The sequence below is a fragment of the Callorhinus ursinus genome, unplaced genomic scaffold (genome assembly GCF_003265705.2).
Source record: "Callorhinus ursinus isolate GAN/ISIS: 27379988/994484 unplaced genomic scaffold, GSC_fseal_2.0 scaffold37, whole genome shotgun sequence".
Taxonomy (NCBI): Eukaryota; Metazoa; Chordata; class Mammalia; order Carnivora; family Otariidae; genus Callorhinus; species Callorhinus ursinus.
The window spans coordinates 14,793,767-14,844,357 of record NW_027397099.1 but is presented as its reverse complement, the minus strand read 5'-3'; the positions used below and the strand labels follow the sequence as shown (position 1 = coordinate 14,844,357).

Here is a 50,591-nt window from a genome sequence, read left to right as displayed (position 1 = left end):
GGGAGCTCCTTGAGGCCCTCGGGGAGTCCCGCAGGTTCTGGGGTCAGGCCTGGACTGCTGGGGAGAGGGGCCAAGGGCGTGGGAGGAGCTCGGGACACACAATTTCTGACCCCTGCCTGGGGCCAGCCTGCCCCTCAAGCCCCAAACTCTCCCTGGTTCCCTGGGGGCTTGGCCTGAGCTAGAACATCCTGGAGCTCCCCTGCCCTCAGACCCTGCTGGGCCCCGGGCTCGGCGCTTTGCACACCCCTTCGTTCCTGCGAGGCAGGTGCTCCTGATGTGTCCACTTGAGAGACGAGGACACTGAGGCACGGGAGGCTTACCCATGAGGAACTGCTTGTCTTTGGGGCTCCAGAGTCTGTGATCTTGCCCACCGTGCTCTCCCGGCCCCCTCAGTCGGGAGGGGGCTCCTGGGCCAGGCCAGGCTCGTGCTGGGTGCCAGGGAGCGTGTGCCCTTGTCTCGAACCCCAGCCGTGCCCCTGCCGAGCCCGCGCTCTGCTAGGGTGTCAGGACCCATGGAGACAGCAAGGCCCGGCTGCCTGGGGAGAACCCTGGCTTTGGTCGTGTCTGGTGGTGTGAACGTGGGCGTCTGCCTCAGTATCCTCATCTGGAAAAAGTGGGTAACAATAGTGTCGCCCTTGCGGGGCTGTTGTAAACACGAAGGAGTGATTGCAGGAAAGCAGGCAGAGCAGGGCTGGGCCATGTAAGTTAGCCTTTATCCTAAGATCTCCACATGGGGCAGACGGAGGTGCTGAGGCCCAGAGACAACTTCTGACAACCAAGGGGGTGGGGGGGGAGGGGCTTCATCCTGCCTCCCCCCTGGGGAGAGCTGGGGCCACTTGGGCTCTGGCAGGACCTCGCCCTCCCCCTCCTGTCTGAGAGGCGCTTTGGTGGGAAGGTCAGTGGGGTTGGCATCAGGCTCCTGAGCTGCTGCAGGCTCAGGCTCAGATAGTTTGTGGTACGCGTGGCAGTTCCAGGCAGGCAGAGATAAAGGCTGAGCCCCAGAGAAGCTGGCAGAGCTTCTAGGCATCAGTGGACAGGGCTCTACATTACAGGGAGGCGGCCGGGGGTGGGGTGGGGGGTGGCTCGCTGTGGAAGCCAGCCCTGCTCGGGCTCCCTGCAGGGCTGGCCCTTCTGCAGCTAATGGCTCTAGCCCGGCTCCCCCCACCCGGGCTCAGTGCCACTTCAGTGAACTCCAGATAAGCAACGGTGAGAGACTCGAGCCACCTCTCAGGCCTCTCTGCTCTGTCCTCAGGTCTATGCCTTCCCCCTCCCAAAGCCTTGGCTTTGTCTTTCAAGGCCCACGCGGGAAAGCAGAGGGCCGCAGGGGCCCAAGGTTGTCACCTGCCTGGACCTCAGTGTCCCCACGATTCACAGAGATGAGTGTCCCACCCCCGGGCAGTGTGGTTGCTGGGATCTGGAGCAACCCATGCATGGGGAAGTGTGTACGTAGCTCATTGTGCAGCTTTGAGAGGTCTTCCCTAAACCCGGGCTGAAGATCTTGTCTTCAGGGTCACGTGGTGGCTGAGTTAGAACCAGGTTCAAATCCTGGAACAATGACCTGGAACAAGCAGCTCAATCTCTCAAAGCCTCATTACTTAGGCTGTAAAATGGGGATGAAGACACCTAAGTCTCTAATACCTCTATGAGACCCTGTGGGGGTAAGGGGAGACAGCTGCCCACCTAGGGCCCCATGGGCATAGAGCCCTACGCTGAGCTGTCCCAGACCTTTGCTCCTTCATCACCCAGCTTGGCTGTGCCCCCGGGAGAGGCAGCCCGAGGTGGTGGCTCTGGGGCTGTCTGGTTCTGTCCCGGCTCCATCAACTGTGTGAACTTGGACAGGTGTATGAGCCTCTCTGTGCCTTGTTTCCTTCATCTTTAAAGTGACACTGGTAATGGTCCCTTGAGAAGGTTAAGTGAGCCACTACATTTTAAGTGCTGAGTGTAGTGCTCGGCACACCATAAGTGATATTGTCATTGCCACTGATCTGGGCCATCACCAAGGCCTCAGGAAGCAGCATGAGTTTATCCAGGAGCATTTGCTTTGTGCTCCCATGCCGTCACCGGGAAAGGCACCAGGCCCCCCAGAGCTCATGGGGGCCCTTGGACACTCCCATCCAATGGAGTCTTGATCTGCTGGCATGGAGTTCTTCAAGAATGGCGCTCCCTCCTTCTCCTCTCTGTGACCCAAGTCCTGACCCACTTGGCCATTGTCCTGGGCCTGCAGGGGAGGCCTGAGTTCAAGTTGGGCTTGTTTCCTTGGGTAGCACTCTGTGGTTGCTTCTCTGCTGGGCTGAGTTCCCTTGGCTTCTTGGCCCCTCGCCTGCGCTGGGTGGCTGACCCCCTCTGGGTCCCCGGACAAGTATGGCTCTCAGGGTCTGCTCTGTGGTTAGCACCTTGGGTCTCTGACCCTGTGGCTGTGGGGACAACTGTCTAGACCCACCTGTCTTCATGGTGACAAATGTGAGCGGTGAGCCCCAGGCGCTAGCTGGAGCAACTGAGTCATGTTTGGCCTGGCGCCCTCTGCCCACTGCTCCTCAGGCTGTGTCACCATCTGGCCATGTGCCAAACCCTTGGAGCGACTCATAAACAACCCCCCCCCACCTTTAGTACCTATTGCTTCACTGCCTACAAAGACCCTCATTCAGTCTCGGGTGCTGCTGGCCCTTGGAGATTTGAATCCTTATCTACATTTCACAGATGAGGAAGCAGATCTCAGGTTCCCTGGACAGTCAGTGGGGGCCTGAACCCAGGCCTGGACCCAGGCCATGGCACCACAGACGGCTGCTCCCATTTGAGGGAGTGAGCTTCCCATCCCTGCAAGTGTTTAAGTTTGGCAGGGAATTGTAGAGGGAACTTGAGCAGCAGGTGAGGTTCTTCACGGCTCTTTCCAGCCCCGAGCTTTTCTGGCGCTGAGTGGGAGAGGTGCCCAAGTCCCACATTGTCCCCAGGCATTAAGTCCCTGAGCAGCCAGTCTGCTGGTCATCTGAATGGCATCAGGCGATGTTTGAGGGGGCAGGTGGGAGCTCCATAACCTTGCCTGTCACCGTGCCCGGACTTCCACCATTAGTGCCATCCAGTGGCATCTTTGGGAGGCTCCCACTGGCCTCCCAATCATCCAGTGGGCTGGGTGGAAGGCACAAGAGGATCAGACTGGGGATCAGGGATCGGGGACGGGGCGGGAGTGAGACTGGAGGGTGTGATGGAGGGGTCAGGAAGGGGGCACACCCACCCCCAAGTCATCAGGGAGCTGATGTTTCCCCTTGCTCTCCCTATCCAATGGACCCGTGGCTGGGTAGGGGTGTTCCTGGCCCTGTGGCACTTCCCCCTCCCACACACCTACATGTGACAGAGCCTGGCGAGAGCCGTGGGCAGTGGGCAGGGCCGGAAGGAATCCTCACACGGTTTCCTAAAGCTGTATTTATCCTACGTCTGTGGCCACACCTGCCACACCCTCTTGGGCTCTGCCACTTCTGCACACAGCCCAGACCAGACGGGCGGGGTCTGCTCTCCAGCTCCCAGGCTGGGAGCCAAGGATACTAAGGTCCTGGTGCCTGGCCTGGCGTAGGGGGAGCCAGGCGGGGGAGCGGTGCCCGTCTCTAGCTGTCACTGGGAGGATGGCCGGTGCTTCCCCACAGAGATGCTGCAGCAGGTGTCAGCATGCCTCAGTTCCTGCCGTCGGGTTCGCTCTCCCACAGAGCTGGAAGCCTCAGTAACTGCCGTCCAGGGCGGGTAGAAGTGTTCACAGACCCCAGGGGTGTAGGGATGAAGGGGCCCAGCCCCTGTTCCTGGGGTGCGAGGCCTCGGGTGCAGCGCAGCCTCGCGCACCTGCCTATCCACCTCCCTAGAGTGGCAGACGCTTCCTCTCCGTGTCCTGGAGAGTCCAGGGCCGGGGGTACCACGCAGAGCAGGGGGTACAGCGCAGGCAAACGAGTGTACAGAACTGGATTGGGGTCCAGTTACCAGCTGTGTAGCCCTGGGCAAGCAGCTTCTCCCCCTGCGGAGCCTCAGTTTCTCAGCTGTCAAATGGGCATAATAGTGCCCCCCTCATAGAGTGGGCAGGCACACGCATTATGGGAGGTTAGGTGCGCTTCATATGGTCTGTGGTTCCCTTCCCTCCTCCAGCTGCCTTGTGAGTCTCTGCATGTTGGCCCTTGGGATACTGCCTACCCCCAGGTTCCTAGACCCCAGGATCCTCCCTGGCCACAGACATATACGGTTTCCCCTCCCCGCTCCACCTTGAGGGAGCCCACAGGAGTCCAGATGGAAGTTTAGCATTTGCAGCTGTGGGAATGGGTCCCACCTTCATGGTAAATTCCTCCCTGGGTCCCCTCTTAGCCCTGGGCCATAGGAGAAGGTTGTCGAGAGGCCTGGGGGTAGTAACTTAGCCTTCGTGTCAAGAGAAACCCCAAGGTTCAGTGATCACGAATTCAGATGGGATCTCAGACATCATCTAATCTAGCAACTTTGAAAGTCTGTCTGTCGTCCCAGTGATTTAGGAAAGGCTTGGGCTCCCAGGCTTCTGCATTGCAGGGCTTTTCAGAGCCTTTACCAGGCAGCTGTGTATTGGAGGAAATACTAGGCTGGTATTTAGGGTCCTATCCCTACTCTCGAGCTGTGCACAGTCTGGGGAGTCCCTCTCTTGCCAAGCACTTGGCAGAGATGTTTATGCCCCTGAGCCACTACTCAGAGGTTGGGGAGTCAGGATGGCTCGGTGCTGGAACCCCCTACCCCAAGTGGCACTTTTGGATCGAAAGTATAGCATCAGGAATTGGCTCCTACTGGGAAGAGGCTTGGAGCCGGCCTGACCTGGGTTAGAATCCCAGCTCTGTCTCATTCATTCATGTATTTAACTAGCAGTCATGCAGAATCTACTGTGGACCAGACACAGAGCTAGTACAGGAAATACAAGTGGTGAGCCAGACAGTAAATGCTGAGAAATTGAAAATAAGTAAGCATATTGGAGGGTCATCTCAGACAGCGTTAAGTGCTGTAAAGTTAAGAAGGTAAGGTGGCATGGAAGAGAGTGATGATGGGGCAGGTAATTTTGGCTGGGTAGTCATAGTCGGCTTCTTGGGGGAGGAGATATTTGAAATAAGGACTGAGAAGAAACCGAGCAGGGAACAGGGTCCAGGAAAAAATGTGCTATGTTGCAGGGAAAGCACGTGCAAAGGCCCTGAGGTGTGTCTGAGGATAGAAAGAAGGCTAGTGTGCTGGAGTTGGTAAAGGCAGGGTGGGTGGGGGGAGGGCAGGGGCGGGGTGGGTGTGGGGGTGTGTGGGGTCACTAGCTTGTTATTTGGGCAGTTACGCTGCTCCCTGAGCCTCAGCTATCTGATTTGTAAACTGAGCCTCATCATTTTTGTTCAACACTCCGTTCTGGCTGGCAGTGCCATGAGCATTGTCAGTGTCTTTGGCAGAGACTTGGCTCTGGACAGCAATGACCTCTGAGCTATCGTAAGTATTTTTGTCATTACAAGTGCTCGGCGACGTTGGGTGGGACCTGCGATGCTGTGTCTCTGTTTCTCTGTGTGTCCCTGCAGTTAGTGAGCACCAAGCGTGTGTAAGAGGCCAGGGGTGCCCCATCTGTGCCCTCCCCTGGTTCCCCCTGAACTGCAGCCCCCTGCCAGCTCTTTTTAAGCATAGAAGCTTCTGATCCAACAGTGACTGCCTTCTCTGGCCCAGCAGGCCCCGGAATCCTTTCTGGGGGAAGGTTCCACCGAGAACAGCAACTCCTTTCTTTGCTTTCTTTTCCTCTTCCTCCGGGGGCCAAAAATAGTGCCTGAATGGGACACAGCTCTGGGCCAGCAGCAAGACAATAGCTGCGTCCTGACTGAAGCCGCCTGCTGGCTCTGGTCCATGGCTGGGGGGGAGGAGGTGTGAGGGTGCATGGGCACAGCGTCCCCCTGGCCCCAAGCCCCTGCTGCCTTTCCCATGGCCTCTGCCAGAAACCATCGCAAAACCCCTCGGTCCCCTTTGAGTGTGATTGCCAAGGGGGTTCTCCACTTGTTCTGGGAAAGTGTTTAGAGCTGCTTGGCTGAGACCCTAGCCCCTCAACCCCCTGAGCAGCGCCACCCTGTCTCCTGATCTGCTGCTGGTCTGGAGCCATAGGCCCCGGCGGAGGCAGGGGCGTCTGCCCCTGGTTTTCTTTCCTGCCCTGTCTGGCACGTGGAGGCCACCCCATGTCTTCGATGTCCCCTCCCCTTTGACTCAGTGGCTATGAAGGACTTTTTAGAGGTCAGAGGGATATGCCCCTCTTGGGAGGAGGTGAGCTCCCTGTCCCTGGAGGTGATCAAATAAAGTTTGGATGTGCACTGGATGGGGGGCAGGATTTGTCAAGCATCAGATGGACATTTGGTCTTGATGTCTTCATGTCTCAGGAGAGATCTTGGTTTGAAGTTCCAGCTAGGGTGGCCTTGAGCGAGTCGAGTCACATCACTTCCCGGAGCCTCTCTTTTCTTATCTGTAAGACAGCTTCAATAGGGCTAACCTTGGAGAGTGGTAGAAATAGATTTCCAAAATGCCTAGTGTAGTACCTGGCACATAGAGGGGGTTTCAGAAGCTTCGCCTGCGTTCTCTTCCCTTTCTGCGCGGGTACTTCCTCTGCAGCACAGAAAGGAGGGTCTGACCCACTCTTGGCCCTCAGGGAACTGTCCGGAAGGAAGCCAGGGGGAGACTCCCAGCCCTAGGGATAGCTCAGAAGGAAGCTTCCTGGTGGGCTGTGGCAATCTAAGAAGGCTTCTTGGAGCAGGTGTCCCCCTAAAACGCTTCTAGGGAAGTATGGTGCACGTTCTGTATTTGTGAGGGCCAGTAATGAGGGCTGGAGGGGTGTCCAGCCTGGGACAAGGTCAAAGCCACAGGCTGGCAGCCTCCAGGGGCAAAAGCAGCTGCCTGCCGATAGGCATCTTTGGTCACAAGGGTAGCCCCCACCGGGTCCTAAAAGGATTTGGTTTAAAGTCAATGTTGACAAACTTAGGCAGGTGTCCCCCGATGCTCTCTGTAACCCACCGTCCTCCACCCTGCCCTTCCTCCTGCCGGCTCCTTGCTGGGCCCGGCCAGCATCTGAGTTAGGAGACCTGGGTACCGGACAAGTTAGGGCGCTTGTGCTGTGCTGGGTCGGAGCTGGCCACTGACGCAGCTTCCTTCCTGCAGCTGCCAACGGTTGCCAGGGCAACAGTTGCCAGGGGCTGCTCTCACCTGCGCCCCTTCTCCCAGGCTGGTGGCTGGGGCTCGCAGCCCGTCTTCCCGGCTGCCCGCTTTGTTTGAAGCTCCAGCGAGGGGGCAGGGGCTGGGCTGGCTCCGCTTCAAAGTCCTCCTCCCCAGAAACCCATGCACTGCCCCAGCAGCCTGCAGCCTGCGACGAGGCCAGCCCTTCGCTCACTCGTTCACGCGCTTTGTGTACGTAGAGTCCACTCGATGCCACAAAGGAGGAGCCCAGGTACGACTTCCCTAATCCCCCCTTCTTCCTGCCATCCCTCTCATTCCTGGCCCCGCTTCCCTCCCCCCCACCCCCTCCCTTTTCCTTCTTCTCCCCCATTCCTTTGCCTCCCCTTCCCCTGCTCCTTCCCACCTCCCTCCCCTTCCCCCCTCTTTCTTCTCTCCGTCCATCCCCCTTCCCCATCTCCCCTTTCTCTCTAGCACTGCTAGGGGAGCTGATGGATGGGGTGGGGTGGGGGCAGCTGGGTGGCACCAGGGACCCGGGGAGAGGCACAGATGCCACGCTAAGGGGGATTCAAACAGCGGCCCCAGAAGGATGTGGTTGGGGGGGTAAGGGCTCCGTGCACACTCTCCTCCGTCACACTCGAGCTCTGGGCTGCACCGTCAATGAATAAAGATAAGCCTCTGAGGGGTGTTGGGAGGCTGCATCCCTGGCTTTCAGGAGCCATGGCACAGGGGTCACCTGGGCCCTCCGGGGAAGGGTGTTCGGAACCCCAAGGAGACACATCTGGAAGCATCTTTCCTGTGAGTTTGAAAGAGAAGGCTTTCTAACAGGTAAGGTAAAGGGGAAACGGGCCGCAAAACCGAGAGCATCAGTTCTGGAGACAGGCCCTGGGGTAGCATCTCGTGTGCACCCCTGGCTTGGCTGGGCAGTCCCCATTGGGTAGCCCCACCTTCCGGGGACTCAGTTTCCTCATTTGTTAAATGAATGAGTGTAATGGCACTTGTCTCTTAAGGTTTTGGGGAGGATGAATGTGTTCCTTCGTGTAAAGAGCTTAGAATCGAGTTTTGCATTTTCCCAGAGCTTAGTCGATGTTAGCTGTGTTGCTGGAGGGGTTGAGCACACTGCCCTGGGTGGTGGGCGGGGGGTGCAAATAGCGATGGAGGACGCCACGGTGCTGTGTGCTCAGTGAGCTGGGTGGAATCCCCTGGTCTGTGCCTCCACTGCCCTTCCCTGGAGGGGGCTGGTGCCTCAGGCTTGCCCAGGCCCCCAGCTTTCTTGGGGGGAGGACACCCGGCCGTGTGTCCCGTGCACCTCTCAGCCAGGGATCTGGGACCCGGAGGAGGAGGAAAGAAAGGGAGGATTCGTGGCTGGCCTTGGGAATACAAGGGTCTTATACTCCAAAGACGGGCACTCTGCCAGGTCCAGAGTAGCTGATCCGCAGCCCCCAGAGCAGGGTGCTAACTGGGCTGACCTTGTAGGCCTGGCCTTGGGCAGTGTGGGAGCACAGATGGGGAAGGGACACTTAAGCCAGCCAGCTGAGGTCTGCCTGTGGTTTGAGAGGGAAGAGAGTCTGGCCGGGAGGCGGAGACGCCCAGCACCTTCTTTGTTCCTCTCTTCCACCTGGGGTGTAAGCCCCGCCCTTCCCTGGAAGGGAGGCCCTGGCCCATAGAGAAGACAAGGGGGCAGGGATCATAGTCATCCACTTACCACAGAAGGAAACTGAGGCTCAGAGAGAGGACAGGCTGGCCGAAAGTTCCCAGGGCCACTTGGCTGCAGAGTTAGTTCTGGACCAAGCACATCTAACTCCTGCCACCCCCGCTCTGGGCATCCGCATTCTCTGGGCAGGTGCTGACTGGTGTGTGTCCCGGGGTCCTGGAGCCCAGCCTCAGCAGCTCCTTGGGAAGAGGGCTGCGGGGAGACTGGGCCGGGAGCGGGGGCAGGCCCCACACTGTGCCAGGAGCATAGAGCTGGCACAAGGTTCCCTGAACTGCTCCTGAAAAACCCCGGCGCCTGAGCCTGACCCCAGCCTGGGCCAGATCTGGGACCCTTCCTGATCTCTTCTCTTTTTAGGTTCCAAGTCCCTATAATCCGTTCTTGAATTCTAAGAGGCTTTGATTCTCGGCTTCTAAAAGCTCTGGCATGCTCATATTGCCTCTTTCTTTCCCTTTCTCTGCCCGCCCTCCCTCTCAATTCCAGCCTTCTAAGTGTCCCAGCTGCTTGAGGAGAGGCTGAGGGCCCAGCTGGCTCTGGCTGACTTTAATGGAAGGGCCAGGCTAGGGACAGGGCTGGCAGTGCCCCTGTCCCCAAGAGCTGCTCCCGCCGGCCGAAGGGACGTGGGATGTGGGGCTGCATATACCTCAGGCTCCCCCGGGGACCTCTTGCCTGGAAGTGTCAAGGATGGTGATGAGTTGCCCGGGGGAACATCACAGTCTAAGTGGCTCCTGAAGCCCATCTCATGGTAGCTAATGGCCTCTGAGGGGCAGGGAGGGGCTGGAGGCTGGGAGGGAGGGTGCTGACATCTTTCTTACTGTGTGGCCTCAGGATTCTTGAGAGCTTGTTTCTCATGTTGATAACAGGTGCCCATGCTAAAAAGGACAGACCATCACAGTGGTCTGGGAAACTAAGCCCAGCCAAGCTCTGTGGATTTTCTTTCTGCAGGACTTATCAGAGCCTTTGACATGCTAATACAGAAGACCGAGCAGGGCCTGCAGTATTTCTCTAACTTGGGAACTAGTGCTTCTTAGAAAGTGCTCTGGCAAGTTACCACTTGGTAAAGATGAGGAGACAGCCCCAGAGAAGGGATAGGCCCAGGGCATCGGACACATCTTAAGGCTGGCATCCCAGGGAGGAAGACCCGTGTGTGGAAAGGCTTGGAGGCAGGAACACCCAGGCCCGGGCTCACGTCTGCTTGCGTGACTGTGCCTTGGCCTCTCTGAGGTCTCTTAAGTGAATGGTCTGGTGCCAGATAGAGCAGGCTTCAGGGTGGGTGGCTCTGGATAAGGCTCTTGGGGAGGACTCAGGGTCCTTTCACACAGACAGACCTTTTCCTCCCATCCTAGCAGAGAACTCTCTCGTCTGGGTGCACAGAGGGAGTCGTCGCCCACGGGCTTGGCCAGACCAGAAGCCGCGGGGAGGTGGGGCCACGCAGGCAGGGATGGCCCTCCAGCAGGTCTGGCGCAAGAATGTGAGCCTCACCCCAGGCAGTGAGTGGGCATCACCTTGGCATCCGCCAGCCTCTGGGGGCAGGCAGTTAGCTTAATTTTTATTCTCCTTTATTGTAGAAGAATTCCTGCAAACTGAAGTCACTGCTTCCCCTAGCCAGCCCGGAACACCCTGCCAGGGGGAACCTCGAGCCGAGGTGGTCACCTAGCCTGAGCTCAGCCACCACGTTGGAGAATGAGAGCAGAGGGAAGCGAGGGTCTGGGGTGGGGGTGGGGCTGGCCTAGAAGGGGGCGTGGCCCTGGGTCCCTCCCAGGGGTGATAGGGTCCCTCCTTTGGTTTGTTGGATAGCTGGTGCTTCTAAGTAAGATTTACTTTTGTCAAGTAATTCGGAAAGCTCCAGGGAGGGTCTTCTTGGCCCCCCACCTCCCAGCCCCCACCCCAGGGAGGAAGCACCTGCAAGTGCTGCACTCTCTTCTCTTCTAACTGCCTTCGCTGGCTGCCCTTTGAGGTCTGAGCAGCCCTCTGTTCCTCCTCCGCAGAACTAACCAGCCCCCACTCCCAGCCGTCTTCTGCTTTCTCCGTGCTCCCCTGCAGACCCGTACACGCGCGTGTGCACACACACCCACACTTGCATGCGTGCTTACATTCTCAAGGCTTTGTGCTCACCCACCTGTCTCCTTGTCTCTGTCCTGGGTCACGTCCTTCTTTCCTAAGCCCTCTGCCCCGGGGCTCCAGGGGGTAGCCCGCAGCTCCCTGTTGCCCCCCCTCCTGGTGAGCAGCTAAGGACCGAGGCTGGGTCCTCTTCCTTCTCTCCTGCCCCCAAGGAAGGCAAGATCAGGCTCACACCCGAAAACCCACTCCAGGGCTCCCCTTCCACCCCAGCCCTCCTCCTCCCTTCTGTCCTTCGGGAAGCCCCTTCCAGGTTCCTGGCACCCTGCTGAGCACCAGGTGAACCATCGAGGGGCGACGTGTCCTTGCCAGTGGGTGGACAAGAGGCACCCCCAGCCCAGGCCATGCCATTCAGCAGCGGAATGACCTGGGCCTGGGCCCCCCTCGGCTCTGACTCTCTGGAAAACACGGCTACTGTTATCCCAGGCTTGGAATCCAGTGGTTCCAAGCCCTCAGAGCGTCAATCAATGGGACGCTTGTTAAAGCCGGACTCCGAGCCGCCCCCCAGACCTGCTGCTTCTGATCCTCAGCGTGCGGGGCGCGTGAGTCTGCATTTTCGTGAGCTCCCTGGGGTGGTTCTGACCCACGGGCAAGTTGGCGCACCTCTGATATGAACTTCTCACGGCAGCGGAGGGCACAGAGAGTGGAGGGTGGGCCGTGGCTCCCCCCCTCCCCCAGAACATGTAGTTAATCCTGGCAGGGGATGGGTGGTGAGGTAACACTTCATGGGGAGAATGTGTCTTAACTGAGTCTCAACAGATGGTTTGGGTTGTCACAAGGATAGCGAAGGCATTCCAGCCAAAGGGTCCGTGTGGAGGTGGGGATGGTACCTCCACAGCGTGTGTAATGGGAAGGAGAAGAAAAGCGGCTGGGGGGGCCGGGTCTGGGCCCATGAAGGGTTAACCCCAAGCCGACCAGGTCCCGTCCACTCAACTTCCACCTCTGTCCTCCGAGGAAATGGGTTTTCCAGGAGCCTGGACTGGGCCAGCGGTGACTCGTGGCTCCACACGGATGGCAGAGGAAGTGACTCAGGCCCCCCCTGGGGGGGGGAGGGAGAAAGTGAGCCCCGCAGTTCCCCTGCCCAGTGCCCCCTCCCCCATCATGAGGATGGGCACGGCTGGGTCTGAGCGGGAGCCAGAGCTCCTTCTCCTGGGCCCAGCCAGTCCTGGGGGTGGGGTGGGGGAGTGTGGGCTAAGACAAGCCCTGGTCACCCTCTGCTCTGCCTGTGTCCCCGAGGACCCTGTGATGGTGGCTCCCATTGTGTCAAGCTGGGCCGGACTGTTCTGTTCCCTGTGTGTGTTTACGGAAGGCGGGAAGTCAAAGGCAGCTGCTCCAAAAGGGGAGGTGGGAGGGGATCCCTCCTGGGGGACTTGGCCCCCAGACCCTCTCTCCCGGGCTGGAGCTGTCTGCACCTGCTGGTGGTCTTGGCTGCCCCCTCATTCGTATCTCCTTTTCTTTGGGGGATCTCCCAAAGCGGGGGGAGCGTGCATCCCTAGGACCTCGGTCGGTACCAGCTCTGCAAGGAGTTCTCTAGGGTGAGACGCAGGTCTGTGTCTTGGCTCCACCGGGGGTGATCTCGGATCAGATAACGCTTCCCTAGCCTCAGTTTCCTCGTCTGTAAAATGGCAAACCAGTAGGACCAACCTCACGGAGTGACGCTCCTGCTCTGATTGTCGCGGTGCTGCTGGAGTACCCCTCTCGGCGGCGCCCTGGCTCTGGCCGGTGCTGTGTGAGGTCTGACGAAGGCCTCGCCTGCGCACCGATGCTTGGTTTGAAGAGTCTTTGACTCCCGAGGCCTGTCCCGCTCTGCTGGTCCGCAGCTCCAGAGACCAGGGACAAGGTTCTGCCCGTGGAGTCTGTGTCGAGGTCCACGTGTGCGCCCCTGGCTCCGGGGTCTGGGGCTCGGCCCCCAGAGCACAGGACCCTCCCTCCTTGGCTGAGCCAAGTGGGGGGCTCCCAGGGTGGTGACGAGGGCATTCTGCAGCCCTGTTGGAGGCGCTGGGACAGTGTGGCCCCCGTCATGGATGCTGACCGCATCAGAGTCGGCTGCATGGGGCGGCGGGTGTGTGTACGGGGGGGGGGGGGGAACGTAGCACCCCCCCCCCACCCCCCCCCCCCCCCCCCAGGCAGGGGATGGAGGGAAGGAAGAGGGTGTGACGGGAGTGGGCAGGGTTCTCTGAAGTGTGAAATGGGGCTGGGAAGGTGCCAAGTAGACAAGCCAGGCAGTGCCCTCCCCCTTCCTGGTAGGGGCTGGAATCTTCTCTTTGTCCCTGGTCCTGCTCTCTCACCCCTCAGACGGCCCAGAGGTCAGGCCGGCAAGGACGGAGCTTTTCTGGGTGGGGTTCCAGTCTTCCCATTGAGCTCCCGGAAGGAAAGTTTCATGCTCTAAGAATTTCCCGTCAAGGTGCTCTGGAGGCTGAGCTGGCCAGGGCCACAAGGCAGGGGGCATGGAAGGTGGGAGGGGAGAGAGTAGGGCTCTGTGACAGGCCCAAGGGCTGACTTGGGGGCAGGCATAAGCCGGTCAGAAAGTACCCAGAGATATGTAGTTGACACCTGTGGTGCCGACCACGTGCGTGGCCGTGTTCTAAGTCCTTTATAAGTAGCAACTCATGTACAGATGTGGCACGTGAGGACCAGAGAGGGTGAGGAACCAGCCCAAGGACACACAGCTAGCGAGCAGGAGAAGCTGGAGTTGAACACAGGCAGTCTGGCTCCAGAGTCCACTCCACTGCCTAAGAGTGGGTTAAAGGAAGCCAGGCAGACCCTCCCACTCACATCCCAAGAACGCCTGTGGGGACCACGTGGTCCACCTTGGAGTGGCCAGGGTAGAGTGGAGATGAGCCTGGAAGGGACAGGTACCTTGGTACCTCGTCTGTGTTTGAATCCCCTCTGTGTACTTCACGCAACCTCGCTTGTGTCCCTCCAATGACCAGAAGGTCACTTCTTTGTCTCGGCCTTTTTGCTCTCAAAGCTCAATCCAGGAGGGTTGATGCAGAGTGGATGACTCCGCCCTGTCCAGGGCCCTTGTCTCCCAACACGGGTAGCTCACTTTGAAGGTCAGCGGGCCATAGAGGCACATGGATTTTTGGCCAGCTCCGTTTTTGCTTGCTGTGTGATGTCAGGAAGCCATTGGCCCTCTCTGGGCCTTGAATGCAAATACTATAAAATGGAGAATTTGGACCAAATCGATAAGTGATCTGTCAGCTACGAGTTCCCAAGTATAGAGCAGTGGTTGCAGAGAGGGGGGGCTGCCTGGAGGAGGTGACATTTGTCTCGGGGATCAGAGGTAGCTAGCAGCAGGGACTGGCAGGAGGGGGAGAAAAGAAGGGGGTCCAGGAGGGACATAGCTCCGTCTCTGGAGGCTGAGTTTCCTCCCGTTGGTCTGAGGTGGCAGGATGCAGTTACAAAAGGGGCCAAAGTGCTCAGAGAGGAGAACACAGAGTGAAACCTTAAAAATCACAACCTGGGTGACAATGACCATTCCCTAAAACACTTTCATAGGCTTCTTCTAAGGGGTCCTGTGATGCCACAGAGGCAAGATGATGAGCCCAGGTGACCAACAAATGGACTGACAAGGCCCTTGAAATTGGGGTTCCATTATGCGTGGTGGGACACAGGAGACTGGCTCTAGCTTCAGGGGGTCAGGTTAGTTCAAGGACAAAGACAGTGAGCTCCTGCCTGGGCCCCCCCGTCCCTTTAATGCTACCCTCCAATATTCTGTCCCAAAGCCACCTCTTCCTGGAAGCCCCTTGGCTTCCCCTAAACTGAGACTTCTCGTGAACCCAGGTCTCCAGGCTTCTTTTCGTCTGGCTTGTGGCAGATGATGGCATGTGTTGCCACGGCCACATGCAGTTCCCCATGAACTGAAGGAGGCTGTGTGTGTGTCCGCGCCTCGCTCAGTCACGGGGCCAGCTAGCCGTGGGGAGGCCACCTGGCTTCTCTCTCCCAGTGCCAGGCGTGCAGTTTCCTGCCAGGCACCACAGTCCTGACCAGGCAGGGAAAGCCCTGGCCTCTGGAATAATCTTGGGCAGGTCATTTAACCCCTTGGGCTTCTGATTCCTTGTCTGGGAAAGGGGCCAATGGTAGGGCCCGCTTCACAGAGCTGAAGTGACAATGAATACAGACAGGTACGGGGTGCGGTGGGAGAACACAGGCGGGCCAACTGGTGTTCAGCTAATCGAGGCCACGGAGGGGCAGAAGGGCCCGCGCTACACCAGGGTGGGGCTGGGGGGCGCCCTGGGAACTGGCTCCCCCTGGTGGTAATGACAGGAAGCACCCTTCTCCACCGTTCCCTGCAGGGGGCGCTGTGGGGGCGTTGATCCTTCATTTCACTCGCCCGTCCAACTGCCCAGCCTTTGTCCAGCACCCCCCGCCCCGCCCGGTGCACTCAGCCCTGTCGGCAGAGATGGGCCAGGAGCTGCCTTGCTAGCTGAGGAGGGACTGCACCATCCTGCATTGCCTGGGGGACAGAGGAGGCCCTGGCCAGTGGTGGGAAGTCAAAGGAAGCCAGGACTGACTGTAGAAGGAGTTGGGGAAGGTTTCCTGAAGGAGGTGTCCTCTGAGCTGGGTCTTGGGGATGATGATGGTGAGGTTCCTGGAGGAGAACCCGAAGGGCCCCCTTTTTCCTGCATCTCCTCCAGGCCTGGAGGGGCAGGGTGGTGGGGGTGGTTCCAGATGGTGCTGTGGAGCCTTCCCCGCCAGATTCTAGCCAAGATGACCCCATCATTGCTGGGTCTAGGGGAAAGTACTATTATTTGCCCCATTTTCTGTGACTTGCACAGGGTCATGCAGCAAGTGAGAGGAGGAGCCAGGACTTGAACTCAGCCAGGCTCTGGACAGCTGCTGTCCCTTGATGCTCAGCTTCTGGCAGCTCTGGGGAGACCCACGGGCTGTTTCCACACTCGCTTCCCTACCTCACATCCCACACCCAGGCTACACCGGCCTCGCGCTCTGCAGGGCTGGCCCAACCACCTTGCAGATCTGGCCCCAGCTAACACTCCTGGCCTCTTTCAGGTGCTGACTTCTCAGGGTGACCTTGGGGAGGAAGATGGCCGCCCAAGTGCTGCGGCAGAAGGCCCTGTTCCTGCTATGTCTGCTCTTCCTGGTTCAAGGTAGGCTATCTTGGGGATGCCCTGGGACTGTTGTGACATACATTACAATGCCCCCATGTCTAGGACAGCTGCCAGCATATCCACTAACCGCTTTGGGCAGGCATGGGACTTTAGACACAGTTTAGCAAGTGGATGGTATCTTGCAGAAAAAGCCATCCCTTCTTCCCACAGTGCACGGCCGGGGGTGGGAAACACGGACTGTGTTTTGGTCCCACTCAGCTCTGCAGCCAGAGCATCCTTGTGCAGTGCACAGCCTGCACAACCGTCTATGGCAGGCATGGCCTCATGAAGTACTTTATTGCTATTAAAATGTTTTTTGCCTTTGAAATTATTATTAATTTTTAGTTCTTTTCATAATTTGAAGCTAGTAATTTGTGAGTAGGGCACATTCACATTTTTGTAGACCTTTGAGGTATAGATCCTTGGAACGTATGTAGATCCCAGGCACTGGGATCCAGTATTCTGGGCCCAAGGTGTAAACCCCTCTCCTGCCCGTGGCTGCTCCCTGCCCCAGAGTCCCATCTGTAGTCTTTGCCTCCCCAGGTACCCATGGCGGGGGGCCCCGTGAAGACTTCCGTTTCTGTGGCCAGAGGAACCAGACACAGAAGAGCAGCCTCCATTACAAGCAGACTTCAGAGCTGCACATCTCCATCAAGAACTCGGAGGGAGCCCTCACAATTCATGCTCCCTTCCTGGCTGTCCTCCCGGCTTCCCAGCCCTTCCCTGACCCAAGGGGCCTCTACCACTTCTGCTTGTACTGGAACCGCCATGCGGGGATACTGCACCTTCGCTATGGCAAGAACGACTTCTTGCTGAGTAACCAAGCCTCTGGACTCCTGTGCTTCCGGCACCACAAGGAGAGCCTGGCTCAGGGCCCCCCGCTGCTCGCCACCTCTGTCAGCTCCTGGTGGAGACCCCAGAACACCAGTCTGCCCAGTGCTACCGGCTTCACCTTCTCCTTCCACAGTAAGGCAACTTCCAGGCAGAAGGAACAACTTGGACAAAGGCCTGGGTCTGAATGACCGGTCATGGTCCTGGAGCTTAGGCTTTGTTCCCAGGCAGTGGGGGAGCCACTGAAGGTGTCTGAGGAGGGGAAGGGTGTGATCCAAGGTGTGCTTTCAGAAAGGTTTGTGGGAAGGTAGGGGTGAAGGCAGAGGGGCAAAGTCCCATCCAGAGGCTGCAGGGAAGGTCCAGATGAAGGAAGATGAGGCCCGCCCAGGGTGGGAGCAGCGAGCGTGGAAAGACGGGAGTGGTTGTCAGGAGCCAGGGGCCACACAAGCCCCCCCCACACCCCCGGCCCTCCCGGGGTGGGCCCTCCCAGCTCCAGCTGTGTGGCCAGAAGGGCACCTGGGCAGGTGTGTCCCGGCTGGCCCTGCTGGGGCTGGAGTTGCTGGAGGGTTCCGTGTGGCAGAGCCCGCATGTGGCCAACTTCTGGGTGACCTCGGGGGATCCACCCCACGTTGGGGAGGCTCACTTTCAACTTCTATAAAACTGGGGAGAGAGGCCTTTCACAGTCACCAGAGGGTTAAATGGGAGTAGGAGGGGTGTGGCCCGCACCTTGCTCCCAGCTAGCCTCGGGTGCCGCTGGCCTCCCCTCCTCCAGATCCTCCCCAGAAGGCCTCCCACAATGCCTCGGTGGACATGTGTGAGCTGAAAAGGGACCTCGAGCAGCTCAACCAGCTTCTGAGGCACCCCGGAAAGAACTCGAGGAGGCCCTCGTCCACCCTTGCCAGCCAGTAAGTGTGGCCCCAGAGACCTGGATGTGGGCAGGGCGGCGACCTGGAGTGGGAGGCAGGACAGAGGCCTCTCCTGGGGCCGCAATGCTGCCCTCATCTTTCCACCTCCTCCTTGAGAAGAATCGAGATCCAGCCCCGCAGGCCGAGCCCCTGACCTTTGTAAAAACAAGTGTCATCATCCCCAGCCAGCCACCTAAGCCCTCTTCCCCGCCAAGAAAGGAGAACTGACCAGCCCATTTGAGAGCTGAGGCCCAGATTTGGGCAGGGCTGCTCCATGGCCACAGAGCGGGTCAGTCCAGGCAGAGCTGGGCCCGGAACCTGGTGCTCAGGATTACGCCCCCCTTTCCTGTTTGCTCTGATGTTCCAGCTTCCTCTCACCTCGCCCCCCACTCGCCCACAGGCCAATCTCTCTCCCACACCAGCACCAGTCCTAGGGCTGTTTTCTCTCGAGCCCCCTCCCTGCTGCCCCCTGACCCTCCGGCCCCTGTCTCAGCCTGCCTCTTTCCTGTGTCTCTGCTGAGAGTCGCCGTCTAGCTCCATGTCCCTGTCCGCCTGCATCAACCTCCCCGGCCCTTCTCCCCCTGCCAGGAGGCTGCAGAGCCTGGAGTCGAAGCTGACCTCTGTGAAGTTCCCAGGGGACGTGCTGTCCTTTGAGGAGGATCTGGTCAACGCCACGGTGTGGAAGCTGCAGCCCACAGCCAGCCTCCAGGACCTGCACATCCGTTCCAGGCGCGAGGTCAGGGGTCAGGGGCCAGGGCCAGACTGGCCGGGGCAGGAAACAGATGTGGAGGCGTGAACACTCCCCTCCCCGGGGCCTCTGGGAGCCAGATGTGTGCTGATAAGGACGGTCTCGGGCCTAAGGAATCCCCTGTTAGCGGCTGCCCCGTGGCAGAGGACCCTTCCTGGCACAGTGGTGGGGACGGGGCTGGGGGGGGCGGCGGGACCGGCATCAGGGGCTCCTATAGTATCCCTGTGGGAACAGAAGACCCAAAGCTCCTGTGCGTGCATGTCAGCCTTGAGACTATCCCTTGTGTGGGCCCGGCGGCTGGGAGCCACCCACGCTGCCCTCATGCTACCCCCTGGGGAGCCCAGATGGCACAGCAGTCTCCCAGGCCTGTTTGCCCCCTGGGGCCCTGGGCTCTACCCACCAGGCTCCCCAGCCAGGGCTGGAGCCAAGGAAAGGAGGGCTTCCTGGAGGAGGTGGGCTTCGAGGTGGCAGCATCCAGGAAGGTGTTGGGGGGCGGGGGCATGTAGAGACCTGGGAGCCCACCCCTGGCTGAGCCCCACAGGGGTTCTGGTCTGCAGGAGGAACAGAGTGAGGTCCAGGAGTACTCGGTGCAGCTGCCCCGCACACTCTTCCAGAAGACCAAAGGCCGGAGAGGGGAGGCTGAAAAGAGACTCCTTCTGGTGGACTTCAGCAGCCAAGCCCTGTTCCAGGTGGGGGGCACCGGGGAAAGCAGTTTCTGTCTGACGGGGAGGTGGAAGGCGGGCATAGAGCCAAGCCCCCTCATCCAGAAGTTAGAGCCTTTCCTTGTAAGGGCAGAAACTGGACTGTGACATGCGAATCCCCCCCGGGGAATGCTAAATTATGTTGTTTTCACTACAGTGTAAATGACTACATGTTCAAGAACTGTTGCCAGAGGGAGACTGAGCATCTCAGAGCAATGTGTGGGGGAGAGACAGGAGTCTAGAGAAACTAGGGGACGTCTGGGCCTTCTCAGCCTTGAGCCCTTCCCCCTTCCTCTCCTCCCCCATCACATGTTTCTAGGACAGGAATTCCAGTCAAGTCCTGGGTGAGAAGGTCTTGGGTATCGTCGTGCAGAACACCAAAGTAGCCAACCTCTCGGAGCCCGTGGTGCTCACCTTCCAGCACCAGCCACAGCCGGTGAGTGCAGACAAACCAGCCGAGGAGACAAGGGTCCCCGTTTGTCTTTTCTGCCCTGCCTCCCAAGTCCCTTGTCTTTAACAAAATGACCAGCTGGCTGAGGACCTCAGCCGGTCAGGTCCACATGGGGTGGTGGCCTGACACTGACTTCCTCCACCTGGCCCAGAAAGGAGTGGGCTGTGACGGGGTCCACTCTCCTTTCTTGTCCCTGCAGAAAAACGTGACTCTCCAGTGCGTATTCTGGGTTGAAGACCCAACATGTGAGTGTGAAGGGGGTCTCTGAGCTGGGTGGGTATCTGGAGGAGAAAGGGGGTCCTAGAGAGTGGGGGAGATGGGGTTAATCAGGGAGGGCTTCCTGGAGAAAATGGGCTTTGAAGAAGGAATGATGGCAGACTAGATATTTGCCAGGGGGAGTGAAGGCTCAGAAGAGTGACACGATTATGCATTTCGGGGGGTCCAGTGGGGTCCTGAGGGACTGGGCTTGATCAGAGCCCCATGGAACCCTTCCTCAGTGAGCAGCCCGGGGAGCTGGAGCGATGCTGGGTGTGAGACCATCGGGAGAGAGACGCAGACGTCCTGCCTCTGCAACCACCTGACCTACTTTGCAGTGCTCATGGTGAGGGGTCCTCTTCTTGCCCCGTGCCGGCCACCTTTCACATATATGTCATTGGTTCCTCACACCAACCCCCGAGGCGTCTCCTGCTGCTGTCCTATTTTATAGATAAGGAAACCGAGGCTCAGAGAGCTTAAGCAATTTACGTAAGTTCACACAGCTAGTAAGTGGAAGACCTGGTCATTAAAACCTTTGCTCTTTATTCCCAAATTTGGGTGCATGATAAAAGTGCAGATTCCTGGCCCTAACCTAGAATTCTGATTCCACAGGCTGGGCGAGGGGTGCAAGTATGTTTCCAAAGAGCCCTCGAGGGGATACTGAGGCCCATTGTGGAGGGCCTCACAAAGGACTTCAGTGTCCCCAAGATCACAGAAGCTTTGTGTCCTAGGTTCATTCTCCCAGAATCTTGGGACCCGACTTCTGAGGGATCGGAGTGGTCTTCCAGCCCTCCGTGGGTATGGGGTGCTCACTCCAGTGTTGAACATTATAGAAAAAAATCAGTGCCAGGCCGGAAAAGGGATTCTCTGGTGGGGGGTTCTTTTTTTTTTTTTTTTTTTTTAAGATTTTATTTATTTGTTTGAGAGAGAGTGAGAGAGAGAGAGCACGAGCAGTGAGGAGGGGGAGAGGGAGAGGGAGAGAGAGAAGCAGACTCCCCGCTGAGCAGGGAGCCCCATATGGGACTTGATCCCAGGCCCCCCGGATCGTGACCTGAGCGGAAGGCAGACGCTTAAACCGCTTAACGGGCTGAGCCACCCGGGCGCCCTCTAGTGGAGGGTTCTTGCCGGTAGTGGGTGGAGAACCATTTGAGGATGCGGTGAAAACTGCAGATCCTCTCCCCTTCCGAAGAATGCACTCACGGGACCACCCTCTGCTCAGTTCGGGGTGGTGGTGGTTCACAGATGCCCGAGGCGCCCCCCACCCCCGCCCCCCGGGAGCTCAGGTTGGCCCTTCACCTGGGGCAAACCCTCCGTGTCAAGCTGGGGACACTGAGGCCAGGCCCCGCCTGTCTCGTGGACCCAGGCCCCATCTGTGGAGGTAGACGCCGTACACAAGCACTACCTGACCATCGTATCCTACGTGGGCTGCGTCATCTCGGCTCTGGCCTGCGTCCTCACCATCGCCACCTACCTCTGCTACAGGTAGGGGCTGGCCAGGCGGGAAAGGCGGGGAAAGGCGGGGGTAGGGAGAACCTTCCTTCCGGGCCCCTAAGCCGGGACCCCGGGACCATGGAGACCTACCCTGTAGGTTGGCTTGACGCACCCCAAAATGCGTGTGCGGCTGTAGGAAGGAGCCCTGGGAGGCAGGGGCTACATCTCCTCCTCAGCTCTGTGGTGTTCGGATGACATGACACTTACAAACTTTATTATCAACACCGAACACGGGGAGAGGTGACATAAAAATCTAGATTTCTGCCTTTGAAGAAGCAGATGTGTCACCACTGGGGGCACATAATAATATGATGGTGACAATTGTAATAATGGTCAACACGTTCTTGGAGCTTCCCACGTGCTACCCACTGTTCTAAGTGCTTTACGTGCATGAAATTGGTTCAGGCCTCACAAGGGCCCTATGAAAGAGCGGTCAGAGAGGGTAAGGGACTTGCCTGAGGTCACACAGCGAGGAAGTGGCCGAGGCAGGCTTACACCCAGGCAGGCTGGCTCCAGGTCCACAAGGCCTCAGTTTCGGAAGCCAAGCCAAGGAGAGTTCCTTCCAGCGCCCTATTGTCCGGTGTCTGATTTAAGGCCCGGCCCCCGCGGACATTCGAGTTTGACAAAGCCTCCCCCATCCCCCCCATGGAAGCTTCTGTCACTCCACTTTTGTTGTTTGGGCGCCCGAGGAAGAAGGAGCCCCACGGAAAGGCTGGGGTGGAGTGAGGAGCGCCTGCACCCATCCCCACATCGGCTGTGTGGACGGGTCTGGATGGTCAGTGCTGGGCTTGGCTTAGGTTGAGGTCCACCTGCAGTCAGGGCCTGGGCCCGTTTGCGTTGGGGGGTGTAGGTGCAAGCACGTGGGGTGTGCTCGCTGTCTGCACGGGTGGGGGGGCGTGGGCTTGCGGGCACGTCGGTGATTGTGTTGTGTGAGCCCGCAGCTGTGCGCGTGGTGGGGCTGGAGTAGTGACCAGGAGCAGGTTCTGGGGAGGTCAGGGGGTGGGGGCCGAGCCCCCCGGCGCCTACCCATTAATCACAAAAGTGCCCAAGGACAGGAACAGGGAACCTTAGGGACTGAGCATTTTGTCTGTGCCCGACATAGACGAGTGAACTGCAGGCGGGGGCGGGGAGGGAGCAGCCCAAGGTGGTAGCTCGAGGCACGGGTGGGTGGGCGTGGCTATGCCGTCCCGCCCTCCGGCACAGGTGGTGGGTGGTGCCAGGCAGAGCGCAGTTGGGGCGTGGGGGGCCGGGGAGGAAATGCCGAAGGTGCCCTGGATCGGGTAGAGTCCTGGGGTGGGAGGGGCGCTGGGATGTGCACCCAGACTTACAAACCTGAAGACAGACAGGACAGCCCCCCCGCCACAATCAGCCTCACAGACACACGGCTGTGCAGACAGACAGGCGGACACAGAACACGGGTGGCATGGATTCTCCAAAACAGCAACAAATCCAAAGTCTTTCCCCTCCAACTCTAGGAGCATCTGGTTGATTGTAGTGGCTGGATTTGTCTTGCTTGCTCTGTCCGTGGCTAAATCTGTTGTTAAATGTGCCCACGGTGCCCAAGCCTGTGGGTGTTGGGCACACAGCAGGTGCACAGGGACAGGTGGGGAACAACCTGGCTGCAGCCATAGGGATAGGATAGGGTGTGTGTGTGTGTGTATACCCTGGGAAGGCTGCCTGGTGGAGGAGTGCTGCCCCCCCACCTTCCCAAGCTGGCCACCAGGGTGACCGCACCCCCTCCCCTGTGCAGGAGGAAGCCTCGGGATTACACCATCAAAGTGCACATGAACTTGCTGCTGGCGGTCTTCCTGCTGGACGTGAGCTTTCTGCTGAGTGAGCCGGTGGCCCTGACAGGCTCCGAGGCTGGCTGCCGTGCCAGCGCCATCTTCCTGCACTTCTCTCTGCTCGCCTGCCTCTCCTGGATGGGCCTCGAGGGCTACAACCTCTACCGGCTGGTGGTCGAGGTCTTTGGCACTTATGTCCCTGGCTACCTGCTCAAACTGAGCATCATAGGCTGGGGTAAGTTGGGAGAGAGCGCTGGTGTGCCCCCAGACCTGCCTCTTCTACTTGGTAAAACGCAGGCACCTGGTTCCACTTCTCTGCTTACCTCTCTGTTCCCTCACTCTTTCCTTCACCCACCCATCCTCAACTGTTCTTCACCTGGGCTGGGTTAAGGTCCCCTTTAGGAAGATGAAGCGGTGAGCATTGCTCCCAAGAAACCCATATTCTCTACATTGCTCACTCTTTTAAAAGCGGGGTTTGCAGACAGAGCCACTGTGTATGGATGTGCATGTTGTGCACTGCTCAAAGGCACCCTTTTGGGGGAGGAGTGGGCTGTCATCCAGTCCTCCACTCACCTAATTCAGGCTGGCAGTGGCTCTGTCTGTGGATGCTCCTCTAAGCTTCAGGTAACAGATTCCCCGTAGCTCTGGCATTTGTTCTTGGCCAAGACCACCCAATTTACCCATGGCCCAGACCTCTCAGTCAGACCTGGAGACCCAGGGGGCACACTGCAAGTCCTTCTGGATGTTGCACAGGCCTGCCAGACTCCACATGTCCCTCACCCAACTTGTTGCCCCACCCGTGTTTCTCCTCTGACCCTTTCTTGGTTCACTCCATCGATTTACATAAAATTCCTTCAGAGTTGTCTCTGTGCCAAGACCCAGGTGTTTGGTGGTGGGTGACCCCTTCTGGAGAGAGCTCTCAAGCTTCAGCCCGTGGACAAAGTCAAGGCCTAGTGCAGACTCTGGAAGACCTCCCTTCGGCTCTCCCCCACCCTCCCAGTCTGTGCCTCCCATCTCCCTTGTGATGTCTTGCCCCTCGGCGGGAAGTGCAGGCCCTTTCTCCCACGGGCCCCTGGGATGGTGAGGGGGGAGGCAGAAGGTCAGCGGAGATGGGGCTCTCTATGGGAAACCCAAACTGGAGCGGGGAAGGGGAGAGTCTGATCATGGAGGACCTCCCCACACGGAGCTGACTATAAGCCTGGGAGAAGGGTCTTGCCAGAGGGCGGGGGACAGAGCTCCATGCTTCGTGGCCCCACAGGCTTCCCCATCTTCCTCGTGATGCTGGTGGCTCTAGTGGACGTGAACAACTACGGCCCCATCATCCTGGCCGTGCAGAGGACCCCAGAGAGTGTCATCTACCCTTCCATGTGAGTGGCTGAGCACAGCGGGCTCAGGAACACGGGCCTCGGGGTGCAGAGGCCAGAGGGCGGCCCAGGCCGAGGCCACACCGACCGAGTGGGGCCGCCTGGGCGCCAGGGCTGCTGGAGGTGTGGGCCTGGCAGAGGCTGGGGGGTCAGGGAGGGTGAGCACAGGCCTGGATTTGCCCGTCTCTCGCCGGTGACCTTGTGTAGCGCCTGGGTTTCTTTGTGTGAGTGGGAATAGAGGTTGGAGCGGTTGAAGGCGCAGAGAACTGGAAAGAAAGTAACGTTCCCCCGTGAGTCAGTGGTGTTGAAGGCGGCTCCCTGTTTGTTGCTCGGGTTCCCAGAGGCGCACATCCTTGGCCTGGGAAGCACCGCGCCAACCCCGCCAGCATGCACTCAACCCTCACATCTCTGCCCCCAGGTGCTGGATCCGGGACTCCCTGGTCAGCCACGTCACCAACCTGGGCCTCTTCAGCCTGGTGTTTCTGTTCAACACGGCCATGCTGGGCACCATGGTGGTGCAGATCCTGCGCCTGCGCCCGCACGCCCAGAAATGGCCCCACGTGCTGACGCTGCTGGGCCTCAGCCTGGTCCTCGGTCTGCCCTGGGCTTTGATCTTCTTCTCCTTTGCTTCGGGCACCTTCCAGCTTGTCGTTCTCTACTTCTTCAGCATCATCACCTCCTTCCAAGGTAGGCGTGGAGAAGAGCCTACCCCTCCCCCCCCGGCCCCAGGCAGGGCACCCATGCATGGAGCACGGGGTAGGGAAGGTATGGACCCAATCTGAAGGCTTCCCTTCTCTGGGCTTCGGTCTTCCCGTCTGTAAAATGGGGGCCCCCAGGCCATAGTTGACAAGTCTTTGTTGAGTACCTGCTCTGTGCAGGCCCTGTGTTAAGCCTTGGGGCTACATTTGTGGACTGGTTGGGTGAGGGCCTTTCTTCCACGGAGCTCATGTCCTGTGGGAAAGACCAGGCGTGATGAGCAAGCCTGCGGCCATCTCAGGGGGTCTCGCAGAGGATAGTAGTCAGTGGCGATGTGATGAACCATCTGGGCTGGGCTGGGGGACACTTTGGGAAGGGTGGCTAGGGAGGCCTCTGTGGGAGACATTTGAAGACAACAGAAGGGTCCAGCCAGGGAGAGATCAAGGGCCTTGGGACTCCACGTGTGTTCCCGGGCCCATGGGCATGAGCATCGTGGGGACTCTGGCCTCCCCAGACTTGCCGAATCAGATCTGCATTGTAACAGGTGCCCCGGGGTGCATGTGTGCGGCGCAGGCTGAGGAGGTCTGGCCTAAGGAGAGAGCGTGCCAGGCAGAGGGAGGAGTAAGAACAAAGGTCCAGAAGCTATAGCACAGGGAGGGGGAGCGAGGCTGAAGGGTAGTTGGAAGGGCAGAGGGGAGAGGAGCAGAGGGGCTGGCTCATGAGGGCTGGGGCTTGATGCCAGCAGAGTCCTTCTACCTACACCACTCTGCACACCCCCACCACCCAAGGACAGACAGACAGATACACACAGACACACACACCCCCCTCTTCTGGCCCAGAGGTGCTTAAACAGGTACTCTGGAGCCTGAACACCAGGGTTTAACTCCTGGCTCAGCCAAGGCCCCTTACCTCCCAGGGCCTCAGTTTCCTCGTTTGTGAAGCAGAATAGTAATGAATAGGCCTGACCCCATGAGAACCTCGACAGAATAAAATGAGATGGGGCTCAGGCCATTGCACAGTGTCTGGTGTATGGTGGGGTCCCCCCCAAATCACAGGGGTGCTGGTAGCCTGTGTAGGGAGGGGGGAAGGGGCAGGGCGGCCCCCCGCCTGCTGAACCCTGTGCTCCCTCACTGCCCCCAGGCTTCTTCATCTTCCTCTGGTACTGGTCCATGCGGCTGCAGGCCCGGGGTGGGCCTTCCCCACTGAAGAACAGCTCGGACAGTGCCAGGCTCCCCATCAGTTCGGGCAGCACCTCGTCCAGCCGCATCTAGGCCACCAGCCACCCGCCAGGAGCTGCGTAAGGAAACAGAGATGCGGCCTCTCCTCACCGCCACCTGCCACCCCCACAGCCAGGCCCAACACTTGAGGATCAGCCAGAGACTCGAGAAGAAGGCCCAAGCCCCTCGGGGGGAGGGCACTGTTGCCAAACTCCCAGGCTGGGCTTTCTGAATTGGCCTGTGGGCTACTCAGTGCCCCGGTCCAGCTCACAAGGGGCTTGGGAGTGGGACCGTTCCCCTGCCATCCTAACTGGGGGCTGCAGGCTGGTCTGAACTCACCGCCACTGGGCCCAGCCCTCATGGCTGCAGATGGGAGCCCACGGGCCCCAAGGTCAGGTCCTGGACCTGTGAGGCCTGGCAGCATCGTGGGCCCTGTGCTAATAGCCGATCTGTCTCCGGTGACCGCCACCAGGGCACTCTGCAGTCCTGTCATTTTAGCCTGAGAGTGGTACTCAGGGCGCATGGGGTTGGGGCAGAGCTTTGAGCCAGAGCCCTGGAGGAGGAGAGCCCCCTCCTGGAGCATAGCAGCAACTCCTCTACCTCTGAGCTCAGGGCCCTCTGTCAGCCTCCCCAGCCCTCCCTCTCCAGCCCCCCACTCAGCCCTGGGCAGGGCCCCGATTCCAGGGCTGTATTTTGGGTTGTGGTTTCCAAGAGTTGTCTGCTGTAAACCTGTATCTAACTGCACGGGCCTTTGCCTGCCCTTGACTCAGGCTTAGTATAGATGTTCTGGGCTGGGCTAGGTCTGTCTGTCCATCTGGGCCTTTCTATAAGCTGCATCGCCCTTGCTCACCACTGCCAAGCCCACCCCTCCCAGGGACCCTCAGCCTCTCCCAAAGCCCTCTTGTGGCAAGAACTGTGGAGCGTAGCAGTGCGAATTTGTTTCTGCCCCAATACTGGGAAGACTGAAGCATGCCTCCCCCGGTGACCCTGGCCTAGAGCCCAACACGCTCTTAAGGGGTTGGAACTACAAGGGGAGCCACCATTCCTTGCTGGGGATCCAGGAAGACTTCCTCTAGGAGACAACATTTGATCTGGATCCCAGCCTTAAAGATGGGGGAGGACTTTCTTTTTAAGCACTCTCTCATTTGTCTTTTGAATTTAAAGAAGTAGATGTTCATTGTAGAGAATTTGGAAACTGTAGAAGAGCACACAGAAAAAAAAAAAATCAGCTGTTGTTATCACCTAAGAAATCACTGTAAAGATTTGGAGCACTTTCTTCCGTGCTTTTATTAAGAGTCACTGATACCAACACCTTGGGGCCAATCAGGAAACAGAGATGAGAGAAGGCCATGTGTGAAAAAAAATCAACTGCTGGAAACTGTCCACCAGGACTAGTGGGGCGGGGCAGGTGGGGGTTGGATAAAGGACACCTTGGCGTCAGAGTTGGGGAGGCGGTGGGGAATGCTGGGGTCTGTGGTGGAGTGGAGATGACAAGCCACTCGGCTCCAGCCACCCGCTGTCCTCTGTAGGGGTGCAGAGATGACCCGTGTGGCCAGACCACCCTCCTTTTATGATAAATCAGAAGTCCAGATTGTGCGGGTACAAAATCCCCTGACTGAAAAATTTGGCTCATCCAAAAAATTCACCGGCTAAAGAAATCAGATGTGGGGACGGAATTCAGCCCTTGGCTGGTCACGTGATGTCCGGAGCAAGTTTGTGGGTCGGGGTGATGTAGGTGGACCGTGAGAAGAGAGGATCAGACTTGCCTCCCAACACGGCCTCCAGCCGCTCCCGGGGGATGGCGGGCCGGGGAAAATGGCTCCAGGGTCTGGAGTTGGACGGGACAGATGCGAAGCCACCTTAACAGCCGGGAGTAGACTGGCAGTGCCCTCTGACGGCATGAATGTGGGGTCTGGGCCCCTGCAGGGACCTCGGCGCGCGGGACCTCCCTCTGCCCTGCTTCCCTTCCGATGTTCTCTGCTCCTCTCCTCTCGTTGGCTTCTGCCTCCACCTTTCTGCCAGTCCTGAGGACAGAGGCAAGCTTGGTCCACGGTGACCTGCTCGGGCGGCTCAGGGGGGTCAGAGCCAGCCCCCTCCTCACAGACCTCTCAGTCTCTGCAAGGTCCCGTGGGGCCCCAACGCTGGGCTAGCCCTGGGGGACACCTCCCCCCATCCTCAGGGAGGGAAGGAAAGGACCCAGCCCCCTTCCCCAGGCAGAGAGCACACCCTTCAAACAAACTGTCCCACTTCAAAGAACTCCTGGACACTAGGTGCTGTTTTTGAGGCTGGCTCAGGTAGCAGGGAGGGCTCTTGGGCTGGAGCCCACCTTCTCAGGACAGGTGCTGGACGGGCCACCGGATGCTTCCTTTCGTGCCCTTCACTGGGCTGTAGGGCCTTGGAGAGCGGGACTGCTGTTCTCAGAAGGACACAGCCAGGTTTGCGTGTGGAGATGTCACTCTGATGTGGAAAGCCGACTGAAGCAGCCAAGAAGCTTGGAGGCCTTGTCCCCGGAGACTGGAGCCCACAGGGAGCCACTGGGACAAGCTGGTGTGGTGGGAGGTGGCAGAAAGCAGAGCTACAGTTCCATCTGCCCTGGGATTTGGGGGGCCCAGGGCTTCGTACAGGGCTCCAGGCCCGTCCCCAGCCCCGGTGGGGCTCACCCTGGCCCTGCCCGGCTATCTTTGCCACATTCCCAGCGCCCCCCCCCCCCGCCCTGGTCCTGTCTTTCCAGGTGTGCTGGACACTCTGGGTCCCTCCTTCCAGGCCCTTCTTCACAAACAGGCCCCCATGAGCCCCTTTGAGGACCCTGGTGCCAGGATGGGTCTCCAGTGGTGGGCCCAGCAGGGCACAGATCACAAAGCCCTTGTCCACCATCTCACCTCGCCTGGCTGCCGCTGGGAGGGAGGCGGGACAGGCCCCGTGGTTCCCACCTGCCCCCAAGCCTTCCCTGCAGAGGAAGTGCCTGGGGCCCCACACCAGATTCCCACTTACCACCCACGGCCCATGAGTGACCCCGATGTCCTCTCCTCAACCCTCCCCAGGTGCAGAGGGCCCAGTGGGGAACTGGATCCTGTGTGGACACTGCGTGGGAGGAAGGGGAAGGGGCTGGGTGGGTCCTCAGACCCCCCAGGGTAGAGCACGTCCAGCTCAGGCCCTGCGGGGCGGGGGGATGCTGAGAGGATGCACCTTCTTGGGGGGGTGCTCTCTACCTTTGACCTTGCAGTGACTATGGGACCCCGCCAAGGGACCTGGCCTCATCCACACGACTTCCTCAGAACCATCAGAGCCGGGGCCCGAGTGGTCAGCCCCTCTCCTTTCCTTGTGCACCCCCGCGCCTGTGTGTTTGCTGCTCCCACTTCCTGTCTGGGCCACCAGTGGCCAGATGGGCGCTAGGACAGTAATTGCGCAGTACTGACAATCATAAAGAGATAAGGACCGTGGCCAAGCCCAGCGGTCTGTCCAATTCCACTCGCATCTCATGAGTTCTCTGTACATCTTGTGAGAGGCTCAGAGCGGCAGACAGCTCGCCCAAGCTCACCCAGCCACGAGGGGCCAGGACAGACAGCCCAAGACAGACGTCAGCCCAGGCCTGACCAACCCCCAAGCCCATGCTCCTGCACACCCTGTCCCACCTCTCCTGTTACCAGTCTGGGCAGGGAAGGCTGGGGCCCACGGAGCTGGTCCTCCTCTCCTCCTAGGGCCCCAGCAGACGTGGGCTTAATCTCAGTCCTGTTCAACCCATAGGCATGAGTGAAGGAGCATGAGCACCACCCACATCCCTGTAGCCAGGCTTCTGCCTGGCATGTTGCAGGTCTCCTCAAACCCCAACATGGCCCTACATGGCAGCCCTGTTACTGTATCTGCTTCACAGAAGAAGAAACCGAGGATCAGAGAGGTCCCCAGCTACTGAGGGGAGGGTCTGATTTGGGCGTGCCTGACTCCAAAGCCTGTGCTCGTCACCATTCCCCAGGGGTCTGCTTGGGTGTGGAGGCCTCTCTGGCCGCTGGACCCCAACTTCACAGCCCCCAGAAGCATCCCTGGGTGAGCTCAGCAGCCGCCTCTGTGGGCGGTCATGGGGTGGGGTGAGATAGGAACGCAGCCCAGTTCCCCACACTTGCCTTTCACAACCCAACCGGTGGTGGCGTGGAGCAGGAAGGCCGAGAAAGGCCACAGGAAGTGCTGGGGGGGGGGGGGGGGGGGGGGGCATAGGGAAGGGGGGCAGGCCACACCACAGAGACTGGGACCAGAGGGACACTCAGACGCAGGGCTCTGCCAGCGTGGGCAAGGCTGCCCAAGGATGATGACACCCAGGGTCCTGGGGGTCCTGCTTCTCTCACGCCTCCTGCTCTGGGCCTCAGGTGAGCAGCTGGTTCCTTATCCCCTGGGAGACCCAGGGTCAGGGACGGGGAAGTGGATATGGGTGGGGGTGTCTAGAGCATGTCCGTCTAAGGAGCCCACCCCAATGGCCTCGGCACCCTCTCTCACCTCGTCCTCTGCGTTGTCGTCCTGATAAACTTGGGTCAGCGCTGGGTCTCAGGGGTCTTGTGCTCCCCACAGAGCTCCCCCCTCCCCTACTCTGGCTGTGGCTCCCTGCCAGGCCTGGCTCTGGGACACAGGTGGGCCCCGGACACACTCTTACCCAGCTGGCCTCCAAGCTTCTGGGGAAGGGGGTCAGGGTGCTCTGGAGGCTGAGGCCAGTTGGGGCTTGTACTGTCCTCCCTCACCCCCTTGTCTGGCTCCCTCCAACTTGACTCCCCCCCCCCAACTCCCGTCTCCTTGTCCCAGCAATGGCCCCCCGGTCCCCAGTTTCCCGGAACAAGACCCCACCCCAACTGTCAGCCTTGCACACACACGTGCGGTGGTTCTCCAGAGCAGTTTGAGGACCCTAGGCCTTGCTCTTGGCTATCCTTCGCCCGGGAAAGCCGAGCCCACCCCTGGCCCATCTGGTCAGCTCTCACCTACCCTCCTTGGGGCCCTGTGATGTCGGCAGTGACCCCCTCAGGCAGAGGAAGTGCTCCCATCGCCGTGCCCTGAGTGCTCCTCCTTTTTGTTCTTAATCCATGAGCATCCTATCTGCTTGCCAAGCAGGGGGTCATGCGGCTCTGGGCACACGGGTCAACCTCTTTGGGCTTCAAAGAACCTTCTTCTCAGGATGCCTGGGGGGCTCAGTCGGTTAAGCGTCTGCCTTCGGCTCAGGTCATGATCTCAGTCCTGGGATCGAGCCCCGCATCGGGCTCCCTGCTCAGCGGGGCATCTGCTTCTCCCTTCTCCTTCTGCCCTCCCCGCCCCCCGCTCATGATCTCTCTCTCTCTCTCTCTCTCTCTCTCTCATGCTCTCTCTCTCAAATAAATAAATAACATCTTAAACGCACACACACACAAAGAAACTTCAAATGTTGCGAGATTCGGTGAAATGCAAAGTTCAGTCCCTGGCTCAGAAAAAGGGGCAAAATGGCGGTGTTGTCTTCCTGGCAGAGCCGGCTGTCGGGCAACACTTGACAGATTCAGTAACTCAGTCACCAGTGGTGGCTATTGTCCAGTCCCAGAGGGCATCATAGGGACACTGGGCCCCGCACAAAAGCCGTGAGTACACTGGTTGGGACTTCCAGGCTCCCCCGAGTCACTGAGTTTACCTATGGTGATGTGGGTGTGTGGGCAAAGTGCCAGCCATTTGAATCGCCCGAAGAGCCTTGAGGGGCTTATACGTAGAGGTAAGTCTGCTTCTTTGGTGGACATTTATGGGTCTGCCCATTGGTTCATTCATTCTGAAACCACTGCTGGGGACCCCTGTGCCGTGCCAGGCTCTGTGCTGAGGTGGCTGTGGCTATGGCGGAGAGAAGCAGGCCCCTGGTGGTGAGCCCTAGGAATGGGCAGGTACCACCCCTGACTTCTGGGCCGCTCCCCACTTGAACCTGGATTGAGGTGGTCCCTGGAGGCCAGCTGCTGGGGCAGAGCAGGATGGGGGAGGGTAGCGCGGGTCTTGAGGTGGGGACTGGCAGCATCCTGCCCAGGCCCGGGCCACGCTCTCTCTGTCTGGGCTAAATGCTTCCAACATCTTCAAAAAATAATCACAAAAAAGATCTTTTCTGTACTTGCCAAAAGCTTCACCTATATGACTGCGCTGAAATTTCATGGTAGGCCAGGAGGGAGGCTCTGTTAACACCGGTCCGGGTGCCCACCGGCACCCATTTGGAACCCCTCGGGCATACAGAGGGTTAGGATTATGTGGAGAATGGCACCCCCCCCTTTCCTCTCCCTCATCTCTCTCCCTCTTCCTCCTTTATTTAAAAAGCAAACGTGGATCCTATTACATACATGCTCATCTAGCATTTGCTTCTTCCCGTTAAACAGTGTCATGAATATCTTCTATTTTAAAGATTTATTTACTTATTTGAGAGAAAGAGAAAGCATGCGCACATGGGGGGGAGGGGCAGAGAGAGAGAATCGGAAGCAGACTCCCCGCTGAGCACAGAGCCTGACTCAGGGCTCAGCCCCAGGACCCTGAGATCATGACGTGAGCCGAAAGCAAGAGTCCGACACTGAACCGACTGAGCCACCCAGGCGCCGTTTACCTACCCCTTTTTTAAAAAGGTCATACATTTTGACCCAGAAATTCCTAGGATCGTAATGTTTTCTGTGAATTCTTAACCCAAGCTGACAAAGATGTAAGCAGTGTTGTTCAAAATAGGAAAAAAAAAAAAAAAAGAGTGATGATCCTAAAAGTCCACCAACAGAGGACCAAATTGAAAAAGTGTTACAACACCCACATAGTGGAGTAGTGTGCAAGCGTATCAAGGAGGGGGATCAGTAGGTGCTGATATGGAAAGCTCCTCAAGATATCTTGCTAAGTGATCCCGTTCATGTAAATTTTTAAGTGATTTACACCAAAATACTTGCCTACGTATAGAAAATGTCCCCAAGGTTGTGCATTGAGCTGCTGCAGGTGGTGAACTCTAGAGTGTGAGCTGGGAGCTGTGGGGACTTTTACTTTTCATTTTGTGGTCTTGTGTCCGCTTTAAAAAAAAAAACTACTGTGCATTGCATTAATTTTGTTGAGAGAGAGGTAACTATGTAGACATATGCATACATCCAATGTAAATACACAAATATATAAATAGTTTTACAATGACATTCTCACCTCCTGGAGTAAATGATACTGGCTCTTTGAACATTTATGATGACCTATATCCTTTATGTATGTGGATGTTCCTAATCTTCCCCCAAACTCACAAGGAAGGTATTATTAGTCCCATTTGGCTGACCAGAAGAGGGAGACTCAGAGAGTTTAAGTAACTTGCCTGAGGCCACACAGCTGGTAAGTGACTCCAAGCTTCCATTCCATCCCCATACCAGGTGAAAGGGGAACTGAACTGGAAGTCACGAAAGCTGGTCTGTCGTCCTGGAGCTGCCTCCTGCTAGCTGGTGCCCTTGCTCAAGTCCCCGTGCTCCAGGGGCCCTCAGTGTGCTATGTTCTCTCCCTCCCCCAGGAGGCAGCCTGTGAGGGTCATAATGAGAATGTAGGAGAAAGAGGTAAACTGAGACAGAATATGCCCAAGAGTTATACCACGAGGCCACAGTTGCAAGGGCTTTGGAATGTCTGATATGGAACAACTGTGGAAAGCCCAGCAGACTCCCTGGAGGAGGCAGTAAAGGGCCATAGGACTAACATATGAATGCTTTAATCTACAGAGCCATGTGCCAAGCCCTTTGTACACACTTTCCCCAAAGCATCCCACTGGCCCTATGAAGTGGGAGGTCATATGTCCTTCTGCCTCGGAAATTGAGGCCCGGGGAGAGTGAGTCCAGCTCAAGTACACATAGTGTGAATGGATGGAATGGATGGAACTGTAATTCTAGCCCACATCGCCAGACCCTGGAGCCTGAGCATCTTGCCCCCAACACCCTGCCCTTACTGCCTCCCCACCCAGCCCATTCACACCTTCTGCATCCCTCCTTCAGGTATGGAATATTCTAGCAACAAACAGGAGCAAGCAAGGAGGCAACCTGAGCAACCAAGAAACGTCTGCCTGGGGCTCATCAATAAGGGCCAGTATGAATCTTTCCACCTGGAGAACACTGCTAGCTGCTTCACAAAGTGCACGCAGTCAGGGAATGAAGGCTGTAACCTGGAAAACTTGCAGAGGTAAGAGGACCCTCTGACCTAGAACAGGGATCTGGGGATCCTTCGAGGGTGGCAGGGAGGCTGTTAGGAAGGGACCAAGCTCTCGGCCCCTATGGCTTCTGAAAATGCTGCTCCTAACTCATCTTTCCACCCTCTTGTTTGACACCCACATTCCCTCCGCTCCACTCACTGAGAATTTTCTGATCCAGGGGAGGCAGAGATGAACCAGCCCCCATCCCTACCATTGTGGAAGGTCAGACATGGGCCCAAATGATGATGATTCTAGAGTGCGATCATAGAAAAGGGTGGACGAGGTGGCAGGTTCGCTCAAAGAAAGGAAGACTGTCAAGGCTTCACGGAGGAGGTGACTCACAAAAAGGCTTTGAAGACTGCATAGGAATTCTCTAGTTGGATCCAAGCAATGTTAGGGGCTACAGGCATCAGAACTTCAGGGAGTATTGGGGGAGAACGACAGTGCTTTGAAATGTGAAAAGGTGAAGTGCTGGGGATGGAGGCAATGATGGGGAGGTGGGTTGGGTAGGGGATCGGCTAGAAATATAAGCAGGGACCAAAGTGTGAAGGGTCAGGTAAGCTATACCAATGTGGGAGGGGGCAGAGCAAGGACATATTTTAAACAGAGGAAGAACGTGGTCAGTTTTGCATTTGAGAAAGATTGCTCAGGTTCCAGGGAAGGGCACAAGGGTGGTGATGCCAGAGACGTGACCAGGTAGGATGCAACCACAGTGGTCTGGGTAGGAGTGAAGGCTGAACCACCACCATCACCACCAATGGGCACTGTACATCTGGTAAGGAGGGATGGATTAGAAATATCATATGATGTAGAATCAATAAGACCGAGACTGATAAGACCAATAGGTTAAGAGATAGGGGGTGAGAGAGAAGAAGCAAGTGTCGGACTCTTGCTTCTTCAACACCTCGAAGAATCAGCTCCAAAAATATTTTTGCCTCTCTTTCCTCCTCTGCCTTTGAATCAAAGCTGGCCATGATTCCAAGATACTCGGGACAAGCTCATAGTTGGCACTCAATGCATGTTTGTTGAAAAAAATGAATGAAAACCCTGTGTTCTCAGGCTCAGTGCTCGGACAGCAATCTGATTGAGCTACATCATTTCCGTGGCCTGAAAACACTGCTCTCCCCACCTGAAACTGCTTCAGTAGGCTTCTTAGCTCTGGGAGGCTGTTCTGGGAGCTCCTCTCTGTGCTGCCTTACGGTGGGGATAAGCACTTTGGAAAAAGCGAGGCTCTGGGGTCAGAAGATGTGGATTCTGTTCCCAAATCTAACATTTAACCAAATTACCTTCTTTACCTTCACAACCCCATGAGGCCGGTCTGGGCTTCAACCCATTTCAACATATGAATTTGCGGGGGGGGCACAAATATTTCGTCCCTAACAGGAGCTCTTATGAATAAAGTTGCCATGAACATTTTTGTACATGTCTTTTCCTGAACACACATGTTCATTTCTCTTGGGTAAATACTCCGAGGTGGCATTGATGTCAAAGTTAGACGTATGATGAATCTTAATACTCTCACTGCCAACCTGTGAGAGTCCCAGTTACCCCACATCCTTGCGAAGCTTGGTATTATTGGTCATTTAATTTCCGCCATTCTGGAAAGGATATAGTGGTATCTCATTTCTTTTTATTAACTTTGATAGCTTTATGAAGGTACAATTTACATACTATCCAGTCTATACCAGTTGAATTGGTATATGGTACGGTGTATGGAACCATTAAGACAATCATTTTAAAAACACTGACATCAGCCCCCAGAGGACCCTCATGCCTGTTTGCAAGCAATCCCTGCTCACATACCCAGCCACAGTCAAGCAGTGATCTCCTTTCTACTCTATAGATTTGCCTTTTCTGGGTATTTTCTATAAGGGAATCATACAACATACTGTCTTTTGAGTCTTGTTTCCTTCACTTACCATGATTTGAGTTATATTCATACATTAGCATGTATCAGTAGTTTGTCCTTTTTTATTACTGAGTAATATTCCATTGTGTGGACGTACTACATTTTTATTCATTCATCAGTCGATGGAAATTTGAATTGTTTCCAGTTTGGTGATTGTGAATAATGCTGCCATGAACATTTGACTTCAAATCTTTGAAGACGTATGTTTTCATTTCTTTTGGGTAAATGCCTAGGAACAGAATTGCTGGGATATCTCATATGCTTCGCTTTATAAATAACGCCCAACTGTTCCTCAAAGTGTATCATTTGCTTTTCCATTGGCATGAAAAACGGCTGTAGTTCTATTACATTTTTGCAACATTGTCAGTCTTTTGACTATTAAGCCCTCCCGGGAGTGTCAGTGGTAGCTCACTGCGGTTTTAATTTGTGTTTCACAAATGACCAGTGATGTTGAGTATCTTTTCATGTGCTGATGAACCATTTGTATCTTTTCTTTGGTGAAATGACTACTCAAATCTTTCCCTCTTCTTTTAAATTGAGTTTTGTCTTCTCACCACTGAGTTTTAAGAATTCTTTTTTTTAAAGATTTTATTTATTTATTTGAGAGAGAGAGAGAGAGCACAAGCAGGTGGAGGGGGGGCAGAGGGAGAGGGAGAAGCAGACTCCTCGTTGAGCAGGGAGCCCGATGCGGGGCTCCATCCCAGGACCCTAAGATCATGACCTGAGCCGAAGGCAGACGCTTAACAGACCGAGCCACCCAGGTGCCCCAAGTTTTAAGAATTCTTTATGTATTCTGGAGGCAACTCTTTTATCAGATGTCAATTTGCAAATATTTTCTCTCAGTGTATGTCTTGTCTCTTTGTTTTCCCAATGATGTCTTTTGAAGATCAAAAGCCCTTAATTTTGAGGAAGTCAAATTTAAATGTGTGTTTGTGTTTGATATCGTATCAAAGAAATGTTCATCCAGCTACAGATTTTCTAAGTTTTCTTCCGTAAGTGTATGTGGTTTTAGCTCTTATAATTTGGTTATACATTTGGAGTTAATTTTTTATACACAGTGTGAGGTAGATGTCTAACTCTATTATTATTATGATTTGCATTTGGATGTCTAATTGTTTCAGCACCATTTGTTGAAAAGAATGCTTTCTCCATTTAATTGCCTCTGGGAGGGCATTCCATTGATGGGCTAAATGGAAGCTCCTGGAATGTCTTCTTACCAAGATAGTAAACAGAAACCAAAGTACATCCCTGGGGACAACTGCAGAGAATAATGCCACCAATAAAGGACTTGAGAGATTCAGGGGTGGTGATGCCTATGACCGTCTATCTTAACTCACCAGAAGTTAGGCGGGTGTTGGGGAATGGCTGTGAACTAGCCTACACTTCATCAGGTGGTGAGTCCAACTGCGGCTGCTGTCCCAGAGGAAATCAACACAACCCCCGGCAATCGATACGTTCCATGGCTAATGCACTGTTCTCTAAACCAGCTTTCAAGGGCTCCTGGAAATGGTTTACTTTGACCTGGCAGAGTCAACAATAGACTGTCACGGTTCCCTGTGGGCTCTGTCAATTCTCCTGATCTCTGTCATCACTTAGTTCACAGAGACCTTATTAATCTTGACACTCTACATAGCATCGCTCTGGTCCACTATATTGGCAACATCATGTGGATTGGAGCTGATGAGTAGAAAGTGGCAAGTAGTTAAGATGCCTTCGGACAACAAATGTGAACTAGAGGATGAGAAATAAACCCCACAAGAGTTCAGGGGCCCATCACCTCGGGGAATTTTCTGGGTGTTCAGAGATCTGGAGAACATCAAGATATCCCCTCCTAGGTAGAAGGCAAGTTGTTGGATCTCACACCACTTACAATGTAAAAAAAAAAAAGGGACAGTGGGGACAAACGCATATCATGGAAACAGGAAGCAAAGATACCTGCGTAGCTATGTCAGACAAAGAAGATGATGTTTAAGTGGATGTCAAATTTCTCACTGAAAATTCAACTGTACATCTATGCCTTAGACTTTCTGACTATATGTTACATTTCACAACTAAAACAATTTTTTTAAGTGCTCTGAGAACCAGATCAAGAAATCTTCCCTCAAGAAAGGGCATTGTGTTGTTTTGTGAGGCCAAAGAATTTTTTAAGTGCATATATCTATGTGTATATATATATATATGTCTGTGTGTGTATCTATATATAGAGAGAAATACAATTAAGTACATATATATATACAGTTATAATTCACTATATTTGGTGAAAGTCACAATAGTTTGTTTAGATTTTTAAAAGGTAAATAAAAGCTGGACTCTTCATGTAGCTCAATCAACAGATTTCAACAATCTCATCCTGCTGTTTCTGGCTGGCTGGTGTTCTAATGGTCCACCCCACCCAAGCACATTTGCACATATTTGCATGGTTTACTCTTTATACTGTAGAATATTTTTTCTGTGGTTTCTTTGGGTTTCTTCCCTTGGTAACTGCGACTGTTCAAAAAACATGAAAATACAAGCCTCCCTTTTGCCCTCCTGTCAAGCCGTCCATAGCCACTCCTTTCCAACAGCCTTGATCTGGCTGTATCTGCTTTCTTCGCCTTCTCTCCCATTGCTACCTCAGCCCTCACCTGTTGAGAATTGCTAAGGAGAGGTAGGCGGTACATCTTAGGATCCTAGCTTAGGAAAAGGAACTCTGGCCACGGGGAAGTTTCAATACCATGGAGAGCAGGGTGGAGGGTGGGGCGTGGTGGGGGAGTGTTGCTTTTAGCTGATGGCACAGGGGCCGTGATAAAATAAATGGCAAATAGCTTTTGTGTTCCCTGTGCTTCCACCAGTTCAGTTGCCGTAAGTCATTTGCCGCAGAGTTCAGCCTTCAAAGGGTGAATTCCCAGTATGCCGTTAGCACTCAATAAGTGCAAGTTGGCACTCATATCACACAATTATCATCCCACAGTTGGGGATACTCAGAGGAATATATAAAGGTATATAAAGGCCAATCAGTACATGAAAAGATGCTTGATATCATGAGTCATAAGGGAAATGCAAATTCAAACCACAATGAGATACCACTTCACAATTACTAAGATGACAGCAATTGCAAACAAAACAAGACAAAATGGGGAACGTCAAGCGTTGGTGTGGATGTGGGGAAACGGACACCCTCAAACGTGGGTGGTGAAAATATCAATTGGTACAGCTGCTGTGGAAGGCAGTTCGACAGTTCCTCGAGAAGTTAAGCATAGAATGACCGTGTGACCCAGCAATTCCCCTCCTAAGTATATGGCCCAAAGAATTCCAAACAAGTCTTCAAGCAAAAGCTTGGACTTGAATATAAGCAGCCCTGTTCATGACAGCCAAAAAGCGGAAACAACCCAAATGCCCATCAGTGGATAAATGTATTCACAAAATGTGGTCTATCCACACAAAGGCGTATCCATCCCTAACAAGGAATAGAATACCCACACGTGCTTATGCAACCGAGATGAATCTTGAGAACATGCTAAATGCAAGAAGCCAGACACAAAGACCAGAGACTGTACAATTCCATTTATATGAAACTTCTAGAATAGGCAGATTCATAGCTCGGTGTTTGCCAGGGGCTGGGGGAGGAGAAGAAGGGTGACTGCTTCAGGTCAGGGGTGATGAGGATGTTCTGCAATCAGATAGTGGTGATGGTCACCCAACACTGTGAATGTATTCAATGTCACTGCATTGTACAGTTTAAAATGGCTAAAATGGTAAACTTTATGTTATACATATTTTGTTACAAAAAAAGACAAACACATACACTATTCAGAGGGACCCCTGGCTGAAATCCCCCCAAACCAGCCTGGCTTGCTCCCATGCCACCCTTCTGCAGTGATCCCAGGGTCCTTCCTCTGATATTCTGGGTCACCCCTCCTACCCCAAGAGCCTGATGGTGGCTGCCCATGGCATCTCTTCTCCCATCATCCAGGCTGGGGGCCAGGGGAGTGGGTAACTCAGCCTGCAAGACCCTACCTGTCCCCTATTCCCCGGCCCTTTGCAGGTACTGGCTGGAATTTGAGCACCATCTGCTGGAGAGTCAGTCGGGCATAGTGAACATGTCTTTTTTGAAGGCTGCTGTCCAGAATGTCAGCACCAACATCTCAGAAGACCTGTTCTTCTCTCTGACGCCCTCCCAGGTGAAGAGTTCCCGATCCCTGTTGGCCGGTTCTGGCTCCATTTCCTTCAGACGTATTTTTCCGAGTTCTGAGAGACTCCTGGTCTGCGCTTGGTGCCCACCAAAACTTATCCCTTGCATGTCCCATTTGATAGTGCTCTGCCACTTTGCTAACAGGTGCTACTGAGCTGCTTGGATGGGTGGATCCGGGTGACAGATGACCCAGGGCACGAGGCTGGTACAATTTGGAAGATCACCAAATTGAGAGTCAGGGGATCTGGATTCCAGGCCTGGACTGGTGTCTTCCAGGAAACCCCTTCCCCTCGCTGGGCCCCAGAGCCCTCATCTGTAAGATGAGCTCTGGATTTACACGGGTCTGGATTCAAGTCCCAGCTCTGCTCCTTACCAGCTAATGTGACGTTGGGCGCATGACCGAAATTTTCTGAACCTCGGTTGCCCCCTCTGTAAAATGGTGCCGGTATTGCCCACTTTCAAGGTTATGGAAGATAATGTACAGGGAGTGCTGGGTGCAGGGAGGGTGCAGCCCCCCTTTAAGGGGTGAAGCTGAGGGTGGAAGTTCAGGCGGCAGGCGAGTTGGCTATCATCGAGGTCCTTCTAGGTCTGTCTGGAAAAGGGGACATGAAAGATAGCGCCTTTATTGATGTGACCCAAGGGGCTGAGCCCTCTGCGTGGGGGCACCCGTTGGCCTCAGAGACAGTCCCACGTCCTCTGACAAGGGTCCAGCCTGGGAAGGAGGAAGTTGGGTCTCTTGCCTCCAACCTTAGCTCCTCCTGTTCCAGCGCCCACGGGATGCCTTTGAGGCAAGACCCGGTGGGACCAGGCTGCAGCCCCAATGTAGCAACGAGGTCAAGAATGAACAAATCACCAGTGAGATTTATTTTACTATTTTAACCATTCTTAGCTTTTACAAAATTTGCTGTTGGGCGGAGGTGGAAATCACATTCCGTGTAAAGTTTTGTCATTTCTGCCTCTGCTCTCGCGGTCTCTCTTCCTGGGAGCTTTATTATTTCCAGTTATTCCCAGGTCAGAACCCAGACACCATGACCCTAAAGCCCTGTGTAAGCACAGGGGCTGGCAGGATGCTGGCCTAAAGTGCACCACAGCTGACCCTCCCCCCACACTTGCAAACTGACCTTCACAGCCCACTTTGAGCCTGACCCCGATGCGTGGTCATGCAGGCACCTGGTTAGCCCCATTCTCCTTAGTGGGAAAACTGAGGGTCCATGAGCACTGTGGTTTGTCTAGGGGCTCACAGCCTGGAGAGAGCTGAGCTTGCAGTGTGCCCCCGAGTGTCCTGCCTCTCAGAGTGATGCTCTAAGGTGCTGCCCCTCCACCCAGTGCCTCAGTTTCCCCTCCCAAGTGGGGGAATGGCAAGAACCCTGTGTTGGGGGCTGGAGCCCTGGGGTAAGATGGGAGCTCCGGGGTCTGTGGTTCCAGGTTCCAGGGCAGGTGACAGAGGATGAGCGTGAACACCCCGACAGAGTCCGGCTGCCCAGGAGCCTCTTTGAATCCCTGCAGAGCAACAGGTCGGAGGTCTTGCTGGCCATCACTGTCCTGGACATCAGTCCGGGGAATCTCTTCAAGGTGAGGAGAGGACTGGAGGAGGCTCAGGGCAGCTCAGTGGATCAATGCTCAGTTCACCGGGGACCTGTGCCCCAGCTTGCTTTCTCTGGAGTCTTCGCGGTGGGTCCCCATGCGGATGGAGGAGGTGATGAGCCTGAGGAGAGCGTTTCTAAATCAGCCCGAGGTCACCCCGGACTTCTGTCTCTGGAGTCTGTGCACTGCAGACTCACACTGGTCACACACACTCAGATGTTTGGATCCCACACACCAGTGTCCTTGGACTTGTATGTGCATCCCAAGCGTTCGTGGCCCCTTGTGTGTCCTTGTGCATGGACAAACATGCATATTCTTTCATAGTCCTGGAGTACATGCAGTCATGTGTGTTCCTGTATGACCGTGACCTTGCAAATGTGTCCCAGGCAGGCATCCCCAGAGGTGTGTGATCCACTCAGGTGTAGATACAGTGCACCATGAGTGGTGGTGTAGGCACCCACTGCCCTCCATTTGGGGCTGATCTTTCTTCCAGCCCTGCGCTCCTCCAGCTAAGAGGGCAGAGGAGCTCTGGGGCCAGCAAAGGAGAGCTGTTGGGTGCATGGCTTTGCGACCAGTCGGCCTGGGGCGTAGGGCCCACAGTGATCCAGCCTGGGCAGGAGACTGCAGGGGGCAGCAGGAAGAAGGTTGCTCATGACCCCTTGGTCCCCTGGTCCCCCAGCCACAGACTTTACTCTCCAGGCAAGGGCCATGGGTCCTGGAGGTTCCTAGGAACTCCCAACAGGACTGGGTTGGGACAGCACCTTCTGAAGCCTGACCCCTCCATCTCCCTCCACAGGGCCCCCAGCTCAGCCTGGAGGATGGCAGCCGCGTGTTGAACAATCGCCTGGTGGGCTTGAGTTTGGGCGGAATACCTGTCAGCAGGCTGGCTGAGCCTTTGGAGATCACTTTCTCCCACCAGCACCTACCCTCCGTGAGCCCCCGACCCAAGCCTGGCAGCCACCGAGGGGCAGACAGGCGGGCGGTCACCCACAAGCGTATGGGCAGACAGGCGGGCGGTCACCCACAAGCGTATGGACAGACAGGTGTAGGATTCTGCACCTCCCAGTCTTCCACACCCCCCCGGCCATTAAGACCATACACACAGGTGCACCCAGGGACACATGCCACCTGCCCACGAATGTCCCCTCAACCCCCAGACACCCTCCCACTTGTGCTTACAGAGGCCCACCGAGGACCTGGCAAACCCATGAGTGCACACACGGGATCACACACCCACCCACGTACATGGTCCCCTAAAGGCACGCATACACAGACATGCTACCCAGCCCCCTGCAGCCCCACACCATGTCCACACCTCTCATATGCTGATCCATGCACACCAAATGGGGCACTTCATGTTCCTGCGTGATCTACGGGGTGAGCCTTGCTTTCTACCCAATGCACACTCGGGGCAGGGGCGGGGCACGCTGTCCTCTCCCTTCCCCTCCCCCCACTCTCCTCTCCTCTCTCCCAACCTCCCCCTGCCTCCACCCTGACTCCCACTCTCTGGTTGCAGAACATGGCCCTCAGCTGTGTGTTCTGGGATGTGACTAAAGGTAGGCAGAGCCTCTCCCCTCCCTTCCTTCCTCTCCGGTCCCCTCCACTCCCCGACATTCCCATACACCCTCCTATGTTCCCCTCCCTCCCCCTCTAGGGTCAGCAGGAGACTGGTCTTCCACAGGCTGCTCCACGGAGCTCAGAGCCAAGAGGACTGTCTGTCGCTGTGACCATCTGACCTTCTTTGCTTTGCTGCTGGTAACAGCCCACCCACCCTGATCCCAGCAGTTCTGGAGGCACTGAGGCTTCCTGGCAGGGGCCAGGGCCTCTGGGATGTGTGGGACCTGGCCTCCAACTGATGGGGTCCCGGTTCGGGGGGGGTCGCCCACAGAAGCCGATCTTGGACCGGGCCACCGTGCAGTTCCTCGTTCGCATTTCCCAGGCTGGCTGTGGAGCCTCTATGATCTTCCTGGCCTTTACCATTGTCCTCTACGCTGTCCTAAGGTGGGTGATCCCCCACCCCCACCCCGCATCTCCCTCTTTTCCTCAAGGGTGGGAGCAGAACAGGCCGGAAAGCCCCCTGCTTGTGCAGCATTATACCAATATCCTCTCCAAAGCTTACTTTCCTCATCTATATGATGGGGTTGGGGGTTGAAATGTGTCAGAGCCATTTCAGTTGCAAGTGGCAGAAACTCAACTCAAATTCACTTAAACACAATGGGGAATATGTGGTTTATGGAATGGCGCTCCCTTCAGGCATGGTTGGATCCAGGGGCTCAAAGGATGCCCCCAGGCCTTGCTGTCCCTCTGCTTCTCCCAACTTTGCTTTCTCCTTTGTCAGCCATGTCAAGCAGCTTCTTCACCCTCAGGGGCCTTGGGGAGCCCTGGGCTTGCCTCACAGCTTCTTAGCTGCCTAGGCGGCAAATTTTCTAAATGAAATTCCAACATTGAAGCCTTTTTCTTTTAGCATTTTATTTTGAAATAATTATAGACTAACAGGAAATTACAAAAATACTGTATAGAGTCCCCTGGCTCCTTTATCCAGCTTTTCCCGGTGATAACATTTTCTATAACTGTAGTATCATATCAAAACCAGGAAATTGACATTGGTACAGTGCTAGTAACTAGAATACAACTTCCATAATTTTTTACATGCATTTGTGTGTGTGTGTGTGTGTGTGTGTGTGTGTGTGTGTGGTTCTATGCAATTTTATCCCGTGTATACCAGAGTGGAGTTTTGCTGGTCTAACTTGGGTCATGTGCCCATGACTGAACAGGCCACTGTGGTCAAGGGATGGATTACACTGATTGGCCAGGCCAGGTCGTGCCTGCTTTTGGGTTTGAGCTAACAAAGGGCCGACCTCACCCAAACATCAGGGCTGTGAGCAGGAAAGTATGCTCCTCGGGGAGACCCAAGTCTGTTTCCAGAAGAAGGAGCAGGGGCAGGACAGGCAGAGATCAGTGTGGCCTATGCTCAGGCTGTCTGGGTCCCAGCCAGGGCTGAGGGACCCACAGGAACGGCCAGCTTGAAGGAGCCTGTGAGAGCACCCTATGCCCTAGGCTGCCTTGGACCCCCGGCTTCTGACTCGGGGCTGAATAGAGCAGCCCTGGGATCTCCTGCGTTCGTCTGGAGCTCTCCCACGGCCTTTCTCCACGTGCCTCTTTGCCTCTGTCCCCATCTGGCCCTGGGCTGCAGCCCCCTCTAGCCTCACCCCCTCCATCTCAGACTAAAGTATGAGTGTGAGCAGTGCCACCCCTGCCCCCCACCAAGCCCGGGCCTGGAGCAGAACCCCCACCCCCAACAAGCTGAGCATGACTTGCCAGCCGGCCGCAGTGCTGGACCTAGCGAGCCGGGCTTGGCGTGCCGGGAGGACTCATCACCGACTGTCACAGGTGGGCCCTGGCATCTCAGGTGAGGTGGACACGAGCCCTCCACTCCCGTCCAGGCACCCGGGGCTCCCATCCCTCCAGTGAGAGCCGTTGGGATCCAATTTGCTAGGAATTCTGACATACGTCCCGGCCTCCTGCCTCTCTGCCCAGTAGGTAGGTCCGTCCACTCACTCAACCAAGGCACACAGGGCCCCCTGCTGCCGATTGTACTAGCCCGAGGTCACAGCCAGAGGGGAGGGCAGGGGGCTACCCTGCGCTGCAGGAAACTTCCAAATCAGCCTGGCTAAGTGGCATTCAGAGACAGCTCCCTGAGAAGGAAATGCCCAGGGAAGTTTTGAAGGAAGAGTAGGAAAAGGCATTGAGAGCAGAGAGAAGAGCAGAGGCCAAGTCTGGGAGGGGTGGAAAAGCAGAATGCATTCAGGGACTTGCAAAGTGTGCGGTTTGGCTAGAGCGTGGAGTGGAGGCATACGGCCGGCAGCATGTGGGTCCCCCAGGGCCGTGTGGGCCAGGAGAGAGAGCGCTCCTAACCCTGAGCCTGACAGCACTCACCCGCCGGCTGCTGGCAGGGGTGGACCAGGGGAGGTGGGGTGGGGACGCTGGGGTGCAGGTCCTCCCCGAGAGGAGCTGTGGCCCAGCTCTTGCCGCCTCTCATCAGCCCTTCCCACTGCAGGTTCTACCGGCAGAGGTTCAAGTCGGAAGATGCCCCCAAGATCCACGTGGCCCTGAGCATGAGCTTGTTTCTCCTGAATCTCGCCTTCTTTGTCAGTGTGGGGCATGGCCCCGAGCAGTCGGATGCCACCTGCTGGGTCCAGGGAGCCGTCTTCCACTACTTCCTACTCTGCACCTTCACCTGGATGGGCCTGGAAGCCTTCCACCTCTACCTGCTCGTCATCAAGGTCTTCAACACCTACTTCGGCCACTACTTCCTGAAGCTGAGCCTCGTGGGCTGGGGTAGGTGCAGCTCGGGTGGGCGGAGAGCATGGCTGGCCGTGGGAGGGGTGGGACAGAGAGCTGCCTAGGGCCCAGAGGGGTCTCCCTCTCTCACATAGGCTCAGGGCTTGAGGGGCGGGCAGCTGGAGGGGCTTTTGGAGGAGGACGTGCCAAGGGAGCCCCAGCGATGCCATACCTCCTCCCGTTGTGCCCAGGCCTGCCTGCCCTAATCGTCTTTGGCACTGGGAGTGCGGACAGCTATGGCCTCTATACCATCCGCGACAAGAGGAACGCCACCACGCTGGAGCTGTGAGTGGGGGCTGGGGGAGCAGGGGTGACGTCTGGCTCCTGGCTGCACAGATCTGGGTCAGCGGGATGTGGGGAGAGGAGGGAAAGCTGGGAAGAGAGACTACGTCAAGGCAAAGGATCCTCCAGCTAGCTCATGGTCTGGAGGGGTAAACTGAGGACCGGAAGGAAAAGGTGCAATGAGACGGGGGGTCTGAGAAGGGAGAGAGCGAGCTGAGGCAGGATGCCTTGCTCTAGCCTGGGCCACCACCAGCCCATATGGCACCTTTGGGCAAATTTTAGAAGATACCCCCACCCCCCCGACTCTGCCAACCTGCCATGCCAGGGGCTCAGCCTGGGGAGAGGAGGGCGAGCCGGATTTCAGCCTCACCTGTCCCCTCAGCCCGGTGCCCTTGTGCAGGACACAATCTGCTCAGCATTGGTGGCAGGCCTGGTTCTAGCTAGGCTAGGCTTCTGAGTTTGCTGTGTGGGCCAGCCTGGCCTCTCGCAGGGCCTCAGTCTCCTTATCTGTACAATGGGGGGTGATGGACATACTCTTTCAGGCCTTTTGCCTTGCAACGCAGGAAGCATGGAGCTGAGCTGAGCCTCTCCCAGGGTGCCTGCCCCGGGCCCATGGCTCTGTGCTGAGAGAAGCTGGTGGGGTCTTGGTCCTGTCCCTAGGGCCTCAAGTGCAGGGGCCACAGGGGCTGGGGAGGTAACATATGTGCACATGGTGGCCCAGGTGGGGAGTGTAGTAGACAGGCAGTCACATACCCATCTAATGTCCCTCGGGAGGGCATCCATAGAGCTGCCAGGTGTATGCTTTTATAAGAAAAGCAAAGGGACGCCTGGGTGGCTCAGTGGTTAAGCGTCTGCCTTCAGCTCAGGTCATGATCCCGGGGTCCTGGGATCAAGCCCCGCATCCTGCTCAGCGGGGAGTCTGCTTCTCCCTCTGCCTCTCCATTCCCCCACCCCCACTTCCCGCCACTCACTCTCTCTCAAATAAATAAAATCTTAAAAAAAAAAAGAAAGCATAAATCTGGATGCTTATGCCAAACCTCCCACTTTTTAAAGGGTGGTCATTAATTCAGTTGTTTTACAACATGATATAGGGTAAACAAAACATGTCTTGGGGGCTAAATTGGCCCCTTTGCACTCCCCGGTCTAAAGAGATGGCAGCCTGGAGCCTCATGACAGCCCCTTCCCAGGAGAATGGGGGATTGGTGGGTGGCAGTGAGGGGAAGGGGTCTTTTTGGTCACAGAAGGTCGGTTAGGGAAGACTGCCGGGGGCTAGCTGGGCGGGGGCACGTCTCCAGCCCCGGCAGCCATCTGCCTCCTCCAGGTGCTGGTTCCGGGAGAAGGCAACTGCCTCTGCCCTCTACACCACCGTCCACGGCTACTTCCTTGTCACCTTCCTCTTCGGCGCCGTGGTCCTGGGCCTGGTGGCCTGGAAGATCTTCACTCTGCCGAGTGCCACAGCAGGCAAGGGACAGGGACCGACCTGGAAGGGGGTCTTCACGGTGCTGGGCCTCTCGAGCCTGGTGGGTGTGACCTGGTGGCTGGCCATCCTCACTCCGCTGGGCCGGTCCACCATCTATGTCTTCGCAGTCTTCAACTCCCTGCAAGGTGAGGCTCCTGGGCCAGGGAGGTGATGGGTTGCCTCGTCTGCGAGGGGGTCTTTTGGGGGTATGGGGTGGGGGTGGAAACAGGATTCCACTCAGGCTGGCTCGAATCAAGGGTACCGGCTTCAAATATCCAGGGCTGTCCCAAGGACCCCAGGGCGGGAAGGCTGGCTGACCTCTTGGCAGCTGATACCAGGGCCAGGAAAAGCCACCCAAAGCAGATACTTTATTTTTGCTCTGGAGCTGTATGTAGTCTCTCTCCTTCCTTCTCTCTGCTGGCCCCTTCCTACCCAGGCTCCCAAATGGCTTCTTCCATTCGACATGACCTTCTCTAGCTGGGGAGGGTGGTCTGATTCAGCCTGGTCCATGTTCTTAGGAGAGTCAAGAATCGGATCAGGCCATCGTGGGCAAGGTGTCCATCTCTGGTCCAATCAGCTGTGACCAGGAGGGCAGGGGCACGTGACATGACGGCCACATGACATGGACAGTCTGTAAGGAGTTGCGTTTGCAGAGGGACGTGATTAGCGGAGGAAACGATCAACAGGGGTCCTCCCTGACCCTCTCAGGGGTGTGGGTGATGGCTCCCCCTTCTTCGTTCCTCTTTGCTTCCTGTGTCGTACACACTGCTTTAAGAAGCATCACAGCCTGACTAAGAGAAACTGCTGAGAAGGCAGGGACAAGGTGCGTTTTGCCTTTGAGTCAAAGTCTCACAGCCAGTGGGTGGGGGCCCACCCAAACAGGGCTGGCTCCCAGAGCCTCGTGAGGCTATGTGGCATCATGGTTTGGTAGCCCTGGGGATAAGCAGACCCAGACCTGAACCCTGGTCCCACTTACCACCTCAGCAAATTGCTCAGCCCCTCTGATCATTTTTTTTTTAAAGATTTTATTTATTTATTCATGAGAGACAGAGAGAGAGAGAGAGAGAGGCAGAGGGAGAAGCAGGCTCCCAAGGAGCAGGGAGCCCGATGTGGGACTCGATCCCAGGACCCTGGGATCAAGACCCGAGCCGAAGGCAGATGCTTAACCATCTGAGCCACCCAGGCTCATCTCTGATCATCTTTCAAGCTGGGACAACGCTGGTATTTTTCTCACCAGATTTTGTGATGAGTAACCAAGCTAATGCTTGTGGGGGACATAGACGGTCCCCGGGGGAAGAATCATGAGTCCACATCCAGGACATCCCGGGATTGGGGAGGAACGCATCTTGAAACTAGACTGTGTCGTTATTCTTCCAGAGGTCACCCTTAATATTTAAGCCTGAACACTTCTTCACTCTACTGAGTTGTCTCAACTGCGTGTGAGGGCCTCAGTACATCTCTCTTCCTCCCAAACCCGACGGTCCTTAGTACACTTGAACGCGTCTCAATAGGTCTATGGTTGCTTCAAGTTTGAGTTGTAAATTCCTTTTAAGCCCACACGGCGTTTTGACTTTTCTATCGGTTCCTGTGCTTACTGTAATTTTTCCACCTGCCACCTTCCCGCTTCTCCCTGCTGGCGCGCGTCCCGTAACAACCCTCTCCTTCCCAACAGGTGTCTTCATCTTCGGCTGGTTCACCACGCTCTACTTCCCCAGCCGGAGCGCCAGAGCCTCCTCTTCTGGCACGGGCCGAGCCGACCAAGTCCACACCATGTCTCACGAATAGGAGGCCTCTGTGGGGTCAGGTTGGGAGCCGGCCGCACATTTCGGACTCAGCTCGGACTCCCCGTGTGACCTCAGGCTGCTCCCCGTCTCCCTCGGGGCTTCAGTTTCCGTGTTTGTACAATGTGGCTGGGGAGGGAGGAGATGGGGACCAGGCTGGACCACCGGGCCTCAAAGGTTCCATCCAGATACTTCGATCGGTGCTAAAGTCTACAAATCCAGGAGAGCAGGAGTCTAAGGTTCCGAAACCCCCAAAAGCCCTGACAGGGCAGAGCGGTGCTCCTGCCCCACCCCTACCCCCACCCAAAGACCCCTGCCAGAACCACCCCCTTTCCCCACCCCCACCTCCTGCCTTCATAGCAAAGCAGCTC

The 50,591-nt window shown here is 56.4% G+C and overlaps 2 protein-coding genes across 5 annotated transcripts; both read left to right on the top strand.

The window, feature by feature from the left end:
• Positions 1–4,926: 4,926 nt before the first annotated feature.
• Positions 4,927–27,809, top strand: ADGRG1 (adhesion G protein-coupled receptor G1). Of its 3 annotated transcripts, none has more exons than XM_025889107.2 (16): positions 4,927–5,003; positions 5,385–5,451; positions 7,341–7,432; positions 16,001–16,098; positions 16,642–17,064; positions 17,702–17,834; positions 18,423–18,570; positions 19,140–19,271; positions 19,603–19,719; positions 19,934–19,979; positions 20,232–20,335; positions 21,353–21,471; positions 23,231–23,499; positions 24,523–24,631; positions 25,047–25,315; positions 26,465–27,809. In XM_025889107.2, exons 4-16 carry the CDS (start codon positions 16,035–16,037, stop codon positions 26,593–26,595), a joined length of 2,064 nt encoding a protein of 687 aa, XP_025744892.1. In that variant the 5' UTR covers positions 4,927–5,003; positions 5,385–5,451; positions 7,341–7,432; positions 16,001–16,034; the 3' UTR covers positions 26,596–27,809. The 3 variants fall into 3 exon arrangements, with proteins under 3 accessions (XP_025744892.1, XP_025744888.1, XP_025744893.1); XM_025889103.2 differs by having other exon boundaries at positions 7,147–7,432; XM_025889108.2 differs by lacking the exons at positions 4,927–5,003; positions 5,385–5,451; positions 7,341–7,432 and adding an exon at positions 7,744–7,986.
• Positions 27,810–30,745: 2,936 nt separating this feature from the next.
• ADGRG3 (adhesion G protein-coupled receptor G3) lies at positions 30,746–50,246 on the top strand. 2 transcript variants are annotated; one of them, XM_025889223.2, is made up of 12 exons: positions 30,746–30,899; positions 34,500–34,683; positions 40,627–40,762; positions 42,199–42,345; positions 43,154–43,288; positions 43,874–43,913; positions 44,012–44,112; positions 44,246–44,358; positions 46,511–46,695; positions 46,890–46,983; positions 48,302–48,585; positions 50,112–50,246. In XM_025889223.2, the coding sequence occupies exons 1-12, from the start codon at positions 30,839–30,841 to the stop codon at positions 50,222–50,224; spliced, it is 1,593 nt and encodes a 530-aa protein (XP_025745008.1). In that variant the 5' UTR covers positions 30,746–30,838; the 3' UTR covers positions 50,225–50,246. The 2 variants fall into 2 exon arrangements, with proteins under 2 accessions (XP_025745008.1, XP_025745006.1); XM_025889221.2 differs by having other exon boundaries at positions 46,415–46,695.
• The last annotated feature ends 345 nt before the right edge of the window (positions 50,247–50,591 follow it).

Excerpts from the sequence above, each read along its gene's own strand:
- ADGRG1 (XM_025889107.2), top strand. The coding sequence starts at position 16,035 with ATGGCCGCCCAAGTGCTGCGGCAGAAGGCCCTGTTCCTGCTATGTCTG. Across the intron at positions 16,099-16,641 it reads TCTGCTCTTCCTGGTTCAAG|GTACCCATGGCGGGGGGCCC; the intron begins GTAGGCTATCTT and ends TTGCCTCCCCAG. Across the intron at positions 19,980-20,231 it reads CTGGGTTGAAGACCCAACAT|TGAGCAGCCCGGGGAGCTGG; the intron begins GTGAGTGTGAAG and ends ACCCTTCCTCAG.
- ADGRG3 (XM_025889221.2), top strand. The coding sequence starts at position 30,839 with ATGATGACACCCAGGGTCCTGGGGGTCCTGCTTCTCTCACGCCTCCTG. Across the intron at positions 44,113-44,245 it reads CCTTCTTTGCTTTGCTGCTG|AAGCCGATCTTGGACCGGGC; the intron begins GTAACAGCCCAC and ends GGTCGCCCACAG. Across the intron at positions 46,696-46,889 it reads GCTGAGCCTCGTGGGCTGGG|GCCTGCCTGCCCTAATCGTC; the intron begins GTAGGTGCAGCT and ends CGTTGTGCCCAG.